This window comes from Budorcas taxicolor, chromosome 12 (assembly GCF_023091745.1).
Source record: "Budorcas taxicolor isolate Tak-1 chromosome 12, Takin1.1, whole genome shotgun sequence".
NCBI lineage: Eukaryota > Metazoa > Chordata > Mammalia > Artiodactyla > Bovidae > Budorcas > Budorcas taxicolor.
The window spans coordinates 32,485,661-32,557,749 of record NC_068921.1 but is presented as its reverse complement, the minus strand read 5'-3'; the positions used below and the strand labels follow the sequence as shown (position 1 = coordinate 32,557,749).

General features: G+C 46.1%; 2 protein-coding genes across 2 annotated transcripts; one reads left to right on the top strand and one right to left on the bottom strand.

Moving 5' to 3' along the window:
- The first annotated feature begins 39,526 nt into the window (after positions 1-39,526).
- Positions 39,527-51,574, top strand: GTF3A (general transcription factor IIIA). Its single transcript, XM_052650099.1, is given in 10 exon segments — positions 39,527-39,689; positions 39,692-39,915; positions 42,180-42,280; positions 44,805-44,901; positions 45,746-45,834; positions 47,073-47,146; positions 47,309-47,389; positions 47,997-48,226; positions 49,112-49,165; positions 49,762-51,574. Coding segments are annotated over 10 exon segments (1,266 nt in total). The 3' UTR covers positions 49,915-51,574.
- Positions 49,329-63,269, bottom strand: MTIF3 (mitochondrial translational initiation factor 3). Its single transcript, XM_052650100.1, is given in 7 exon segments — positions 49,329-50,106; positions 50,108-50,221; positions 51,144-51,301; positions 52,466-52,899; positions 58,282-58,355; positions 60,170-60,336; positions 63,146-63,269. Coding segments are annotated over 4 exon segments (762 nt in total). The 5' UTR covers position 52,899; positions 58,282-58,355; positions 60,170-60,336; positions 63,146-63,269; the 3' UTR covers positions 49,329-50,049.
- Positions 63,270-72,089: the final 8,820 nt, after the last annotated feature.

Here is a 72,089-nt window from a genome sequence, read left to right as displayed (position 1 = left end):
TGGAAGAAATGCCTCTTAGGCCCAACTTATCAGCATGGAAAGGTGTCAGGAGGCAGGTTTCACCCGCGGGAGCAACATTCCTCAGGGGCGCTCCATGTAGCCGTGGGTGGTGGGGCAAGATGCTTGTGAAGGTGAGGCTGAAGGTGGTCATTCCTGACTGTCCAGCCCTGAGATGTCGGCGTGGACCCTCCATTCACTCAACAGATGTAACCAGCACCTGCCGTAGGCCAGGCAACCAGGCAGGGACGCGTTGGGGAGTTGTATACATGTATACACTCCTGTTTTTAACAGATTAATTCTCCCCAGGGATCCATGTAACGGGATGTTATTGTTTTTGTTGTTGTTTAGTCGGTAAGTCGTGGCCAGCTCGTACAAGTGGGTTTCCATTCCCTCCTCCAGGGGATCTTCCGGACCCAGGGACTGAACCCATGTCTCCTGCACGGGCAGGCGGATTCTTGACCGCTGAGCCACCTGGAAAAGCCCACGTAGTGGGGTGCTTTGGGAGAGCGGCAGCACCAAAGAAAGCAAAGGCGGTTCTCAGACATATATTGTCTGAGGTCAGAGGGCCTCGCGGGTTGTGCTCAGAGGGAAAGGCAGCCAGGCTTTTCTGCAAAAAAATCACACCGAGCTCACGTTCATATTAATAAAACAGATGAGTAATTGGAGGCTCCTGAACCGATGCAGCAGGGTTTTTTGGTTGTTTTTTTATTTTCCCCCTTTAAAATTTCCTGCCGACTCTTTGGCAACATTTGTGGAAGTGGTGCTGAGCTGAGTCTTCCAAATGGCAATGACCAGATAGAGAGAACCCAAAGGCAGGCAGCTCAGCCACTCAAGAGATCTTAAGAGAAATGAGTCGGTAGGGATCTTGTGCCTTTGGTCTTGAAACACCAACACTTGTGCAGGGGGAAAACAGGGCAGGGAATGGGTGTGGGCTTTGCAATTAGACAGTTGGGTTTTTTTTTGCTTTATTATAAATAATGCCAAATTATATTTTAAAAGACAACCAAGCATTAGAAATTGGATGGGATATGCAATAACAAACTTTCCCTAGGGTTTTTTCCAAACTTATTTATTTTTAGTTGAAGGAAAATTGCTTCACAGTGTTGTTGTGTTGGCCTCTGCCAACAGCTGGCTTTTAAATCTCTTCTCCTCAACTTCGTCATTGGACACTTGGCATCATCTCCAAGACTCTGTTTTCTCATCTGTAAAATGAGGACAAGAACGTCCCCACCCCGGGGCTGGGTATGAGGATGACTGAGGTGGTGTGCATGGGGCTCCTCCCATTGCTACTCCTTCCCTCCTGCCCTCCCCTCTTCCCTGTGAGACAGATTTAGTATCGCCCCTCCCAAATTTTGAAAAATGAAAATTATGATAACAGAAGTACCAAAAAAAAAATAGATAAGCTCGCCTTGTTTGTTTAGGAAACATCTCGAATTCCTACACCTGGTGCTTTACTCACTAAGCTGTCTTCAGCTCTTTGTGATCTGATGCACTGTAGCCCCCCAGGCTCCTCTGTCCTTGGGATTCTCCAGGTGAAAATACTGAGTGGGTTGCCATTTCCTCCTCCAGGGGAATCTTCCAGACCCAGGGATCGAACCAGGGTCTCCTGTGTTGCAGGCAGTACCAAAAAGATAGATGAGATCTCCTTGATTTTTTAGGAAACATCTTGAATTCCTGCACCGACGACATTCAATTTCACTGTCCATATATCCTGAACAACATTGGTTTAGGACTTCCCGTTCATTCATGCAGTACCTGCCATGGGCTAGGACTGTGCTAGGCAGTAGAGATGCAGAAGTGAATGGCACTGTCCTTAGCCACAGACTAATACCAAAGGTGCAGGTAATTTCAAAGGCACAAAGAACTCGGGGGAAATAGAGCAGAGCCCTGGGCTTTCCTCATGGCTCAGATGGTCAAGAATCCTCCTGCAATGCAGGAGATGAGGCTTCAATCCCTGGGTCGGGAAGACCCCCTGGAAAAGGGAATGGCAACCCACTCCAGTCGTCTTGCCTGGAGACTTCCACGGACAGGGGAGCCTGGTGGGCTACAGTCCAGGGGGTCCCAAAGAGTTGGACATGACTGAGCCACAGTCATGTGGCTCACACACATTGTTAATTTAACCACATCTTTAGAGAAAAGTGCAAGTGTCAGTCGTGTCCAACTCCTTGTGACCTGATGCACTGTAGCCCCCCAGGCTCCTCTGTCCATGGGATTCTCCAGGCAGGAATACTGGAGTGGGTTGCTATTTCCTCTTCCAGGGGATTGACCCAGGGATCAAACCCGGGTCTCCTGCACTGCAGGCAGACTCTTTACCACCTGAGCCACCACTTGTCTCCAAATACAGTCTCCTTCTGAGGTACTAGGGGCCAAGACTTCAATGTGTGAGTCAGGGAGGGACACAATTCACTCCATAACAGTAATCATAAGCTCATCTGGATGCACGCACCACTCTGTGGGGAAGTGGGAGCTAGGGGAGTGCTCTGCGGGGGGCTTCCCAGGCCTGGCCCTCAGCCTGGCCCAGCTGCTCCCCTCTGCTGGACAGTCTGTCCTGGTGGGCCACACTTCAGCTCCAGTTCAAGTCTTGAAGCCTCTCAAGGTGGTCTTTCTGAATCAGCTTTCCTGAAAACCTGTAACATGTGTATCCCAGCTGTAGTCATACCAGCAGCCTCAAAAAAAAAAAAAAAGGATAAAAATGAAGAAAGAAAGAAAGAAGGGGAGAAGGACAAAGGAAAGAGAGATGTGATTGGGTTTCCCTGGTGTGCTACAGCCCAGGATACATCTGCAGAGATGCTGAAATGCGGCAGCCTTTATCAAACCATCCTGAGCAGGAGGGAAGTCGTTTCTTTTCATTTGGGGTTCTCGATGAAACATTCTAGGAGACAGATACAGGAAAAGGGGAACAGAGCAAAGACTACAGCCCTTCGGGTTTGTGAAAGAGACACTTGGGCCCCGGGCCCAGGTGTGGGAGGAGCTGTGGGAAGGCGCACAGGACTTGCCTCCACAGGAGGGACTCGGTGTGAATCCCGGAGAAGGGCCAGGGCCAGAGAAAGACCCCCAGATGCTGGCAGGAGAGGGGGAAAGGAGGAAGAGGGAAGGGAGATGAAATGGGGAGGCAAGGGTGTGGGAGGGGTGAGGGGAGGAGATGGCAGGCAGAGCTGGGAGCAGAGGGAGAAAGTTCAGTTTCTAGCAGATAAAAGCCAAGCTGGATTTTTGGCGTCTTTAGTTCTTCAGGCAACTCTGCCCTCCTTTGCTCCTGGTATCTGAGTTGCACATCTCAGTGCTGGGCTGCGATTGTTATCCAGGTATTTGAGATCTGTTATCTTGTGACGGGAAGGCCTAGACGTGTTTCCTGCTCTCCCCGCCTCCCCAGCTCCTAACAGTACTTGGTCATTCTGTAGGGGTCAGAATCTGTGCCTGGTCCCACATGCCCTGCTTGGTAGGTGGCCCCCTCAAAGGGAAGCACTGAGGCCGCCCTGCTGCTCTGTCTAAACTCCCCTCCAGGGACCCAGTACTGCCATCTGCCTTGCTCGAGTTAAAAAGAGGCTTAAGTAGGCGGGCAAGTTGAGCCTTCACTGAACACCCTAGAATATTCATGAACACAGAGACAGTATCATGACCCCCGTCCACCTACGCCCACCCAGTTTCCTCATGGCCAAGCCTGTTTCATCTTCTCTGACCCTACCCCTCCTCCCAGGTTATTTTGAAGCAAATGCCCAGATAGTTCAAACTCTGTAAACATTTTAATAAAGATTTCTAAGTGAACTCTAAAAACCCCACAATAATATCATACCTAAAAAATGAACAATCATATCCTCAGTATCAAATAACCAGCCAATGTTTGCATATCTCTAATTGCCTAATAATATTTTTTTGCAGTTTGGTTATTTAATTTGGAATCCGTATAAGATATAAGGTCCACATATTGGCATATATGTCTCTTGAGTGTCTTTTAGTCTCTAGGTCCCCCTCCCATTCCCCTAACTGCACCCTACCTTCACCAGAAATGGAGTTGTTTTTCTTTCGAAGTTCCCTGCAGGCTGAATATTGATGATGGGATTCTGTGGGAGTCCTTTACCATGCTTTTCTGCCCCTTGTATTTCCAGTTCTAGAGGCTTGGTTAGGGGGGTGTGTGCAAATGCATTATCCATTAGCAAATGTATCATGTTTGTCTCTCTCTGTATAATGTAACTGACCACTGATGATCATCATCTAGCTTTATTAATTTACTTAGATTAGCAATTAATTATCAATTAAATTAGCAATTAATTTAGTGCCAGGATGGTGATATTCTATCATTCCTTCTTCACTGACTAGCTGGAATGCTGTAAAGTAAAACCTCTGTCATCAATTCTTTGGTTTCTCACAGGTCCAGATCATGTAGGAAAAGAGGGACAAATACTTGGTTGTGTCCCCTGATTCAGCAATTCAAAAGGGAATAAAGATTTTGTTCCTTAATATCATCCAAAGGTAATCAAATGAGTTATTGTTTTGGTGGGCTCTTGTATCAGTGAGAACTCAGGGGCTTAAACATATTTGACCTTTTTCTATCCGCTGCACTTTTCATCCATATAAAAATATGTTTCACTTGTCCTAGCTTTGACCTGAGTAGCCTGCGATAGTTTCCTAGCTTATCTGTAAAGGTTTCCTGGCCCAAATCTGCAAGGGGCCATTTCTCCAAGGATTCCTGATTGTTTTTAGTGGGATATGCAGTGTAGAGATAACAGTCTGAGTGGTAATTACCACCAGGTGGGTCACTCTGTTTGTAGGCCTTTTCCATGGACAGAGCTAGAAAATATGTGTTCTTTAGGAAAGATTAAATAACCATAAAATCCTCTGAAATGGGGATTCAAACCCAAGATTTACAGGAATTTTGCTTTGTCAGTCTTACGTTGTGTCTTCTTTCAATCACAGTGAAAAGTTCTCAAAATACCAGCATAATTTGATTTGTCTTGCGTCACTCCCTGGCTTCCTCAGTGGCTCGGGGGTAAAGAACCCACCTGCCAATGCAGGAGACTTGGGAGACCCTGGTTCGACCCCTGGATTGGGAAGATCCCCTGGAGAAGGGAATGGCAACCCCCTCCAGTATTCTTGCCTGGAGAATTCCATGGGCAGAGGAGCCTGGTGGGCTATAGTCCATGGGGTTGCAAAGAGTCAGACTCGACTGAAGCACGCCTGTTACTACCTAGACACGAGTCTCAGAATGACAGTACCAGTGTTTCAGTCAACAGCATGTTGACTGAAAGCCTCAGGAGGCTTGGCTTCCGGTTCTTTTTGTCCTTTGGGCACATCCCACTGAGGATTTGCAGCCAGCTTACAGTGTAGGAATTGCTGTTTGATTTAATCTTGTTTTGTGAAGTTCCATAAAATAGTTAGTAGCTCCAGATGATCGTACTAAGTGAAGTAAGTCAGATAGGGAATGGCAAATATCATATATCACTTATATGTTGAGTCTAAAAAAAATGATACAAATGAACTTATTTACAAATATTGAAAACAGATTTATGGTTACCAAAGGGGAAAGGTGGTGTGGGGAGATAAATTAGGAGTTTGAGATTAACATATACATACTATATCTAAAATAGATAATCAGCAAGGATCTACTGTATAGCACAGGGAACTCTACTCAATACTCTGTAATAATCTAAACGGGAAAAGAATCTGAAAAAAAATGTATAAATTTAACTGCATTGCTTTGCCATATGCCTAAAACTAACACAATATTGTAGATCAAATATATTCCAATTTAAAATAAAAATTAAATTTAAGAAAAAATTAAAAAATGATCCCTCAAAAACATAAAAAATAAAAACATTTAATAGCTCCAAAGTAAATTCTATAGAATGTAGTGTATGAAAAAAAGTCTACCTTTATCCCTGTGCCCTTCAGCTTATCCTTTTCTTTCTTTTGTTGGTAAACATTTAAAGAATTATGACTTCTTTCTTCCATTTTAAAATTCTTCTGTGTAAAGAAAAAAAATTTTTTTAATTAAAAATGCTTTTGTTTATTTTTATGAGTTGTATTGAGATATTGTTTACAAACCATCAGATTCATCCTTTTAAAAATCAGCATATGTCTTCTTTCCTTAGACAAGTAGCAGCATGTAGTAAACACTTTTTTCTCTGCCTTGCATTTTTACAGTAGCAATATACCCTAAAGATTCTTCCATGGTATGAAGAGATCTTCCTCAATCATTTGCAAAGCTGCATAGCCTAAAAGTTCCACGTTTTATTCAACCAGTCCTCTCCTGGTGGCCAGTTGAGTTCTTTTTGTTACTGCAAGTAGTGCATATATTTTTTTCACATTTTGATGAGTGTACTTTTGGACGATCCCTTTGTAGGTGGGGAATTGCTGGGTGAAAGAGGAAAGGCATAGATAACATTTAGAGACATTGCCCAGGTCCCCTCCCACCATAAATATATGAGAAGCATTGCCTCCCAGCTTAGCTAACATTGTATATTGTTGAAATGCTGCATGTTTGCCAAGCTGCCAGCAGAAACTGTATCTCAGAGTGATTTTACTTTGGGATTCTCTCCATACGAGTGAGGTGGAGGACTTTGTCATGACTGAGCGCCACTTGTAGTTCTTATCTCGTGAACCATGTTTTTTGTGAACCTTGTCTTTGTGAACCATGTAATTTCTCATCCATTTTCCCATAGGTTTTTTGACCTTTAAAACTCCCTGTGATGAGTGCAAAATGTTTTTCCTAATTTGTCTTGTGTCTTTTTACTTTGTAACAGGATTTTATGCCATGTAAAAATTATTTCCCTGTTGTTCTTTTATATAAGCAAATTTATTAACTTCTTCTTACTTCTGATTTTGAAAACATAGTTAGTGAACTTTCCCCCATTTCTGGTTTATGGATTTGAGCTGTCTCCTTTAGCGTGTGAAAGTGGCTCAGTCGTGTCTGACTCTTTGCGATCCTATAGACTATAACCGGCCAGGCTCCTCTGTCCATGGAATATTCCAGTCAAGAATACTGGAGTGGGTTGCTATTCCCTTCTCCAAGGGATCTTCCCCAACCCAGGGATCGAAGCTGGGTCTCCTATGTTGCAGGTGGATTCTTTACTGTCTGAGCTCCCAGGGTCTCTTTGATGGTATACTAAATTCTCACATGCTATTGGATCAACTTCTGGACTTTCTTTTCTGGTCTGTCTGCCTGTCTTTGAGCCAAAATTAAACTTTTAATTATAGGAGCTTTATAATACCCTCTCATGTGTAGTAAGGCTAGCCTTTCTTCTCTTGGTCTTTGCTCTTTTCCAGGGTTTTCCTTGTCCTTGCTTGTGTACAAACCATATTTCTTAAATGTTAAGGAGAATTTATACAATTGTAATACATAGATGTTGCTTAGATCCTTGTTCAAGCAAAGAATTATTTTTTTAAGTTAGTATCAGACCAAGAGAATATCCATTCTATGTATTTGGTGAAATAATAATGAATTACTGTCAATGTGTGTGCGATGGTGGTGGCTGTTGTTTTAGTCACTAAGTCATGTCTGACTCTTTTGTGACCCCGTGGACTGCAGCCTTCCAGGCTCCTCTGTCCATGGGATTCTCCAGGCAGGAATACTAGAGTGGGTTGCCATTTCCTCCTGCAGAAGACCTTCCTGACCCAGAAACCCAACCTGTGTCAGCTGCATTGCCAGGTGAGTCCTTTACCACTGAGCCACCAGGGAATCCTGTGTGTAATGGTGCTAAAGGGTGTTTTTCAGTCCTTATCCCTTAGAGAAATATAGCGCAGCAGTACAGATTAAATCATAATTTATATCCGATTCTAAGTAATCCGGTGGTGGCTGGAGGAGATATAGATGAAACTGACCATAAACTGATAATTATTGAAACTGGGTGGTGGAGACTTGAGGTTCATTTTACTATTCTATTTATTTTTATGTATTTTTGAAATCATAAATAGTTTAAAAAAGGGAAAGGGATTTCGAGTTCTAAAGGTTTTGAAACGTGGAACAATGTGAAACTTTTTAAAAAAGTAAGTTTCAGCAAAGAGTGGGTGCTTTGCATAAGGAAATTTGCAGTCAGAAGCCAGGATGCAGAGGACGGAAGTAGGGAGAAAATGTTTGTGTTGGTTACACGACTGACTCAGCCCAGGGCCAGGTGCGTGAACTAATCCTTTTCTCCATTAAACATTTACCTGTAACTGAACTATATCCTTTTTCTGGGACATAAAGATCCAATATAGATAGGTGTGCCCTGATTTACAGACCAGATGAGTTCCCGAAAAGTTGGTTTTAAATTCTCTATTTTCTAACTGGTTGCCTACCATGTTGCTCAGAGTTTGGGGTCTTTGAAATTCCGAAGTGTTTCAGAAGGACAAATTGAAAAAGATATCATAAATGTCACTTTTATGGAACTCCTTTTATTTATAAGCAATGTATATTTTAGAAATAAAGAAATGCTGTAGAATGCAGACCACAGACCCTCTAAGTTGCCCTTTCCACACTTCAACACTTAAGAGGTGAATTTCGTTCAGAGTTTAAAACTAGCTCTCAATCCTGGAGCTTGACCACCTCTCTTGACTGAGTATCTGAACACTGCTCTCCAGAAGTTATCATGTTTGCAGTCTGTTTTAAAACTTAAGAGATTGTGGAAGAAAAAATACAGATAGAAATGGGTTGTTGATGTGAGGAAGGAGGAAAACAAATATATCCCTTTTATTTATTTAAAATTCAGTACTGGCTACATATATTACCTGTCAAACATTAATAGAAATAACTACTTGGAAAAATAGTCCTGCTCTGACTGAAGGTAAAGATACATACAAATGCCACGACCCACAAATCGAGCTTCAGAGATATTCGTGCACATGGGTCTTTGGACACAAGTATGAATGAATGTGCCAACAAGATTGTGCCCAACAATGAAGCACTGGAAACAACACAGGTGTTTAGAAGCAGTAGATAGTTGAGCGTTGATAGACTAGGTAATTATACAGCCATGAAGAGGAAGTATCCATGGCTACATTCAGTAACATGGATGAATATTACAAAAGAGTGCTATTTAAAGAGTAACAAGAATGCATACACACTGTTTATAAACGGTTGCTAAAGGACGCACACATAAATGTTAAAATAAAGAAAACAATAGGAAGAGTGACAAGTATACATGTGCTAAACTCAACAATCAATTGTTGAATCATCTTAGAAGGTGGGGGCTTCCCTGATGGCTCAAGGGTAAAGAATCCACCTGCCAATGCAGGAGACGCAGGAGATCTGGGTTTGATCCCTGAGTTGGGAAGATCCCCTGGAGGAGGAAATAGCAACCCACTCCAATATTCTTGCCTGGAGAATCCCATGGACAGGGGAGCCTGGTGGACTAGAGTCCATGGAGTCGCAAAGACCCAGACATGACTGAGCACAGCAGCAGTGGAATAGAAGATGGGCTGGGAGTTATCTTGGTGAGAAGGGGAAATGAATGAGAAGAGACACATAAAGATATCTGGGGTTCTGGAAATGTCCTGTTTACCAGCGTGATTGGTAAATGTACAGGTATACAATGTATGATTATTTATTAAACTGGATATTCATGTATATACCTTGCTGGATAGGTTTCATATTTTTCGATTTAAAAGGTTACAATAAAAAGTTAATTAAAGGGCTTTTAAATGTTTATGGGAAACATAATTTCATTCGTATTGTCTATAAAAATCTATATATCACTCTTATAACAGCCATCGTGGGTACAGTTGTAATGTCACTGAATTGCTGGACCATATAACTCATACTTATGTAAAGAATATTGGAGAAACTAGAGATATGTAAGGGAATAAAATATCTAAATATGTCAACAGCAGTGATTTTCGCTGAATTAACAGTGTGCAAATACACATCTGTGAGTCCAGGTTAAATAATGCTTTGTAAAGAGAAAACATAAAACAGAGAAAGCTGTAGCTCACAGCAGAAGATTCAGCTGTTTAAAAAACAGCAAACTCTAAGTATATTGATTTTTTTGTACTTAGAATAACACTCCTGTCTCACACTTGATGTGTGTTTGTAGGGCCCGGAGGAGGAGATAGAGTGGTAAGGGAAGTGATTTTACTATTATTGCAAGTGCAGCCTCTGGAGGCCCTTATGATTTGCCACGTGGGAGGCAGAGTCCTCTTGAAAATCAGATCATCACAGCTGTCAGCCAGTCAGAAACTCAGGTTAGCCTGCCTTTCTAGATTTGGACATTGGTTAATACGTTGTTGTTGTTTAGTCGCTCAGTCGTGTCCAACTCTTTGCGAGCGACCCCATGGACTGCAGCACTCCAGGCTTCCCTGTCCTTCTCTAACTCCCAGAGCCTGCTCAAACTCATGTCCATTGAGTCAGTGATGCCATCCAACCATCTCATCCTCTGTCGCCCCCTTCTCCTCCTGCCCCCAATCCCTCCCAGCATCAGGGTCTTTTCCAGTGAGTCAGCTCATTGTATCAAGTGGCCAAAGTATTGAAGTTTCAGTTTCAGCATCAGTCCTTCCAATGAATATTCAGGGTTGAGTCTCTTTAGAAGTGACTGGTTTGATCTCCTTTCAGTCCAAGGGACTCTCAGGAGTCTCCTCCAGCACCACAGTTTGAAGGCATCCATTCTTTGGTGTTCAACCTTCTTTCTGATTCAACTCTCATATCTGTACATGACTACTGGGAAAACTGTAGCTTTGACTATACGGACCTTTGCCGACAAAGAGATGCCTCTGCTTTTCAATACACTGTCTAGGTTTGTCACAGCTTTTCTTCCAAGGAGCAAGAGTCTTTTAATATCGTACATGCATATCCCCTGCATTAGGGATTATTATAAAAGAACTGTGTACTATTGATACTTCACATGGCACTGAGTTTGAGAAACAAGAGCCAGTTACAGAAATACAATGAACAATTTGACGTGTAACCAGCGGAAGTTACAGAATTACTCTGAGCAAAGAGAAGCAAGGAGGGAGCACCTGATCTTCACTGCACACCTGGGACTGTGCCAGTCTACTTCACAGGTAATCTCAAGCAATCTTACCAGCAGGGCTTCCTGTGAAGCAGGAACCAACCCCCAAGGATGATGGACTGTTCTCCCCTGTTTCACAGACGGGGACCCTGGGATTCAGAGCAATAGACTCACCTGGACAGAGTAAATGGCAGCATCTGGGAAAAGTGTGAATTTCAAGAAAAACTTAAATTGCTGTCATAGACAAGATATTAAGAAAATGCAAGGACTTCCCTGGTGGCCCAGTGGTTAGAAGTCCGCCTTTCAGTGCAGGAGATGCAGGTTCCGTCTCTGGTTGGGGATCTAAGATCCCATGTGGCATTGTACAATCAAGCCCAAGGGTTGCAGCTGCCAAACCTGTGCTCTTGGAAGCCCCAGAGCCACAACTAGAGAGTTTGTGCACCACAATGAAAGATTTCACATGACTCAAGTAAGACCTAGTGCAGCAAACTAAAAAAAAAAAGAAAGAAAGCTCAGATGCTTTCTACAATATACTTACTATATGTGAAGTCTAAGCACTCAGCTTAAATAAATTCAAAATGTGACCCATTGCGAAGTCTTCCTGACTTCAAGATTTATTATATAGCTATACTAATCACGAGAGTGCGGTATTGGTGGAAGGACAGATATGTAGATCAATAGAAATGAAACAGTGAACCCAGAGGTAGACCCACACACAAACAATTAATTTTTGAAAAAGTTGTAAAAGTAATTTAATGGAGGAAGAATAGCCTTTTCAAAACATGGTGCTGGAGCAATTACAAGTGCATAGGCGAAAACCAAAACAAAACAGGGACCTTGACCTGATTCTCACATCTGACACAAAAACAAACTTCAAATGGATAATAGGTACAAATGTAAAACTCTGAAACTTTTAGGAAAAACATGGGAGAGGATCTAGGATAAAGCAAAATTCTTAGGCTTGGCACCACAAGCATGGTCCATAAAAGGACAAATTGATAAATCTGACTTCAAAATTTAAAACTTTTGCTCAGTGACAGACTCCGTAAAGAGGATGAAAAGACAAACTCCAGAGTGGGAGAAAATATTTATAAACCATATAGGCAGCAAAAACCTGCTATCTAGAATATAAAGGACTCCTAAAACTCAACTGTAAAAAAAAAGTCGAGCAATCTCATTAAAATATAGGCAAAAGTCATTTCACTGAAGAAGGTACACAGATGGGAAATAAGCGTACATGAAAATGTGTTTTACATCATTAGCCATTAGGGAAATGTGAGTTAGAACCACAGTGAGATCACACTCTGCACTGACCAGGATGGCAAAAATAAAATGTAAGGCCAGCACCAGGTGCTGGTGAAGTTGCAGAGAAACATAAGAGGGTACCACTCTGGAACCAGCTTGGCAGCTGCCTAAGAAACGAAACGTACATGAAACACACAACCCAACAATTATACTGCTGGACATTTATTCCAGAGCAATAAAGACCTGACATTCACACAAAACCCTATAATCAAATGTTCGTTTGTAACAGTCCCAAATTGCCACAACTTCGATGTCCTTCAGCCAATGAAGAGTGGAACTGATGGGGGCAGGCACACAGCACAACTCGGATGGGCCTCCAGATTCGTCTTCTTGGGTGAATGACTTATCCTGAGGGGAGTCTTACACTTCTTCATTCTTGGTACGTCGATTGTCTTCAATCAAAGGCTGACCTGTGAGGCTTTGGCATTAGACGGTCTCAAGAACAGTTTGAGGAAAATCCCTATTGTTGTCTAAGTGTTTAAGTTAGCCTGCAATCTTCAAAATTAAGGTTTAGAGTAATGAGCAATGTTTACAATTTAGTATTTTCATGTCTTCCTAGTGCAGCAATTCTGAAACTTTTGAATCTCAGGACCTCTTTAAATTCCTGAAAGTTCTTGAGGATCCCAAAGAGCTCTTGTTTATATGGGTTAAATCTACTTCATATATACTATATTTGAAACAAACACCCAGACATTTTAAAAGTTTTATTAATTCACTGAAAAGTAACAGTAAATAAATCCTATGTGTTGACATAGATATTTTACTTAAAATAATTATATTTTCTTATACAACAAAACAGTGAGAAGGGTATCATTGTTTTCCATTTTTGCAGACCTCTTTTATGTCTTGCTTTCTAGTTTGCAGATCCCTTTAACATCTGGGTTCTCATATTTGCTTCAATTTGTTGCAGTGTTTTGGTTGAGGTGAAGCATGTAAGAAAGGCCAGCCTCCCACAGGTATGCAGTTAATACAGAGAGATCTGGGTGACCCCTTGGAAATGTCTTGGGCCCCCCAGAGATCTGTGGGCCACATTCAGTCTGAGATCTGTAAATCCACACTGACTTAGTGGATTTCCTCAGATTTCATTTGTCTTCTTTCTTCAAGGTTGCAGAAGACACAAAAAGCTTGACTTTCTGTTCACGTTTTTGGAGGACTTAGTCCTTTTAGTCAGCTTAGGGAATAGTACTTTCCGGGAGGTGCTGGTGGTAAAGAATCCACCTGCCAATTCAGGAGATGTAAGAGATGTGGGTCTGATCCTTGGGTTGGGAAGATTCCCTGGAGTAGGAAATGGCAACCCCCTCCAGTATTCTTGCCTGGAGAACCCCACAGACAGAGGAGACTGGTGGGCTACAGTCCATGGGGGCGCAAAGAGTTGGACACGACTGAAGCAACTTAGCACACATGCGTGCAAACTGAAAATAGAATGATGAAGAAAAACAGCATCTCCAGAGGCTTTTGATGGAGAGGGATAGGGTCTGTTTTTTTCTTAAAAATCGTACCCTGAAGACAAGGTCTCAGTGAGCCCACAAGGGCCAGTGCTGGGGGGCTGAACAAAGTCCCTGGCCCAGCCCTAATGCCCCGACGCACAGGTGACCCAGCCCTGGGAAAACGGGGCGTTTCCAGCAGCTCTGGAACCACAGTGTCTCTCTTAGCTTTCCTTGTAACAAGATTAGTCTTGCTTTTCCCTCCTCTTTATTCCCCTCTCTTGCGGGCCACCTCTTGGCTTTTGCGGTAATGTGATTAGCTGGCCTGTGGCCCACACTGAGGCCACTGACACAAAGATCTCTGCTTAGTTGAGTGCACCTCTTTCCTAAACAGCATCTCAGTGTTTATAATCACAGGGCCATTGTGAGTGCTGGGATTCCAATAGGACAGGATATTTACGATACCCGCCTACCTCCCCCACCTCCATAAAAGTCCATTCAAGGAGACAGTCGGAAAAGGAACAGAGACAGATGTGGGTCCCCAGATGCTGACGAGCCTCAATTGTTCTGCATATGTAATGACGTTTTACAGCTCTCTGCAGAGGCCTCTTCTGACTTTTAAAAAGGTGCCAAAGTCAAATATAGGTAGTTTTAGTAATCTCCCCGGATGCTCCAGCTGCCTAGAAATCCTCTGTCAGAGGGTGTACAAAAAAGCCTGCCTCCCTTTCCTGTTTCATGGATGCAACATTGATCTTAGTATTTATATTTGACTGTTCATGTACATACAAGAATCCATAGCATCTTATTTGGGCAAGAGTCCTTCATAAACATTCAATGGTTCAATAATTGTTTTAAAGGCAATTTATGTAATTAGAACATAAAGAAAATAAAATGAATGGAGAATGTAGACCCTCCTATGAAATTTTTAACAAATATTTTAATGTTTCTATATTTCTGAATATAGAACTTTAACGTTGAAAAAATTTTTGATGTGGAATTAGCTCATTTGATTTTTATAGCCACATGATTTTGAAGAAACTTTTCTTTTTAAAAATTTTGTATTATTTTCTAATAGATAGCCAATAGAAATGTGCTGTATGGCTCAGGAAACTCGAACAGGGGCTCTGTATCAACCTAGGAGGGGGATGGGGAGGGAGATGGGAGGGAAATTTAAAAGGGAGGGGATATATGTATACCTATGGCTGATTCATGTTGAGGTTTGACGGAAAACAACAAAATTCTGTAAAGCAATTATCCTTTAATAAAAAATTTATTAGTTAAAAAATTTTATTATTTTCTAAAAATTGAAGTATAGTTGGTGTACAATATTATATAGGTTTGAGGTATACAGTATAGTGATTCACAATTTTTATAGGCTATACTCTATTTATAGTTACTATAAAATGTTCCCTATATTCTCTGTGCTGTACCATATATCCTTGTAGCTCATTTTTTTATCTAATAGTCTGTACTTCTTACTCCCCTACCCCTACGTTGCCCCTGAAACTTCTTTTCTTTTAATGCAAATTAATACATTTGATAAGAGGGAATTCTGAAAGAGATGGAAATACCAGACCACCTGACCTGCCTCTTGAGAAACCCATATGCAGGTCAGGAAGCAACAGTTAGAACTGGTCATGGAACAACAGACTGGTTCCAAATAGGAAAAGGAGTACGTCAAGGCTGTATATTGTCACCCTGCTTATTTAACTTATATGCAGAGCATATCATGAGAAACGCTGGGCTGGAAGAAGCACAAGCTGGAATCAAGATTGCCAGGAGAAATATCAATAACCTCAGATATGCAGATTACACCACCCTTATGGCAGAAAGTGAAGAGGAACTAAAGACCCTCTTGATGAAAGTGAAAGAGGAGAGTGACAAAGTTGGCTTAAAGCTCAACATTCAGAAAACGAAGATCATGGCATCTGGTCCCATCACTTCATGGCAAATAGATGGCGAAACAGTGGAAACAGTGTCAGACTTTGTTTTTTTGGGCTCCAAAATCACTGCAGATGGTGATTGCAGCCATGAAATTAAAAGACACTTACTCTTTGGAAGGAAAGCTATGACCAACTTAGATAGCACATTCAAAAGCAGAGACATTACTTTGCCGACTAAGGTCTGTCTAGTTAAGGCTATGGTTTTTCCTGTGGTCATGTATGGATGTGAGAGTTGGACTGTGAAGAAGGCTGAGCACCGAAGAATTGATGCTTTTGAACTGTGGTGTTGGAGAAGACTCTTGAGAGTCCCTTGGACTGCAAGGAGATCCAACCAGTCCATTCTGAAGGAGATCAGCCCTGGGATTTCTTCGGAAGGAATGATGCTAAAGCTGAAACTCCAGTACTTTGGCCACCTCATGCAAAGAGTTGACTCACTGGAAAAGACTCTGATGCTGGGAGAGATTGGGGGCAGGAGGAGAAGGGGACGACCGAGGATGAGATGGCTGAATGGCATCACCGACTCAATGGATGTGAGTCTGAGTGAACTCTGGGAGTTGGTGATGGACAGGGAGGTCTGGTGTGCTGCGATTCATGGGGTCACAAAGAGTCGGACACGACTGAGCAACTGAACTGAGCTGAACTGATGGATAAGATTTGTTCTGGTCATTTGGGTAGTTTCGGTTGAGCTGAACAGGAAAATATCCAGGATTGGAGAATTCTATCTGCGGTGCTGATCAGCTTCTTCTATATTTATTTTAAAATGTCTATTTACTTATTCATTTGGCTGCACCAGGGCTTAGCTGTGGCATGTGGGATCTTTAGTTGAGGCATATGGGATCTAGTTCCCTGACCGGGGATTGAACCCAGAACCCCTGTATTGGGAGCCCAGAGTCTTAGCCACCGGACCGCCAGGAAAGTCCCTGATCAGCTTCTTGCTGTGCTCCTCTCACCTTAAAAATCCTCTGCTAAGAGCTGAACTCACTTGGTTTGATCCCTGTGCACAGGGGCGCCACTGTTTGCTTCCGCTATGATTTCAGAGGACACGCAGGAGGATACTGAGTGCCTCACGGAACTGTTCCCACTGTCATTTTTCTTCCAAAACCCGGAGCAGAGAAATGAATCCCCAACTGATTTAAAAAATGGCAAAAGACAGCAGAGTCCGTGAAGAGATGCTTCCAAACCCAGACATTATTCCTCTAGGAATGGGCATGCTAGGCCCAGTTCAAGTATCTTCTCATCTGTGAAGTCCTTGGCACCCTCCATCTGAAAATGCTTTCAGTCCTCATCTCAGTTAGGCGTGTCCAATGGCCTGCTGGTAGACGTTTAACAACTAGCTCTTTGTGGAGAAGATGAACCCTGGTTTGTAGTGCTTGCGATGCTTGTGATGTAAACAGTCCTGCCCTGGCTGACTTTAGTTCCACCAAGATGTCACTGGGCTTCCCTGGTGGCTCAATGGTAAAGAATCTGCCTGCAATGCAAGAGCCCTTGGTTCAATCCTTGGGTCAAGAAGATCTCCTGGAGGAGAAAATGGCAACTCACTCCAGTATTCTTGCCTGAAGAATTCCATGGACAGAGGAGTCTGGCAGGCAGCAGTCCATGGGGTCAAAGAGTTGACACAAATGAAGCAACTTAGCAGACATACACACACACACACACACACACACACATTCTTTTTAAGGGGCTTTCCAGGTGGCACTAGTGGTAAAGAAACTGCCTGCCAATGCAGGAGACGTAAGAGATGGGATTTCGATCTCTGGGTTGGGAAGATCTCTTGGAGAAAGGCATGGCAACCCACTCCACTATTCTTGCCTAGAGAACCCGATGGACAGAGAAGCCTGGCGGACTGCGGTCCATGGGGTCACAAAGAGTCAGACGTGACTGAGTGACTGAAACTCTCACTGTCATTCTTCTCCATATTCTTTCCCATTGTGGCATATCACAGGCTATTGAATACAGTCCCCTGTGCTATACAGTAGGACCTTGCTGTTTATCTCTTCTCTAATATTCAAGCTTCCCTTGTGGCTCAGCTGGTAGAGAATCCTCCTGCAATGCTGGAGACCTGGGTTAGACCCCTCGGTTGGGAAGATCCCCTGGAGAAGGGAAAGGCTACCCACTCCAGTATTCTGACCCGAAGAGGGGTCTCAAAGAGTCGGACACAACTAAGCGACTTTCACTTCACATATAATATTCAACAGTTTGCGTCTGCTAATCCCAAACTGCCATGTGGTGCAGCCAAAAAAAAAGGGAAAAAAATCCAACAAAATACAAGCACAAAATATGACATATGCTGATATATGTGGAGAGAGTGAGAGCCCTGATTACATCTAACATGTAAACACACTGATATGAAGTATTATTTTTCTTTGAACCTTAGACCCGTGATCTTGTGGCTGATACAGACCTACAGGTATTTTACCATGCTGACACAAATATGTAAAGCACTTATTGTCATCATAAGCATCAAACATGTTTATTTGTTAAATGTTCATTAAATGTCCATTTAGGTTGTGTTAGTCCCTGTAGTCAGAGTGATTCTTTATCTTTGAAAATGGTGACCAGAAGCTGCAATCCTATTTAACCAAACCTATTACTAATACCTAGGAAATGCTCTCAATTCCTGGTCCGATAGGCGATGTCTCATCTAACATCTCCCAAATTTCTGGATTGGGCAAAAGTTACAGAAATTTCCAGTTTCTATTACAGTTTTTTTCCTATGTTTTTATTAATTTAGACTGTCATTTCCATAATACATACATTTATTCTCAGAAGTGAAATATAATCTGACCAAAATATAGATGGAAACATTTTAATAAGAATTTCATTCCAACTGCTTTAGTGAAAGTGAAAGTGAAGTCGCTCAGTCGTGTCCGACTCTTTGCAACCTGTGGACTGTAGCCCACCAAGCTCCTCCGTCCATGGGATTCTCCAGGCAAGAATACTGGAGTGGGTAACTGCTTTAGCCATTCGTCTATAATTATTTGGGGCATATATCAGAGGATTATTTTCTACTTTAGGTTAAGTATTACTCAGTCAACAATCTCTTGTGAGTGAATAACATCCTAGGATTCATGGCTGGTCCCCACAAAGTGCTGCTAATAGATTGATTCGCTCAGTTCCTCATTCTTGGGAGGAAGTCCAGCTTCACCCCTCTTCCTCCTCATCCACCAGCCTCAGAAGGGAACTTGGGCTTCTGGTATTTACAGATAAATATACAGACTGTGGTCCAACACCGGACACCTGCATAAGCTCATAAAAGCGTCCACGGTTCAAACAACCAGTTTTACATTCTTGGCCAATTGTGGAAACCCCACCCTGACTGGGCTGAGGCAGCAGCAATTCCAGCTAAGGCACGCACACACTCAGCTTGTCTCTCTGGACTGACCACCTCTCCAGGAACCAGATGGAAGCCATTGCTATGTTAGGATACCCATCACACGGACGAGCAGGTGGGGGACCCAGAGGGAGGAGACCCCAGAGGGGTGATTTGGGAGCCCCTAGGAGATGAGGACAACCTTCAAAACCAGGCTGTCAGTCCGTCGCTCCCCACACCCTGAGATTCCCCACGTGAGATGAGTTGACAGCTGGATTTACCAGAAGAAAGGGGACATTTAAACCCTATCAATTATGCCCAACAAGAAACGCCCCCTCTTCCAAAAACTAAAATGCCTTTGTCCTCAAAAGACCTTTTCATGAAGGCAGTTATGTCAATATGCCGTCTGGGCACAAAGAAAAGGGTCCATTTGAATGCACGTAAATGCTGTCAGCATTCAGGTTGTTCAGGCTGTGGGTGAGTTGTGTTTCAGCCAGTGCTACCTGCACCCTTACCTCTCCAGTTCCTCCTGGAAACCAGATTGCTGCATCTCAAGGCTGCATTTTCCCCTGCCTATGAGACGGAAAGCTCTGAGGCTCCCTACTATTTTCAGGCTTCTTAGGTCAAGACTCCAATGAGTCTGCTCTTTGCATCAGGTGGCCAAGGTATTGGAGCTTCAGCTTCAGCGTCAGCTCTTCTAATGAATATTCAGGGTTGATTTCCTTTAGGATTGGCTGGTTTGATCTTGCTGTCCAAGGGACTCTAAAGAGTCTTCTTCAGCACCACGGTTTGAAAGCATCACTTCTTCAGCAGTCAGCCTTATTTCTGGTCCAACTCTCACATCCGTACATGACTACTAGAAAGACCATAGTTTTTACTAGCTGGACCTTTGTCAGCAAAGTTATGGCCTCCAAATTAACGATTTGCTTATTGATTTTTAAAAACATTTTCTTCCAAGAAGAGCAGAGGTGAGGGTTCTTCTGAGAAGAGAATAGTTTCAAAGTCTATGGTACTTCCTTCCTGGAACACCACGTGGTGGAAACAGAGGCCAGGGGCAAGTCTGGAAGAATCTGGATGGATGGGATAGGGGTGGGCAGGAAGATGTCAGGCCCTCCTCTGCAGGATCCTGGCTCAATCCAACAAGAAAGCGGAAGAGGGAGATGGAGAAAATATTTCTGTCTGCTTATATTTTCACATGGATGGGCCCTTTTTGAAAAAAAAATGTTAAGACCTCATGAAGAATTAGATATGGGCTTCCCTGTGGCTCAGTGGTAAAGAATCTGGCTAACTCTGCAGGAGACATGGGTTCAACCCCTGACCTGGGAAGATCTCACATGCCTCAGAGCAACTAAGCCCGAGCACCACAACTATTGAGCCCATGCTCCAGAGTCTGGGAGCCGCAACGACGGAGCCCAAGGGCCACAGCTGCTGAAGCCTGAGCACTCTAGAGCCCGTGCTCTGCAACAGGAGGGGCCCCCACAAGGAGAAGCCCTCACCCCGCAGCTAGAGAGATGTCTGTGCAGCAACAGAGACCCAGCGCAGCCAAAAAGGTGATTGAATGTTGGTTTTTAAAAAAAGAATGAGCTATTATAAAATATAAAACTTAAAAACATAAACTCCACACTTGACCAATAAAAGGGCCAGTGCGATTATACAGGGCGAAAAACGACATGTTTAGTCCTCTGATGAAACACTGCAAGAGGTATGAATCATCCCCACATATCCTTGGATGTGTCCTTTGATATTGGAATCGGAGTTTTATGATCTGCCTGTAATTAAAGTTCTGGGTTAAGTTTTTAAGGGAGAGAAAATTAAACACTTTAAAAGCCAACACCTTGTTTCTCAAGACGTAACCCGGGGCAGGTTTTTATGGTCGCGCTAGGGTTTTAGTCACTGGCTGGCACTCGCATCCTCGTTTTCACGTTGCTGCTAGCATTTCCTCTTTATGGCAGGGCCTGTGCTTCCCGCAGGGGCTGCAAGTGCAGACCTGCCCGTTCAGCCTGTGTAGGCAGGCTCTGTGGCCACAGCTCGTCGGTCCTGGTCGTGGGGTGAGCACTGGACCTGGGACAGTGACGAGGGGTGAGGGCTAATACTAAAGAGAGTGGGCCAGGCCTAGAGGCGGCCAAACTGTAAGCTGAGAGAAGTCAGAACGGGACACAGTCACCGTGTCTGAAAGAATAAAGAGCCTCTCTGAAATCACAGGTACCTTCATTGCCGCAGACACAAAGGTGTGCCAGGCCAGCTGGTATAGGCGCCTGAGAACCTCCCAGTACCTTCCAAGTCAGTTATTAAACACAGCCATTCTTTTCTAAAAATATTTACTTATTAGGCTGTCTTGGGTCTTAGTTGTGGCATGTGGGTTCTTTTCATTGCAACGTGCAGAACTTTTTGCTGTGCAGGCTCTCTAAGTTGCAGTGTGCGGGCTTAGTTGCTCTGCAGCATGTGGGATCCTAGTTCCCAGATCAGGGATTGACCTCATGTCCCCTGCATTGCAAGGCAGAGTTTTAACTGCTGGGCCACCAGGGACGTCCCCTGAACAATAAATTGTGTGACAAAAGAAGGTGGTATATTCAAAGTTGATCACTCACTACTTGTCTTTTACTGCATTTTACTATTTGTCTCTGTTCTTAAGGTCATTGGATTATTGTGGAAACCCTATAAGATTGCGTTACTGGGCATCTCTTATCAACACCACGTTCAGTGATGTTACCTCAGTTGGTGGAAACCAGTCTTGGTGAGAGTGCGTGCACCATAGAAACTGGCAAAGCGCTTGATACATTGTTAAATCACTCAGGACTTGATTACGCATCAGGGCTTGATTTATTGTTTTGCTGATTGTCTAGACTTCAGATAGTGACGGAGGAAATGTTAATACTGCAGATTAAACTGAGAAAGTATATTATGTGTATAACTATTAAATTGTGAGTATGTGAAAAATTCAAAATGTATCCTTCCAGTATATGAAAATATTATCTGAGGTGGTAAAGAATACACTCACATCACTGATAAATAACTGAAGTTTTGATATAGTTTTTGCTGCTTTACTTTTACACTTAAGCAAAAATAGCAACTAACAGTTATGTTGGAACTGCGTTTGTTCATTGGTGGCACCTCTAGGTTGGCTGTGGACTCAAGTGTGCAACAAAAATTAACTGACAGCATTCTGTGAGACTCAACTAGATGAATGGAATTTACAGTCAATAGTATTACATATTTTTTGGGGGGAAGGAATAGTTAGGGACTTTGGGAGGGTCCTGCTCACACTGCTATATTTAAAATGGATAACCAACAAAGACCTATTGTATAGCACATGGAACTCTGCTCAATGATATGTGCCAGGCTGGATGGGAGCAGGGTTTCGGGGAGAATGGATACATATATATGTATGTCTGAGTCCATTTGCTGTTCACCTGGAACTCCCACAACCTTGTTAATCGGCTATATCCCCTGACAGTGAGGGACAGGGAGGCCTGGAGTGCTGCAGTCCCTGGGGTCTCAGAGTCTGACATGACTTAGTGATTGAACAACAACACCCCAATACAAAATAAAAAGCTTAAAGTTTTAAAAAATTACATACTTTTTAAAAAATTTGTAAATTGTATCACATATCTATGCATCTATTATATACACACCTATAATGTATAATAAACCTATATATTATTATACAATGTATAATAATTATGCAATAATAATGGATAATAAACCTATATATTAAGTACATTATACACACACATACACACACACACACACACACACACACACATTTTTACCCCTGAGAACTGGTCGCTTAATACCTATTGCCTATGACTGTACACACCGGTGCAATGTAATGCCAGACTTGCAGAACTCAGACCACAGGCCGACGTGACAAGCTGAAACCCTTCTGGTTTACCTCCCTCCATCCGTTTCCATATGACACAGAGAAAGAGCCCCTCAGATACATTCAGCAGAATTATGCTCACTTTTAACTTTGCAGTAGGCGTGTGGGTGGTGGTTTGCTTTGGAGCGATGCTGTGTTTAAACTAGAAGAGTTTAAACAGATGCTAACATACCCCTACACACTGCAGAGCTAACCAGACAACTCGCCCCAATCTAAGTGGGTGGTACCAAAGCTAACCCCACTGCTGCTGCTGCTAAGTCGCTTCAGTCGTATCCGACTCTGTGCAACCCCATAGACGGCAGCCCACCAGGCTCCCCCATCCCTGGGATTCTCCAGGCAAGAACACTGGAGTGGGTTGCCATTTCCTTCTCCAATGCATGAAAGTGAAAAATGAAAGTGAAGTCGTTAACCCCACAGTAGGTTATAATTTAAAAGCCAGAAAAGCGGCAATCGTGACACATGACCAGCTCAAGACAGACAGGTGACAGTTTTCCTCCCCCCGAACTGAAGGAATCCCAGCTATGCTGCAGGGACCTGGAGCCAAGCCTCATGATAGCTGGATCTCTGGGTGGGGGTGGCTGCGAGGGGCACTGGGTGTATCCAGTCTTGCGCTAAGTTTAGTTTGTGAATAATACACTAACTCCTAATGGCTCACTGTTAGGTCACAAATAATTAAGGCGTGAGTCATCTGTAAAGCTGAAAGTGTCTGGAATGGCCTGTCATTCATAATGCAAGAGGAGGGAAATTTGCCTCCTTTCCCAGGTGGACTGCGGTCACAGAGGCCCCTGCCTCACAGGTCCTGGGACTCTGTGGACCCTGACTGTCTCACACGTAAATGCTCTGTCCCCCAGGTCAGACTCAGATGTGGAGTCCTTATTTCATTAAGGTCTGGTGGTGGCTCCTGAACAGTCAGGGTGGCATCTTCGTGGAAGATCAAATGCTTCCGGTCTTCACAGCATCTCGGGGTCCAAGTCAATCACAGCACATCTCAGGCAGCATCTGGCTGCCCTGCCCCAGGTGGAAGGCCTTCTCTGATCACCCATCACTGCAAAGGTCCAGCTCCACCCCAGGTGCGGGGACACTTGGGCAGACAGGACTCTATCCTCCCAATGAGGGCTAAGTGAAGTAAAAGTTGCTCAGTCGTGTCTGACTCTTTGCTACCCCAAGGACTATACAATCAGTGGAATTCTCCAGGCCAGAATACTGGGGTAGGTAGCCATGCCCTTCTCCAGGGGATCTTCCCAATCCAGGGATCAAACCCAGGTCTCCCACATTGCAGGTGGAGTCTTTACCAGCTGAGCCACCAGGGAAGCCCAAACAAGGGCTAAGCGGCCAGTTATCTCTGCTAGGGAAATCCTGTGTCTGCTTCGTGGGTGCTTTAGAGGGCTTATCTTTCTGTTTGTTTGTTTCTCCTGATCGAAACCTCTTTGGCCCATGGACAAACCAGCACCAGAACTGACCCAGCAGCCTCAACTGAGAGTTGACTTGGGGGTTTAAAGGTTACAATTTTTGAGAAAGGCAGTCAAACATTAATGATGGGTAAAGTTCTTTCCCTCTTGCCCCATGAGCTGACTGGGTGATCCTGTTTGTTCTACAACGTGGACAGTATTTGCTGAGGGTAATTGAAATCCGCCGCACAAACAACCTCCCTCACCTCCTGCCGCCTCTGGGCTGCCGTGTCAGGTGAGCACCGCCAGGCGTTATCAGGCAGCCGGAAACAGCCTGGTCCTGTCCCCGACCTGCTCTTCATCAGCACCCAAACTGGACAGATGCTGCATGTTCTGTGAGACCCGCTGGACCAGAGACTGGAGTGTCTCAGATGCCAGGAGCCTCATGGGCTTCTAGAGCTTAGTGCTGTTGTTGTTCAGTGGCCAAGTCTTGCCCCACTCTTCATGATCCCGTAGACTGCAGCACTCCAGCCTTCCCTGTCCTTCACTATCTCCCACAGTTTGCTCAAACTCATGTCCATTGTGTTGGTGATGCCATCCAACCATCTCATCCTCTGTCATCTCCTTCTCCTCCTGCTCTCAGTCTTTCCCAGCATCAGAGTCTTGTCCAGTGAGTCAGTTCTTCACAACAGGTGGCCAAAATATTGGAGCTTCAGCATCAGTCCTTCCAATGAATATACAGGGTTGATTTGATTTGACTGGTTTGATCTCCTTGCTGTCCAAGGGACTGTCAGGAGTCTTCTCCAGGACCACAGCCTAGAGTTTATACCTCACTTGCAAACATGCATCCCGTGGTGCCCAAGAAATTAGGGCACTTTCATCAGCAGAGACACAGTTTATTCCTGTCTCCAGCCCCCAGGCTCCTGGGTGACCCTGGGCCATGCTCCAAATTTGACATCTACAGTGTGATGGCATTTCTTTGTTCATGGACATGTTTCCATGCTTGGAGCAGTGCCTGACACATAGTATCTGTTAAACCCAAAATTGAATCCTACCTCTTTCTCCAAACAGTCCATTCTGAAGGAGATCAACCCTGGGATTTCTTCGCAGGGAATGATGCTGAAGCTGAAACTCCAGTACTTTGGACACCTCATGCGAAGAGTTGACTCATTGGAAAAGACTCTGATGCTGGGAGGGATTGGGGGCAGTAGGAGAAAGGGACGACCGAGGATGAGATGGCTGGATGGCATCACGGACTCGACGGACATGAGTCTGAGTGAACTCCGGGAGATGGTGATGAACAGGGAGGCCTGGCGTGCTGCGATTCATGGGGTCGCAAAGAGTCAGACACGACTGAGTGACTGAACTGAACTGAACTGAAACTCTTCCTTGGGGCTTCACTGGTGGCTCAAACGGGAAAGAATCTGCCTTCTAATGAGGGAGACCAGGTTCGATCCCTGAGTTGGAAAGATCCCCTGGAGGAGGGCATGGCAACCCACTCCAGTATCCTTGTCTGGAGAATCTCGTGGACAGAGAAGCTTAGCGGGCTTCAGTCTATGGGGTTGCAAGGCATCAGACACGACTGAGCAACTGACACTTTTCACCTCTTCCTCACTGGCTGCCCATTGCCTTCATGCCACTTCCCATCGCTCCTGGGGGGACGTGGCTATTACCTGGCCCATGAGAAACAGTGAGACGACTGAACCGGCCAGCAGAGCTGGAAGCTGACCCCTGTGGGCCTCGGCAGGCAGTCAGTGGGCTCAGAGACCCTCGTGAGCCCAGGGCTGAGGCCCAGCAGGTGCCTCTTCTTCTTCCAGGCAAAGATCAAGCTGGCCCACATGGGAGTGCATCTGTTGGAGAAGGAAGCACAGTCCAGCCTGCCCTGTGGACACCAGGAAAACAGCTTGTTGTAAAAATCAAACTGAATTCTCAGCTGCCTTCAAGAGTGTGGCCAAAGCCATCCATGGCAGACCATCCCCTGATCTGAGCTGATGTCCCTTGGTGCCTGGGAACATCTACCCCATCCCAGGCTCTCACAGTCCCAAGGCCTGTGGTCCTGAGGCGTGGCTTTCCTAACACAGCCCAGAAAGCCTCCTGTGGGAGAAGGAGCCACATCCGTGAAGACGTCTGAAGGAACTGTATCTCTAGGCAGTGAGAGAAACCTGCATCAGCCATCACATTCTTAGAAACGTCTCTTGTGATGAGTATTCAGCAGGGAGCTTAGGCTCACTTACCTGAGGCTGAAGCTTGCATGCAGGAAAGCACACAGCATCGCCAGTCACAGCTGATACACGCCAGCAAAGCTGTGTACAAAAGCCCCGCACATGCAGGTCACATGGGGGCTTGGGGGAGCAGACAGCCTGAGCCCAGGTGGCAGCCACACTCTGAAAGTCGCCCCCAGTGCCCCGGGGGTTCTCTCTGCAGGCCTGGAGAAGGTGGTACACTCGTGTTTACACAGATAAAAGTTGGCCATGAGATGGTCGATGCTCCCAGGAGCCACAGCATGAGTCCTTGGCGCCTACAGATGGCCATTCTCCATCTCACATCATCTCCGGTGAATCGGACACAGTGTGACTGCACGGCTTTGACAGCCTTGGAGAGCAATCCAGTGTGTTACTATTTTTCACCATGGTGCTGGCGCTCAGTCGCTAAGTCATGTCCGACTCTTTCTGACCCCATGGACTGCAACCCGCCAGGCTCCTCTGTCCATGGGATTTTCCAGGCAAAAACACTAAGGTGGGTTGCCATTTCCTTCTCCAGGGGATCTTCCCTACCCAGGGATTGAATCCATGTCTCCTGGGTCTCCTGCATTGGCAGGAGGGTTCTTCGCCACTGAGCCACCTGGCAAGCCCATTTTTCACGACAGAAAAATCCAAACCATATAGTTGGGGCAAATAACAAATTTTGGGGAATGACTCCTTATTATCCGATGTGGTTATTTACTTTGATCCACTCACAAACTGATGAGTGGATCAAAAACTGAATTTTGATTTGATTATGTGCCTATAAAGGTAACCCAGGACCCAGACTGAGTAACTGTCCGTCAAAATCTCTTCTGACAACAGCAAGCATTATAACATGCCAATAACATTTTTATCAGGTAGTTAAGTTAATTACCTGTGGTAAACGTGTTAGTGAGACAAGTGCAGTTTGTTGTCAACATTTGCTGACCACTTTAAAACACTGCCCGGCCGTGTGGGAGGAATCAAGGGTACAAGAGTTTGCAGATGCGTTGACACCTGCTGGTGAAGTATAAAATCTGATGCAAACATTAGGCTGAAACCTGTGTGTTGTTTTTCCACCACAAGATGGCTCTGTATGGTTTCTTCTCAGAAGAAATATGGGCTTGTGTGGCAAATCTGTGTTTGTGAAGCAGTAGCAAGCCCTGGGCAATGGTATTGTCCAAATTGGACGGTCAGTTTTTAAAGGAATCTTCGTCCTATTCTCCGTAGTGGCTGGACCAATTTACATCCCCATCAACAGTGTACGAGAGTTCCCCTTTCTCCACATCCTTGCCAACATTTGTTGTTTGTAGACTTTTTGGTGATGGCCACTCTAAATGGTGATAGCTCATCGTGGTTTTAATTTGCATTTCTCTAATAATTAGTGATCCAACAATTCCACTCCTGGGTATATACCCAGAAAAACCCAAAAACCCTATTTTGAAAAGATACATGCACCCCAGTGTTGCTAGCAGCCTTATTTACAACAGCCAGAATGTGGAAGCAACCAAGTATCCATTGACTGGTGAATGGATAAAGAAGACGTAGTATATACAAGTGAAGTGAAATCGCTCAGTCGTGTCCGACTCTTTGCGACCCCGTGGACTGTAGCCCACCAGGCTCCTCCGTCCATGGGATTCTCCAGGCAAGAGTACTGGAGTAGGTTGCCATTTCCTTCAAACAATGCATTATTGCTGTTTAGTCACTGAGTCCTGACGACCCCGTGAACTGCAGCACACCAGACTCCCTGTCCTTCACTGTCTCCCAGAGTCTGCTCATACTCACATCCATTGAGTAAGTGTTGCCATCTAACCATCTCATCCTCTGTTGCCTCCTTCTCCTCCTGCCTTCAGTCTTTCCCAGCATCTTTCCCAATGCATTACTGCTCTGCCACAAAAAAAGAATGAAATACTCCCATTTGCAGCAACGTGGATGGACCTAGAGGATATTATGCTTAGTGAAATTAGAGAAAGACAAATACTGTATGATATCACTTGTATGTGGAATCTAAAAAATAAGCAAGCTAGTGAATATGAAAAAAAGGAAACAGACTCACAGATAAAGAAAAGCTGGTGGTTACCAGTAGGGAGAGGGAGGTAGGGGTAGGTGATTAAGCTACTATGTATAAAATAAACTTTAGGGATACATATTGTACAGCACAAGGAATATAGCTAGGATTTTATAATAACTGTAAATGGAGTATAATCTTTAAAAATTGTCAATCACTGAAACTTGTGTTATGTTGTAAATCAACTATAGCTCAATAATAAAGAAAGAAACAAACTCAAGCAAATGTTTCATAAGAGTGTTAAGGGCAAAAGCCAGAGCATAGGATACAATGAAAGACAGATAAAAATTGATAATTAAAAACCATATATGTTTAAAAAAATCCAACAGCAACTTAAAAAATTTAAACATGATGGCAGAAAATGTAAAAACATAAAAATAATATATAATGTTTTATTTATTTTTAAAACTCCTGGTATTAGATATTTTTTCTTCATACTCAATGTGGATAGTTCTAACAGCCTACAGAATCAGTTGCTATCTTCCTCTCTTTAAAAAAAAACACTTTTGGCTGCACAGGGTCTTGATTGCTGCAGCAGGCTTTCTCTAGTTGTAGAGAGTGGGGGCTACTCTCTAGTTGTGGTGTGTGGGTTTCTCATTGAAGTGACTTCTCTTTTGCAAAGCACGGGCTCTAGGGCGCCTGGGCTCAGTAGTTGTGGCACACAGGGTTAGTCACTCCGTGGCATGCGGGATCTTCCAGAGCCAGGAATCAAACTTGTGTCCCCTACATTGACAGGCAGGTGCTTAACCACTGGGAAATCCAGTATACAATATTTTAAAAACTCAGTAGAAAGCTTTGAAGATAAAGCTGGGCCAATCTTCCAGGAAATAGATCAACAAGAAAAATAACGAATAGGTGAAAACATTAGAGGATTAGGAGCATCACTGAAGAAGTAAGCCAAGGAACCCTCCAAAGATGCCGGACATGGCTTTCCAGGCTTTGAGAGCCCACTCTGTGCTTGCCCCAGTGGTGAAAACAGGCTCTGTGCATGCTTGTGAAATGTCAGAACACCGCGAGACGGAGAGGATCCTCAGAGTTTCCAGTTTCCTAGCAGGTCCTGGAGCAGCCAGTCCAGGTGAGGAGAGGTCAGATATGCTCCAGCAGGAATTTCTCCAAGAAGGTAAAGCTCATAGAACACCTGATGTGCTGGAGCATACTGAGGGAACACAACTGGCAGGAGATAGGTTGAATTAGAGATAAGTACAAAAAGCACAAAAGACCAGGTGAAAACAGCAACAAAACCCAGACAGTTTTTAAACTTGGTAAATTTAAAAGTTTTGCAGGAAGGAAAGAGACGTCACAGTTTACTGCCTGGATCAGCTGTGGCTAGCACTGATATAATCGTATTAGTAAATACACTGAAGGTGGTCTAACGAAAGCTGTGTCATAATCCCAGCCGTCTATGTGGTGACTAAGAGCACAGACCCTAAGGCCAGCCCACCCAGGCTCAAACCTGCACCAGGTCATAATAATCCGATTATGAGCTGTGTTGGTGGGCCGGCCCATCACTCTGACTCAATGTCCTTATCCGTAAATTGAAGATCATAACCAAACCTATTTCATAGGGCTTGGGGGAAGAGTGAATGAATCAATACATAGGAAAGGCTTGGAACAATGCCTAACCTGTGGCAAATTCTATACAAGAGTAAACCTAGGATTTCCCTGGTGCTCCAGTGGTTAAGAATCCACCTGCCAATGCAGGGGACACGGGTTCCACCCCTGCCCAGGAAGATCCCATGTGCTGCGGGGAAACCAAGCCTGCAAGCCACAACTACTGTGCCCACTGCGCCGAAATCACTGGAGCCCACACACCCTGGGGTCTTCATTGCTGGACCAGGTGGCTCAGGGTGAAGAACCTGCCTGCCAATGCAGGAGACGCAGGGTTGATCCCTGGGTCAGGAAGATCCGCTGGAGGAGGAAATGGCACCCCACTCCAGTATTTCTTGCCTGGAAAATTCCATGGACAGAGGATCCTGGCAGGCTACAGTCCACGGGGTTGGGAAAGAGTTGTATATGACTAAGCAACTGAGCACACACTTTGACATGCTCTAGAGCCTGTGCTCCACAACAAGAGAAGCCACTGCAAAGAGAAGCCCGCACCGCAACTAAAAAAACCCCATGCAGAGCAATGAAGACCCACAGCAGCCGAAGAGAAATAAATAAAACACTGTTATGTAACACATTCAGGTTTTGGTTTCTTTTTTAAGATGAACTTGAGATACAGAAATATAATTTAAATATATATATATATATATATATATATATAGCATAGTTAGTACTGTTACTTTATAACGGTTTAGGAGAATGGAGAAAGTGTGTGTGTGTGTGTTAGTCTTCATATTCCGTAAGAGAAAATCAATAGAAAATGCCTAAAACTTAAAAATCAAGAAGTAGCACTATGAAAATGTTATTAGAAATATAAATATAAAGAAACATAATGTACCCCCCTCAAAAAAAAAATAAGAAAAAGGCTGAGATGAGGGTAAAATTGTTGCTTCTGGAGAACAAGAGGTTGGAGAGAGTCTGGGTGAAGGTGGCAGAGGCCTGTTGCTTTTTGGAATAAATCTTATAAAATGATTTGAATCTTGGTTTGCCGGAGCAGACCCTGGGACAGGATTTGTGGGCATGAAGGAAGTACTGGAGGGGAACTAGTGGGACAGGGGACATGGGGGAGGGAAGCAAGGCCCAGCCTCCTGCCCCCGCAGGCAGAGTTGCCGGCTGCCTCTCCCATCCCCCTGGCTAAGGTCATCACCCAACGGCCCACAGGTGGGGGCCCCTGCAGCCCTGGGGAGGGCCCTCGGGAAAGTGCTGGATGCTGGCGCCCAGAAGGCTGGTGATAGGACTCAGAAATGTAAAATTATCTGGGAGGCGGCCTTTAAATCGCTACAGGTCCTAAAAATCTAGTTCAAAACTCCTCAATTTGCATCTCAGAGCCAGACGCTCCCAGACGTGTACAGCAATAAACCCAACTCAGCCCATTCCCCCGGAGGGCTCCTGGAGGCTTCACAGCCACCTTCCCGGGAAGATTTGCCAGTTTCTTTTCAAGTACCCAAATAGCTCAGTGTGTAGTTTAAAGCAGGAAGCAAAGGACCATTTCAGGGCCAAGTTCTTCCTGAACCCCTGAAATTACGGGGGCGCAGACAGCCCCTCCTTCCACAGGGGGCTTGAAGCTGGGTGACTGCCACTCAGGAAATGCATGCTCATTACTTATTGTCCCCCTCCCCCATGCAATGAAATAAATTGTATAAATTGTATAAATATACAAATTTTAATCCAATTGTAATATTCAAACAGCACTCTTACAAATACAACCAGCAACAAATGATTCATTATTGAAGTAATTTTGCAAGACAAACCAGTTCTTTCAGTTTTCTCCCAGATTCACATACTTTCCTATATTGCTCAGTAGCTTTACAGACCTTGTATGTGATGCCGTGAATAACATACAGTCTTTGTTCATAAACACATAGTCTTTCTTCACCAGCCCTGCTGTCAATAAGCGGGCAATTTCACTCTGTTTCTAACAGTTTGAACCACTAGCGCAGCACTGGTCCAGGTGTCCGTGAGGTGTCACCTCGGAGACTCTGGGGTGCACCCCTGAACACCAGGCGGGTCTGGCCCAGCATCTCATATACAGATCCCCAATAAATACCTGCAAGTCCCAACCTTGGCCCATTCTGTACAGATCCTCCTCCCTTTGTCGTTCATCACACAGAGCATCATAAATGTCACGTCTCTGTGGGAGGCGAGGACGTCAGTTACTTGTTTGTGGCTGAGATCCGCTGTCACACACCCTCCCACGGAGAACACACTTCCTTCTAGAGGACAGTACTGCCCCTCTGCAGCCCCCTGCCCTGTGGGATTCTGGAGGAGCCCCCTGAGCTGGAGACAAGCCCCACTGAGAAGAGCCACGAGCCTCAAGACTTAAAATCACACCACAAAAAGCAACCTAAGATCTAGAATTCCAACCAGGGTGCTGGCTCCATCAGTCTCAGCTGCCCCAAGTGTTACTTTTGAAAAAGCATTTTCTCCTCACTGTCTGGAGCAGGAATTCTTTTTTCTTTAAAAAATTTTTTTTAATTTTTTAAAACACCAAAACATTGTGTATTGGGGTATAGCCTACTAACTGGTGGCTCAGACGGTAAAGAAACCACCTGTAATATGGGAGACCTGGGTTCGATCCCTGGGTTGGGAAGATCCCCTGGAGGAGGAAATGGGAAACCACTCCAGTATTCTTGCCTGGAGAACCCCCATGGACAGAGAAGCCTGGTGGGCTACAGTCCATGGAGTTACAAAGAGTTGGACATGACTGAGTGACTAAGCGCGCACACACACACACACACACACACACACACACACACACAGAGCCGATTAACGATGTTGTGGTAGTTTCAGGTAAACAGCAAAGGGACTCAGCCATACATATACATGTATCCATTCTCCCCCAAGCCACCCTCCCATCCAGGCTGGCATGTAACATTGAGCAGAGTTCCATGTGCTATAGATCTTTGTTGGTTATCCATTTTAAATATAGCAGTGTGTACATGACCTTCCCAGAGTCCCTAACTATCCCTTCTCCCTGGCAACCATAAGTTCATTTTCTAAGCCTGTGAGTCTCTTTCTGTTTGGTAAAGAAGTGCATTTGTATCAGTTCTTTTTAGATTCCACACATAAAGGATGTCATATGATCTTTCTCCTCTGTCTGACTTACTTCACCCACTGTGACACTCTCTGCTGCTGCTGCTGCTGCTAAGTCGCTTCAGTCGTGTCCGACTCTGTGCAACCCCATAGATGACAGCCCACCAGGCTCCCCTGTCCCTAGGATTCTCCAGGCAAGAACACTGGAGTGGGTTGCCATTTTCTTCTCCAATGCAGGAAAGTGAAAAGTGAAAGTGAAGTCGCTCAGTCGTGTCCAACTCTTAGCGACCCCATGGACTGCAGCCTACCAGGCTCCTCCACCCATGGGATTTTCCAGGCAAGAGTACTGGAGTGGGGTGCCACTGCCTTCTCCGTGACACTCTCTGGGTCCATCTATGTTGCCACAAATGGTATTATTTCATTCTTCTTTATGGCTGAGTAATATTCCATTGTCTATATGTACCATTTTCTTTATCCATTCCTTTGTCAATGGGCATTTAGATTTGAAGCAGGAATTCTTAACCTGAGTCCACATTCCATGAAACTGTATGCAGTCCTTGTTTGTGGAGATGCATGTGGGTTTTTTATGAGGGAAGGACCCTGGGGATGACCTCCCCACAACACCAGTTGTAATGATGGGCTCTAAGGCTGACAGAGAGTTTGTGGTGTGCAGAGGAGTATAAATTTTTGCTACATTTGGTAGAAGAAATACTCACATAAACCAGTTTCTTTGACCCTATTTCCACCGGCTAAAGGAATGAGAAAAGGCCTGGAAAAGAGAAAACCAGAACAGAACCATTTCAATGCTCTCCAGTTGCAAATAGATGATGGCATTTCCTCTTTTTATAAAGGGGCAGCAACCTACCCAGGAGAGGCAGCAGCTGTTTCAACATGTGCTCACATTCCTATTTCTAGAAGATTAATACTTGAGATCAGCTATTTTCTCTTCTCCACAGGTAAGTGACTATTAATAGAGGTCCTTTTAAGATTCTTGGGCAAGTTTGTGTTGATATTATCCTAGACATTAGAGCAGTGGTTCTCCAGGATACATTCTGCAAGTTCTGAACATGGCCCCAGATGTCCCAGGGCTTCCCAGGTGGCTTAGATGGTAAAGAGTCTGTCTGCAGTGCAGGAGACCTGGGTTCGATCCCTGGCTTGGGAAGATCCCCTGGAGAAAGGAATGGCTACCACTCCTGTATTTTTGCCTGGAGAATCCCATGGATTCTCCACATGGTGCCTGGCAGGTCCATGTGGTCGCAAAGAGTTGGATATGACTGAGTGACTAATACTTCCACTTTCCAGATGTTCCCAAAGATCCAGGAGACCCCTGCCCTTCCCGTCTCTTCCCTCTGTCTGGAGAGAGATGGTTCCTATTTCTTCGTGGCAGTGTTGGGAAAAATCTGGACTCAGTCAAGAAGAAAGAGTGATACAACTGAGAAAAGAGCATGTCGGGAGAGTGGATGACTGCTGGATGTGAGTAAGGAAGGAAGCCCAGTAGACTTGGACCAGAGTGGAGGGATGCACATTTGAGGCTGAGTGTAGGGGTACAGCAAGGAGTCGGGTCTTTATCCTAAAAGCTCTGGGATGCCACTGAAATCCCTGGCACTGGGGAAGGATCCCTTAGCAGTGGTGTGGAGAAAGGGCTACAGAGCAGGTGCTGGCTGCAGGATGCATGTGGAGATCAGGTGAGACGATAGCGGAAGGAGATGCAGACAGTGGGGGTGAAGAAAGATGGATGGCTTCCACCCCAAAGGAAAACCAAGGAGCCATCCAAAAATGGGGCGAATGCTTCCGCTCACCTCTGCCAGGAGGCGGGGTGGCACCTCTGTGGCTCGGTGAGAAAAGCTGATGGAGGAAATTATTGAACACGAACATCTTGCATGGGCTGCAGATAGAAACTGAGCACTCAAGCACCTGACCCTGTGAGTAATCAGAGAACAATCAGGCCCTGCTCACTAGATGGAATCTGGCTGCTTCCGGCTTAGATGGATCTGAAGCGGGTGAGGGGTGACTAAGCGCTGGCCCTACCCCAGCCTGGCAATTACAGCCGCAGGAGAACACTGCAATCAGGCTAAAGCAAGAGGAGGGCTAATTGGAGCAGCCAGGCTGGAACTGCGTAGTGAGCAGGCAACCAAGTGGGGTGATCTTGGATCTCCTGCTGGTCACTGATGGGGAAGTCGTGGGGGGATGGGACGGTCAAAGAACAGATGCTTCCAGAGGGCGAGGACTCTGCTGACAGAGGACAGCTGGGAGCAAGGACAAAAGAGCAGATGACGCCTGGGGACCTCTCTTGACTGCTTAGATGATCAGTGACCCCGGAGGCTCCCTGACAGACGAGGGAGATGGCAGTATCGGGGAATGTGGCCGATGGGCAGAATCTCTCTTGCTCAATCCTACCTTGGTCGTCCTTGGGCTGACCTTGGTTCAACCTTTCACTCATTTTTTGTTTGAGCCAGTGTGTGGGAACCTATGTCATAACAGTTTACATAAAAAGCAGAGACATTACTTTGCCAACAAAGGTTCATATTGTCAAAGCTATGGCTTTCCCAGTAGTCAGGTACGGATATGAGAGTTGGATCATAAAGAAGGCTGAGCGCTGAAGAATTGATGCTTTTGAACTGTGGTGTTGGGGAAGACTCTTTAGAGTCCCTTGGATTGCAAGGAGATCAAACCAGTCAATCCTAAAGGAAATCAATCTAATATTCCTTGGAAGGACTAATGCTGACGCTCCGATACTTTGGCCACCTGATGCAAAGAGCCAACTCATTGGAAAAGGCCCTGATGCTGGGAAAGACTGAAGACAGGAGGAGAAGGGGACGACAGAGGATGAGATGGTTGGATGGCATCACTGACTTGATGGACATGAGGTTTTGAGCAAGCTCCAGGAGTTGGAGATGGACAGGGCAGCCTGGCGTGCTGCAGTCCACGGGGTTGCAAAGAGTCGGACACGACTGAGTGACTGATCAACAACAGCGCTTCATGGTTGGCAAACGTGCTTTACATGTATTTTCTTGTTAATCTTCACTATCTCCAATGTAGGTATTACTATCCTCAATGGGCTGATGAAGAAACCAAGGTTCAGAGAGGTCAGTCAATTGACCAAGTTCCCAGGTGATCCCCAGAACAACTGTGTGAGAAGAGAAGGAAGAGCAAGTTGGGAAGAGTTGCCCAAAGTCATACGCAAGTAGTTAGTTGCAACTGGGGTTGAATCCAAAGGTCTTTCTTCCCCATGCCTATAAAAGAGGGAGCAGAGAATTCCCTGGTGATCCAGTGGTTAGGACTCTTCGCTCTCACTGCCAAGGGCCCAGGTCCAATCTTTGGTCAAGGAACTAAGATCCTGCAAGCCACAAGGCATAGTCAAAAAAATCAATCAATAAGAAAAGGTTCAGAGCTTTAAGTTAAACATGGGCTTCAGGGATGATGCCCTGGTGCCTTGCTTGATCTGCGAGGACAGTGGCCCTGGCTGACTGTCTTGGCTGTGCTGGACGGACAAGGGAGAAGTAACCATTAGAAGAAAAGAATACAGTTGGGATTAAGGGACTGTATACTGCAGGGAAGTCCATATTTGAGCTGTTTTGTCCAGTTATCACCATAACTACATGCATTCTTTCATGCTGTGTATCTGACTTTTGGATAGGAAGACGGTTGTGTGGTGGTTGGATGCTGGGTCAGAGTCCCCCTCTTGTCAGAATCCTCTTTGTTCAGCTGCTGTCTCCTTAGGGTGAATTCAGGACTACTGGAGTAATTTCGTGTGATGAAAGACTGACTGTGTGTTAGTCAATGCTGGGTAACAAACCACCCCAAAATTCAGTGGCATAAACCAACACACACCTATTATCTTACCATTTCTGCAGGTCAGGAGTCTGGCTGTGGCTTACCCTGGTTCTCTGCTTCATGGTCTCTTCCAGGCTGCAAAGAAGGAGGCAGCCAGGTTAGGGTCGCATCCCAGGGTCTGGCTGGGGCAGAATCTGCTTCTAAGCCTGCACGGTTGTCAACAGGATTCAGCTCCTCCACGGCTGCTGGAGCAACAGCCTCCGTTCCCTATTGGCTGGAAGGCCAGCTTCGGTTCCTTGCCTTGTGGGTGTCTTCAGCATGGTAGCTGTTTTGTCAGAGTGCACAAGCCCAAAAGGGAATGAAGGTCTGTGAGGAAGATGAAATCCCAATATTTTGCAAACCTAACCACATCCCATTACATTTGCCTTATTCTATTAGTTGGAAACAATTCACAAACAGCCCCATGGAGGGGCTGATTACACAAGGATGGGATACCAGGAAGCAGTGATCACGGGGGGCCATCACAGAAGCCTGTCAACCACAGGGCATGTGTAAGGATAGAAGGCATAAGCCAGCACAAGGTGGGGGAAAACATTTTTGAATTTTTTTTCTATAAAGATTTATTTATTTATTTGGCTGTGGTGGGTCTTCATTGCTGGATGTGGGCTTTGTCTAGTTGAGGCAAGCGGGGGCTACTCTTTGTTGTGATGCACGGGCTTCTCACTGGTGGCTTCTCCTGCTGCAGAGCACACAGGCTCTAGGCTTGCGGGCTTCAGTAGCTGCAGCGTATGGACTCAGCAGTTGTGGTGCCTGGGCGTAGCTACTCCATGACATGTGGGCTCTTCCCAGACCAGGGATCAAACAAGTGCCCCTTGCATGGCAAGACAGATTCTTAACCACTGGACCAGGGAAGCTTGATTTTTTAAATTACTTTTTCAGTTGAGCTCTGAGCCAACTTCACATGAACTGACTGTCTCATATAAACCTCACAACAATGCTCTGGCATAGATATCGCTATCCTCATTGCACAGATAACGCAAAGTTCACAGGAATTAAATAACTATCGTGAGGTCAAATAGTAAATGCTAGAGCCAGCAAGCAGAGTTAGGTCTGCCAAACTACCGAGCCCATTCTTTTAACCACCACCTTCACTGAGTTGCCTTTTTACCTGTGCACTTGAACGTCTCCCACCTGCCTCCTTCTTGCTGGTCCTGTGGTCATCCCCTAGAGGCTGGACCTCCTATTCTGCTGACAACAGTAACCTCTCAGTGTTCCCGATTCCAGGACTTTCTCTTCTAATCCTACTATAGACACTCTTTTCCTTCAGTTCCAGTGTTAGAAGGTATAAGGCTTGCTGGATAATGGGGAGAACTGAGGTCTAGAGAAGTCTAGGGAGGATTGATCCCTGGACACCTCTTTTCTAGTGGGATCACAGCCAACTGGGAAAAGCCAGTGCTCTCTCACTATAATACCTCCCATCAGGGGACTGAGCATGAGAACTTGGGTATGGAGAAGCACGTGCGAAGAGCAGATGGTTACAGGGATGGGAGGCATCAGGAAGGCAGAAGCAGAGCGTGGGACTTGGCATGGGTCAGAACGAGAGGAGGGAGGATGTGGAAGAGGTTTACCATACACCTCACCACTTCCAGGGTGCAGTGGAACATGAGACAGCCAGAACCACCACTGGGGGATACCATGTACGATGTTCACAGTCGTAGGAAGGATGTGTGTGGACTTGTCCCTGGAGAGGGGCTGGGTCAGCAAAGGAGAAAAGCAGCAGTGTGAACGCATGTCCCAGACACCCTCTCCCAGTCCTCCAGACACCTGACAGGACAGGCTATTATCCTCATGGAAGCCCTGGCTCGCTTTCAAAACTGCACTTCTTTGCAGAGTTCATCACCTTCAGACAGGGCTTGCTGAATGATTCAGAGTGATGAAGTTTGTGAAAAAATACACACCTGGCATAACATCACACCATCCTGTCATTGTTATTCTCCTCCACGGATGTTCTTTAAATATGTGGTCCCCCAGGAACCAAGATACCCATACCATTCAAGCCTCTGAACAGAGCTGCTCAAATTCCAATTTGTATCAAATCACCTATAGATCTCTCGGAGAAGGTCCGAGGTTCCGATTTCTAATGATGCTACGACTCCAAAGACCACACTCTTGTGCGACCAAGCCATAGAGCAGTGGTCCCAAATTTGTCTGCACGTTGGAATCACGTGGGGAATTTCCAGACTGTGGATTCCCGTTTTCCACCGCCAAAAACTGTGATTTAATTGGTCCGGGATATGTTCTGGGCTAGGAAGTTTTAAAATATCTCCACGTGATTTTAACCAAGTTTAGGAAGGAGACACTACCCCGGAGATTGCGGAGAAAAGTTGTAAGAGCTTGCAGGAAATTAATCCATAAAGAAGGCAAACCCAAAATTTAATAGTAAGAACTGGATAGTTTGGATCATGCAAGGTTAGTACTCTGCAAAGGGTGGTGGCAGATGGAAAATACATATAAACAGTGCTTAGAGGTCCATGGAGGACCCAGGACTCGCGGGCGCCTTTTGCTGGGGTAGGACGAAGCCCTGTGCCCTTCATTCCTCCCCTCCGCTCTTCCCCCGGACGGGTAGGGGCGCGGGCAGCCGATAGGGCTCCCCGGAGCATGCGCAAACGAGGGCAAGCGCGGGGTTTCTCGGAGCATGCGCCAGCGCCGCGCCGGCGCTCCAACCCCGCCCCTCCGGGGTCACGCTCCCGGAAGTGCCCTGGGCCCACGTGTCGGGTCCGGGGGAGCGGTAGGTGGTCAGCGGTTCCGCGGCACGTGGGTCAGCCGTGCCCGAGCGCTTGGCCCAGGGCAACCTGGAGCCGCCGGCCTCGGTGGCTGAGGCGGTGTCGTCCCTGACTATCGCCGATGCATTCGTTGCAGCAGGCGAGGGCGCCGCCCCGCCGCCCCAGGCGCTCCCTCGGAGGTTCATCTGCTCCTTCCCCAGCTGCAGCGCCGCTTACAACAAGGCCTGGAAGCTGGACGCGCACCTGTGCCGGCACACGGGGGAGGTAACCGGGCCGCGGCCGCCAGGGGCGTGGCGTGAGGGCCTCTGACCTGGGGCCGCCGAGGCCGCCGCCCACTCCTTAGGTCAGGGGAGGACCGAGGACGCAGACAGGTCATTCTAGGACCGAGAGATACCCTTGTCGTGGGTCCAGGGCTCACTAAGCAACGCTTTAATGTTTGATCTTGAGTGATTGCCAGCCACCGCTCCCCAGAACTTGAAAATACTTGCAAGGTTGGAATACCCTCTCCCACCCTCACCCCTCTGGTGGCTCAGACGATCAAGAATTCGCCTACAATGCAGGAGACCCGGGTTCAATCCCTAGATCGGGAAGATGCCCTGGAGGAGGGCATGGCAACCCACTCCAGTATTCTTGCCTGGAGTGTCCCTTTGACAGAGGAGCCTTGGTGGGCTATAGCCCATGGGGTCGCAAAGAGTCGGACACGACTGAGTCGACTGACACTTATTTTTCACTTTTTACCTCCCCACCCCCACCCCAACTGGCCTTCAAAGGCCCCGCCTCCTGGCACTGGAATGGGGGGAGAACTGAGTCCTAAAGGTCTGCAAGCAGCCTTGTGTTCATTCATTCGTGGTTCTGCACCATTCTAGCCCGGAGAGCTGCAGACCCGATAGGCCTGGCTTCCGGTGTCACGGACCTTGGGTTTAATCCGGACAGAACGGGGAATAAGTAGGAATGCACCACAGTGAAGAGAGGGCTGCTGGAGGGCGGTGGGAAAAGCTCTCTCTCTTGACCTGAGTGAGAAGGAAAGGTTTCCGCCCTACAGACATTTGAGGGAAAAACAGGGCAGGCAGAACTGCCAAAGGAGCATGTGGTCCTGGGGGCAGACTCCGGGCAGTGTGGTTGGGTGGGGACACCATCCTAAAGGAGCCTGAGGGGCAGGCCAGGAGGGTCGTTTGCAGACCAGGGAACAGATGGCTTTAGAGCCTGGGTTTTGTTTTGAGGGCTGTAGGAAGCCTTTGGGAGGTCACAGAGGAGGAAAGGACATCTCATGGAGGCCTAGGAATCAGTCCGGTTTCCTGGGTTTTTGGCAGAGTCCGGCTTCTCACAGCCTCAGCTGAAGGCCCTTAACCAGGGCCCAGCCACTCCTGCCTCTGCTCCTAGCACCTCCCTAACTTACATGCCACTCCTCCGTGTGTCCTCACACTCAGATCCTCTTACCCCTTGCAGCATTTGAAGGCTGACCATCCCTCCCTGGGACCTTCTCCAGCTCACTAACCCTGGCCCCTGGCCCCTCTCCCACCCACCTCTCTCCTGACTTCTTACCCTGTGACTGGCTTCACTTATGACATCCTTTATGCTCTGCCTCCCTGTCCTTCTGGTCAGTTCTGCCGTCCCCGCCCCAATTCTAGGCTCTGTTACCAGGAGGCCAGATTAGCACTTACCTTTCCTTTTAGACTCCTGGACTGTGTTTAGGATATTGGCACTCCCAGCTTCCTTCACGCCGGCTGGAAGACTCGGAGCCACAGCATCCCACATCCCACATGTCAGTTTGACAAGCGGTTTTCGAGCCTTCTCCATGCCAGGCTGTGCAGAGTCCTGTGTATCTGCCTGGCAGCGCAGTTCTTGTCCTCCTGTCCATCTGCTTTGCTACCAGTACTGTCATCTGAGGCCTCGGTGCCTCCTTCCTGCATGGTCGTGGGGCACATTTTCTATAGTTCAGTACACAAAACTGGTTATGTGGGGGACACGTTTTTGCTTTTCCTGTGGGGGCCCTTCCTCCCAGCTCGTGGGTCCCGAGTGGTGGTTACACGCTGGGCCGTGAGCTTTTCTGGGTGTGACACAGTCCTCCGTAGCTGTGCCAGGCATGCCCCTAGCAGATGATGGGCTTGTCCAGGATGATACAGAGCCTGCCCTGGACTCTGACCAGATGAGAGGATGCTGGGGAGAGGAGGCAGGACCAGTAGACATGGATTGTGCTGATAGCAGCCAGGAAGCCTTTGAGGGGGCCACTGCTGAAGCCCAGTGTAGGTCAGGAGCAGCTTCACGATGCTGCTGTGTTACTGTGGAGGCTGCCCGCCTTTCTCATACGTTGCTATTCCTAGGTCAGAATCTGCTGTAGCAACCTTGTGAGCAGCCGCAGCAGTTTGGTCATGTAACCCCAGGCGGCAGGTGCTCAGCACTTACTGGGTGGAAACCACCTCTGCAGACAGAGTCCACGGCTTTGCCCATCACACAGATTAAGGCTTTAAGTAACACCAGAGTTACTGACTGGGACAGGACTGACATGCTTTTTCTTTCCTTCCTGCTAGAGACCATTTGTTTGTGACCATGAAGGGTGTGGCAAGGCCTTTGTCAGGGACTACCATCTCAGCCGCCACGCGGTGATTCACACCGGAGAAAAGCCCTTTGTGTAAGTGGGGAACTGTCTTTGGGCCTTTGAAGTGGGTTGTGTTTGGCACAGGAAATTGATCGATGACTCATGAGATCAAGAACATGGGGCTTCTGCATGTCCTCAGAGGAGACTCGGTTTGGAATATGTGGAGGAGAGTCGGGGTTTTGTGTGTCATCGTGTGTGACAACTTCAGGGGTGGGTTCATCCGAAGGTCTCTTGAGTTTGACCCTCTCAGATGCTTCCCTGGCAGATTGAGGGCTCTGCATCCTCAGGGCCTTTACGAACCAATCAGCTGAGTAGAACTGTAACAGTTTATCTTCTGTTTCTTTCAAAGAAGCCCCTGCTCCTTGCCATGCCAATATTAATTTCATTCTACTCAGAGTTACTCCTTATCTCTGAAAGGGTGGATATACTGTTTTTCTTTTAAATCGGCTACTTTAAAGCAGTGGATCTAAAATTTGGGGTGCCTCAGAATCACCTGGAAGGCTTGTTGAAAAGATAGAAGAAGCCTGCCTGCTCATCAGGAAGGACCAGTTAAAGTATGCTGCTGCTGCTGCTGCTAAGTCGCTTCAGTCATGTCCGACTCTGTGCTACCCCAGAGACGGCAGCCCATCAGGCTCCCCCATCCCTGGGATTCTCCAGGCAAGAACACTGGAGTGGGTTGCCATTTCCTTCTCCAATGCATGAAAGTGAAAAGTGAAAGTGAAGTCGCTCAGTCGTGTCCGACTCAGCGACCCCATGGACTGCAGCCTACCAGGCTCCTCCATCCATGGGATTTTCCAGGCAAGACTACTGAAGTGGGGTGCCATTGCCTTCTCCAGTTAAAGTATATGTATATCTATATGGTGGAATACTCAGTCAGTTCAGTCAGTTCAGTTGCTCAGTTGTGTCCGACTCTTTGCAACCCCATGAATTGCAGCACGCCAGGCCTCCCTGTCCATCACCAACTCCCAGAGTTCACTCAGACTCACATCCATCGAGTCAGTGATGCCATCCAGCCATCTCATCCTCTGTCGTCCCCTTCTCCTCCTGCCCCCAATCCCTCCCAGCATCAGAGTCTTTTCCAATGAGTCAACTCTTCGCATGAGGTGGCCAGAGTATTGGAGCTTCAGCTTTAGCATCATTCCTTCCAAAGAAATCCCAGGGCTGATTTCCTTCAGAATGGACTGTTTGGATCTCCTTGCAGTCCAAGGGACCCTCAAGAGTCTTCTCCAACACCACACTTCAAAAGCATCAATTCTTCAGTGCTCAGCTTTCTTCACAGTCCAACTCTCACCTCCATACATGACCACTGGAAAAACCATAGCCTTGACTAGACGGACCTTTGTTGGCAAAGTAATGTCTCTGCTTTTGAATATGCTATCTAGGTTGGTCATAGCTTTCCTTCCAAGGAATAAGCGTCTTTTAATTTCATGGCTGCAGTCACCATCTGCAGTGATTTTGGAGCCCCCAAAAAAGTCTGACACTGTTTCCACTGCTTCCCCATCTATTTGCCATGAAGTGATGGGACCAGATGCCATGATCTTAGTTTTCTGAATGTTGAGCTTTAACCCAACTTTTTCACTCTTCTCTTTCACTTTCATCAAGAGGCTCTTTAGTTCCTCTTCACCCTGTGAAACTTGTAAGAAAATCTCCAGGGCTTATTAATTGAAAAACCAAGGTTCAGAAGAGGGTGTTTATCAGGCTACCTTTTAGTGTGTAAGAACCCGGAGGGTAAACAGGAAGAACTCTATTTGTATTTACTTCTGTTTATATAAAGAAATCCTAAAAGTTATAGAACAAAACTTGAAATATTCTTGCCTGTTTTGGGAGCAGTGGGAGGCCTGGGTGGGTAGGAGGCAGGGGTGAAAGAATTCATGCATTTGTGTCCCTTTTCATGCTTTTTGGTTCTTACTTATTAGTGAAATGATGGCTAAGATTAGGGCTTGTAAAGGAAGCCGTGCTTCATCCATCAGATTTATGAAAAGTCATCACAATAAGAGCACATATTTTTTAAAAAGTTCACAGAGAATTTAGATAATTCAGGGTCAAGATATAGAAACACTTGTTAAGGGGACCTGTCCCAGCTTGGTGAGATGCTAGAGGGCAGAATAGTTATGGTTCCGCTCCACGTGTCTGGTTTTTGCCTCTAACGATAAGCTGGAACCAGTTGTTTTTGAGGTCTTTTTGGAAGTGCGGTTTGTAGAAACATTTCAAGCAAAATTAAAGTGATCAGATTCTAAATTGAGAACAGTTTCAATGTGATTTAAGTGTAAGAAGATTGTGGGCTTTCAGAACTAGTGTTCCCACCTCTCCTCGGCCCACTGCGCAACGTCTGCTGCATTGTGCTTAATTTCAGAAGCCTTCCGTGAAGATGCACTTCATTACATGAAGTCAAACTGAGATGCCTGCATGGTATGGCTTAACGCTTCAGAATTTGTTAAAGAATATTTTATAGTATATTTCAGAGTAGATAGCTTTTATAAGGTGGGAGGAGGTAAACATCTTAAAATTTCTCTTCCCTTGGTTTGTTAATATTTTGGTTTACACAATTTCCTAACAGTTGTACAGCTAGTGGCTGTGAACAGAAATTCAACACAAAATCAAACTTGAAGAAACATTTTGAACGCAAACATGAAAACCAGCAGAAACGATATGCAGTAAGTATGAATGATTTATATGCTCAAAGTCCCCAAATTTTATGTCTACTGCCTGTGTATCTGAAATGTTCATCAGCTAAATTTTGTCAAATATCTGAATTTAGTTTGACACTAGCTATAATAATAATAATAATATAATATTGGTATTAGTATCGTTTTGAAAGCAGACATTTTTTGCTAATTGTATTATTGGTTCAGTTCAGTTCAGTTCAGTCGCTCAGTCGTGTCCGACTCTTTGCGACCCCATGAATTGCAGCACGCCAGGCCTCCCTGTCCATCACCAACTCCCGGAGTTCACTCAAACTCATGTCCATTGAGTCGGCTGGTGATGCCATCCAGCCATCTCATCCTCTGTCATCCCCTTCTCCTCCTGCCCCCAATCCCTCCCAGCATCAGAGTCTTTTCCAATGAGCCAACTCTTCGCATGAGGTGGCCCAAGTATTGGAGTTTCAGCTTCAGCATCAGTCCTTCCAATGATTACCCAGGACTGAGCTCCTTTAGGATGGACTGGTTGGATCTCCTCGCAATCCAAGGGACTCTCAAGAGTCTTCTCCAACACTACAGTTCAAAAGCATCAATTCTTCGGTGCTCAGCTTTCTTCACAGTCCAACTCTCACATCCATACATGACCACAGGAAAAACCATAGCCTTGACTAGATGGACCTTTACCAAATGAAACATTTTTTGCTGTTTCAAATGTGCTACTTTTTGAAGCTTCTTAAATTTTATAGTAAATGGGTGAAAGAAGCAAGAATATAATTTCTGCAGTATTTTTATCTTGAAAGGATTGTGTTATGAACTGTTCTTTGATTTTTTCCAAGACTAACAAACCTTTACTAAACAGTGCAGTTTCGAAGGTTGTAAGAAGACCTTTAAGAAACATCAGCAGCTGAAAACCCACCAGTGCCAGCACACCAACGAGCCACTGTTCAAGTAGGTACTTCACATGGGTGAAAACCTCTTCAAGCTCAGGCAGAGACAAGATTAAAATGCACAGGTGGCATGCACATGCTCAGAAGCAGTTTCTTAATCAACGTTTCCTGTTGAGTTATATGGTCTATGCCCACGTATATACTGGGGCATCTCAGAATATGCTTTTGTTTCTTCAAAAGAGAGAGTAATGTGTTTCAGAATCATTTGTGAGATTAGTACAGTTGTGGTTAAGCTTAACTATCTATATAGAGCCTGTTGAATAATACGAAATGTCCTTGTGGGAACACTGAGTATTCCTTTCCTGTAAAACAAAGGTAACTGAGCTTAGCCTGCATCAGAAGGGACTTTAGGAAGAAGAGGGGACTGGGCACGTTGGCAGAGACTTGCAGAGGGCGCCTGCTGACGGCCGCCCTGCAGAGCCCAGGCTGATGGCCGTGTGCGAGCTGAGCTGAGCTGCCTGCACCTGTGTCTCAGCTCACAGGCCCTGGGCCTGGGACTTGTTGCAGCGGCAGTGCCGGTCCCCACTGGGAGCCCTGCTGCCTCTTCTCGTGCCGCTGGTAGCCGGATTGCAGAAGTGGCGTGCTTGTTACGGCTCCCCAGAGCCAGTGCTTCTACAGCCCTGTTTTCACACCATCCTGTGGCAGCAGCATTAAGGAAACCAGACACAAGGATTCAGGATGGCTTGGGTATTTACCCCAGCCATCTGTCTGTGGCCATGGAAACGAGGTGTATTGTCTAAAGTACAAAGATGGAAACAGTGTTTAATTTGATCACATAAGCATTAAAAAAAAAACCAGAAACTTTTTTTTCTCAGTTGACTCTGCCCAAGGCTGATCAAGTAACTTGCATCTCACCTGCAACTAGGTCTGAATTTGAAGTCCCAATTTTATGACCGCTTTGGTTGTAGGAGAGGGGCTTCCCTGACTGGGGTTCAGACGGTAAAGAATCTGCCTGCAATGCAGGAGACCTGGGTTCCACCCCTGGGTCGGAAATATCTACCTGGAGAAAGCAATGGTGACCCACTCCAGTATTCTTGCCTGGAGAATCCCATGGACAAAGGAGCCTGGTGGGCTATAGTCCATGGGGTCACAAAGAGTCAGACACAACTGAGTGACTAACGCTTTTACTTTAGTTGTGGGAAGAGGGGACTGGCAGGGTGGGACAGCATGCTGTTTATTTTAGTACAGTTAGTTCTGCCAGTGGGTCGATCGGCTGACACTCGTGTGTTGTTAACCCAGGTGTGCCCACGAGGGATGTGGAAAACACTTTGCCTCCCCCAGCAGTCTGAAGCGGCATGGGAAGGTCCATGAGGGTAGGTCCCGGTGCCCACCCTGACAGGCACAGCAGCCGTAGAGTGTGTAATACTCTGATCTAGCTTGTTTTTGATAATAATCATTTTCCTATCAGTCTAATTTGATTGTTGTTTATACTGAATATTCACAAAAGACAACATGCCAATCTGTTTTTTTAATAGGCTATATATGTCAAAAAGAATGTTCTTTTGTGGCAAAAACATGGACAGAGCTTCTAAAACACATGAGAGAAACCCATAAAGGTAAGGCCAGCATGGGGGACGTGATAGAAATGTAATATCTGCTCCTGTAGAACTGATTGAGTGCTTTTAGAGGGTGAACTTTTACACATGCTCGGGAAAGTAATAGATTATTATCTATTACCCTCTGTAGTATGTCTTGTTAAGCGCTGGGTCCCTCTCATGATCAGAGAGACCCGTAGCCCCAGGTTCAGGAGGAGGTGGGCCGGGTCTCCAGTCCTGTGCTTACCTGGCATCTTAAAGGCTCCAGCAGGGGCAGCACGTGGGGAGGCCCTGGCTGGAGTCTGTGGGGGCAGCTGGGGAAGCGTGCCCTCTGTGCCCAAGGACAAGGGAGCAGACGGGTCTAACTTGCTCCGCTGCCCGCAGCCCCATGCAGAGAAGCCCTGTGCTTAACAGAGGGCTGGGGACCGTGTATTACATAGGCATTTAGGAGAGCTAAGGCAGACCTTCAAGAAGCAAGCACTGGAGTTTGCTTCCTCCACCCGAATTCTGATTGGCTTGTTGTCATCAGGTTTCTGGCGTCGAACCCATTACTTGATATATTCAGTGTTAGCTTTTTCTCTATGGTTAACGCCGGGGACGCGGGCTCCCCTTGCTTGTGCTCCCCCAGAGGACGTAAGGTGTGGCGTGTGCCAGAAAACGTTTAAGCGCAAGGACTTCCTGCGGCAGCACATGAGGATGCACGCCCCCGAGCGGGACGTGTGCCGGTGTCCACGGGCAGGCTGCGGCCGCACCTACACCACCGCCTTCAACCTCCAGAGCCACATCCTCTCCTTCCACGAGCAGCAGCGCCCCTTCGTGTGCGAGCATGCTGGCTGCGGCAAGACCTTTGCCATGAAGGTGAGCCCTGCCACCTTGGGGTCTGCATCTTTTCTGCCAGGCTCCCGGGAGATGGGGTGGGGCGGGGCTGGAGGGCGGGGGTCTGGCGCATCACTCTGGCTCCAGCGGGAGTGGTTCTCCACCAAGCTGGGCAAACACCAGACAGGCCCCTGCCCCCTGAAGTCCAGCCCTTAGCGTGGCTGGAACCTGCCGGAAACGCACGTCCAGGCCCCGCTCCAGACCCACTGACTCAGAAGTCTGGGGGATGGGTCCACTCATTTGTTTTTTAACCAGCTTCCCGGGTGATTCTTAGGTGACTAAATTTGAGACCCAGTGGCCAGTGGCACCATATGCGTACTGTTCATTGAGAGCCTCCTGATGTCCTGGGTGTCCTTTTGAACTGCAGTGGTCTGGGGATTGGGAACTGGGTGGGGTCTGAGAGCTTCGGGATATTAGTCCAGATTTTGAGAGTAGGACCCTGACCCTGTGGACCCGTGCCCAGTTGGTGCTGTCACAGGCAGTGGCTGAACTACAGCAGACAGTGGGGGGTGAGGGTTGTGGTCAGCGACAGGGCGGAGACCAGACCTGGGCCAAATTTTCCAGGGGTGTTGGGGGTGCTATAGACACCGGGGCAATTAGAAGAGTCTCCCTCCTTCAGCTCAGAAGAGTCCATTCTGACCTGGCCCCCTCCCACCCCTTCCCACTCTACAGGCAGGGAGCATACGCACTCCTAACCTGGGTCCTCCGAGAAGGCAGGGATTTCAGTGGGGGAGGGAGCAGTGTGCTCCAGCGCTAGAGGTCGGATCCCTCCACAGAACAGAACAGAAAGAAGGATGTTGGTTTATCTGAGTAACTCAAGGGACTTTACTCACTGTAAATATACTCACTGTCTCTCCTTCATTGCAGCAGAGCCTCAGCAGGCATGCCATTGTGCATGACCCCAACATGAAGAAAATCAAAGTAAGTTGAGACTTAGCATGCTGTTAATTTTAAAACATTAATTGCTTAAACCAGATGCTAAATATGCTATTTGGCGTATTTTCAACTACTTATTGGTGTGTGTCTGTATGACTATTGAAGGCAGTTATGTGGAGTTCATGTCTTTATTTACGACAGTTTTATTGTATGCTGCAGTAGTGGCATACCTGACAGGCATACGATTCTGATAGTTTTGATTTTGAATTAAAGTTAGTCATCCCTTGGTATCCATGGGGAGTCCGCAGGTGCTTGAGTATACGTAGATTTTCGACTGTGCTCGTGTCCATGTGCCTAACCCCCTGCCCTCCTACCCCTGAGTGCCAGGGTCATCTGTATTTGCATGTAACCTCTGCACATCCTCCTGTGTACCATGAATTATCTCTACGTTACTTATGATACCTAATACAATGGAAATGCTGTGTAAATTGTTGTCAGCACACAGCAAATTCAAACTTTGCCTTTGGGAACTTTCTGAATTTTTCCTTTTTTAAAAACACTGTGGATGGGCTATTGGTTGACCCAGCTGCAGAACCTGCAGACATGAGGCCTGACTGGCTGTGTCTTCCTTATTCCCTAAGGTAAGGCCGTCTCGTGGGAAGCGGAGCCTGGCCTCCCGGCTCAGTGGGTACCTCCCTCCTAAGAGGACACAGGGCCAGGCTGTGCCTTTGCCCAGGAATGGGGAGCCGCTGAGCTGCATGGAAGGCCACGCGCTCTCCACGTCGCCATGCTGACTGCAGCTGCACATCCGCCTGCGCTGTATGGAGGACCACAGACCAGCCAATGCAGTTTCTCTCCCCTGGAAGCATGGGTTTATTAAAGTCACTGGGGCAGGACACCAGATGCTCCGTCCTTCCCGTCTCCCCTGTTCAGAGCGTCTCCTCTTGGGGTGCCCGGAGCTGCTCTCCATGCAGCCTCCTCCTTTTTGCTCAAGGGACGAAGAACAAACATCACAGCCTTGCCTCCTCTGATGGGCTGCGGCCGGGATGAGAAGGTTGCAATTCCAGACACGGCCTGGACTATTCGATTACACATCTCCTCCTAGAACAGGAAACAAAAGGCTAGTATAAAACCAGCACCTCTGATTGTTTCCAGTGTTCGTGCTTATCTGATACCCATAAAAGCCTACATTCTTGAATTGCTATATAAGGGATTTGCTAAGTCAAATTGTATAGACCTGGTTAAGCTGATCGAAAACTGTACAATAACCAGGTGGTTATACAAACTCCATGGAACTAGTCCAACACGCTAAAGGCTTGCTAGTTTTGAATCCCCCGTCATGACACTGAGAGGCTGTTTGGCCCAAACCACCCACACACAAAAAGTGCCAAGTGGTGGGTTTGGGCACTGGCAGGGCCCCCTTATCCCCCTAGGTTGTCAGCTCGGTGCTGTTCCCAACCGTCCTTCACAGTCACTGAGGTGGTTAGAAAAAGACACATGGTTCTAGAGATTCTGGGTGGGCTGGACTGGGCCCAGGGCCTGGGTCATTCTAGTCTGGAGCTAGGGCTGAAAACCACTGGAGTAAATGCTGCCTTTATCTACTGCTGTGTAACTCCAAAAGCGAAATCCACAGATCCTCCACAGACTTATCCTGGGACTGTAAACTAACACTTCCTAGAAGAGTTTGACTTGACTGCTTCTCAGAGGCATTTATAAAGAGGAATCGGACTTAAAAAGATGAACCCATACAGTCTCTAGTTTTCCTATTTAAATGTTAGACCCTCTACAGTCTCAAGTAGAATAGTATATAGCCCTTAAATGAGGAAGTAGTGTTCTCACATGGCGAAGTACTTAACGCTACGGTGGAAAGAGTGTGTACATTTTGCATTTTGAAAACCCAATTAGCTGCCACTAAGACTGGGCAGAATTATTACTTTTCTCTGCCTTTACATTTTCCAGGTTTTCCACAGCTGTATTTATAAGTTCAGAAAACAAGCAGTCGCTCAGGCCTGTTTTCACTTACCATTTTGTCCTCGGGCTCATCTGCATTCTTCCCTTTCTTTACTGTAATCTGGACTTTGTACTTTTTTTCGATCCACTGCTGAATCTGTTTACTCTTTGTGTTCAGATCATGTTGTCCAATATTTGAAGAAAAAGTCAGTTCCTTGGTCAGGGTGGGTCCTAGGTTGAAAGAGTGACATCTGGGGCTAGTCTGTGAGGCCTGGGTTTTATCACACACGCGTCCTAAGGTCTACGCTGCTATAGGCCCTCCTGTCTGCCTGGTATTAATGGTTTCACCCTCCAGTTAAATAAAGGAGACAGACACAAGGTGAAATACCACTTTTGTAGTTGCCAAGTAAGAGTACCTGAACAGGGAATGCTTCCGTTTATCATTACCATTGTTTGATGAAAGAACAAAGGAATGGTCCTTTAAAGAGAACCTTTGGGTGGTGGATAACAGGTGTTCACTGTACTTTTTCTTTATCCTTTTTTAATTTAAATAAAAATAATTTTTCTTAAAGAAACACCTCCTTGCTTCTCAGAGCTCCTACCAGCTGGTTAGAGTCCTCTGTCAGCCCTTCCGCCACCTCTGAACAAAGCTTCTCAGGCTGTCCACCTTTTTTCAAATGTGACGCGTTTTGATGCCCCTGGCACTGCAGCGGGCCTCTTCTGGATATTTTTGGTTTTCTAGTCAATATCCCTGTTGCTAAATGTGGTGTGTAGAGAATCGACACAATCTGACCTCCAGTGATCAGCAGTTACTAGCCATCATGAGAAGCAAACCTCACTTAATTCAGTTCACGGCTTCTGTAAGGTTTAAGTGACAAGTTGGTAAAACACGTTGAGTGTTCCTACCGTGACTCTCACAGTGGGCATGGGGGATGCTCTGGGGGTGACTTCAGAGTTAGGAAGCACTTCTCTGTAATGAACTGCCTGCCTCCCTTCAGAGATGGGGGGAGAGGAGGAGGGCACCCAGGCCAGGCGAGAGGCCAGGACAGGACCAGGAACTCATCCCCACCTCTCCCACACCTCACCCCATGCGGCGCTCTGCGGTCCCGGCCCTGGGAGGCCCCACCACGGTCAGAGGGGAAAAGAGCGCCCGTTGTTTTGGTGGTGGTCGCCTTGTCTGTCTCTCATTTTGCACAGGGGTAAAGGAAGACATGATGAGTAGCAAGGAGGAAAGGAACACAACAAGTAAGTGGATGAAAAACACACACTGGACACAGTAGTAAAACAGGATTCCAGTTACTCACCGCCTGTTCTTACAGGCGCTTGGCAGATGCCCGATTTAAACTGCAGATCTTCCAGCCCAAGGGACATGGGAACAGAGAGCAGGGTACCTACCCAGCTTGGGCGTGGCCCTCTCTGCCTCTCGAAGCTGCAGCCGCTCCTGGTGGATCTGTGCACCCGTCAGGAGCTGGTACTGCGGGGGCTCTGCGCTGGCATCCCTCTTCACTAGCCGCAGGTCCCGCTCAGTCATGAGCCTGATCACGTTTGCCCGGTGCATGTGGCCCAGGTTGTTGCCCTGTTCGTCCAGCACGTGAATGATGCGCTCGTTGATTTTTCTCCCAACGCTACTGAAAGCTGTCTCGTTCTTTTTTTTCTTTGTGCTCTCATCCTGGGTGTCTTCAGTGCTGAAGGCTTTCGCGTGAATGAGGCGGGGCGGTCTTGGGGAGGCCGGCCCCTGTAAGATGTATTTGCTCAAACATCTTCTAATGCAGCAATTCTCAGTCTTTATGGTTTGTAATGTTAACTTCTTGAGGAAAAGAGCAGCCATCCTATAAAGCAGGGAGAAAAGATCATTCAAACCCAGCCGTTCATTCCCGTGGGCTGGTGCTGTAGTACACGGAGGCGGCTGGTCAGAGGTGAGCGAGAGGACGCGGTGCCTCCGACAGCGCTTCTTGGGGACACTGCCAGGGTGTGTAAGGCTGGGACTCCCTCTGGTCCAACTCTGATCCTCCTGGGCTGTGTACCCCAGCTCTCTTGCCTGTCACCACCGCACACACCCACTGTTGACCAGTACATAGCACAGGAAGTGATGGAAGGTGCGCACTCTCACTGCCTGCCCCGCAGGTACCCAGGTGGATCCCTGCAGCCCCATCCCTGCAGAGTAACTGCCCACCCAAGCCCTCCACCCAGGCAGCACCCTCGGGTCAGCATGTGCAGGACTGAGTTCCACCTGGCCCCGCCCCTAGCTCAGGCCTCCTGTCTCTGTATCACATACGCACTTCACATGTGATATAGAGCTAAGTGATCCCCAAACAGCTAAGTGATCCTTGGCCCTTCTTTTCCTCAGCCGTTCATCAGCAGATCTCGTTGTTCCACCTCTAAAGGCCGCCAGGACCCAACCACTCCCCATCCCCTCCCTTGCCATCACCCTCCCCCGAGTGCCGTGATCACCTCTCACCTGGGTCAGGTCTCAGCCTCCTGACCGCCTCCCACAGCTGCCCTGCCCCTGATGACCCATCACCCATGCTTAAAGCACAGACATCAGACCATGGCCCCACTGTGCTCACAGCCCTCTGGGACCCCTGCCTCACTCCAGAGCCCTCCCCCACCCCACCCCACCCCATTCCGCCCACAGCACCCAGCCCACCTCCACTCACTCTTCCAAGCTTGTGGGCTCCTTGCTGTTCTTTTAAACACTATACACACCCCCACCCCTATGTGATCCCTTCCCTCAGACAATGCAGCTTTGTTCAGTTCTCAGCAACGCCCATCCTGTGCTATGTCCACTCTGTAAATGACACACCCCATTCTTGCAAACCCATCACTTTGCCCTTTAAAAGCATTCACTGCTGACATTTATCTGCACACAACATTCGTAATCTTCCCTCAGTAGAATGTAAGCTTCATGAGAAAACATGTCTGTCCTCTGGGTTAGGAGTGTGGCAAGGAACCCATTGGGTTCTAACCCAGCACCTAGAGTCTGTTCCAGTACATGCAGCATCCTCAGTATCCTCTTGGGGCCGATTCCAGGGCCCCCGGAGACATCCAAATCCATGGACACTCGAGTCCTGCATGTCAAACGCTGTGTGTTTGCATGTAACCTGTGTACATCCTCCCACATGCCACGTCGTCTCTAGGTTACTTACAAAACCTAACAGTGGAAATGATATGTCAACAGCTGCCTGGCATAGCAAATCAGTCTTGCTTTTGGGAACTTTCTGGAGGTTTTTTTCCCTGAGTATTTTCAGTCATGGTTGGCTGCATCCGTGGATGCGGAACTGGTGGAGAACTGGCCATATGTGCTGAATGACTGTGTGCGTCAAAGGAGACGGTCGCGGGGGAGGCAGTGTCCGCGGGCATTTTTCCCGGGCCTTCAGGTGCATCATCCCACCCGCCACACAGAAGGCTGCTAAGTGCGGTACCTGTCTATTCTAGAAACCCAACTTTCCTCCCTATATCTTCTTTTCAAAACCTAGGGTCTTTTTTCCCAGGAGTATTCGATCATATCACTGCGTCAGCTTCTTCTGACGATCTTCTATAGTACCATGAGAAAATATTGTCAGATTTATGAATAAACCTTGAATAAAACGACCCATGCTTTACCAAAGAAGAAAACAGTTCCTAGCTGCCATTTCAAATGTCCACCACCCTCCATGAGACCTGTGATGTTTCATCCCCGGTGAATGAGGCGCCTGGAGTCATGCAGAAGGACCCCACCTGCAGACGCTGCAGAGGCCCCAGGACTGGACTGAAACTGGGTTAAATAGCTGAGCCACATCAAAAAGTCTACAAACAATAAATGCTGGAGAGGGAGTAGAGAGAAGGGAACCCTCTTACACTGTTGGTGGGAATGCAAATGGATACGGCCACTATGGAGAACAGTGTGGAGATTCCTTAACTGGAAATAGAACTGCCTTATGACCCAGTAATCCTACCACTGGGCATACACACCAAGGAAACCACAAATGAAAGAGACACGTGTACCCCAATGTTCATGTTTACATGAACAACCTAGGACATGGAAGCAACCTAGATGTCCATCATCAGACGAATGGATAAGAAAGCTGTGGTACATATACACAATGGAGTACTACTCAGCCATTAAAAAGAATGCATTTGAATCAGTTCTAATGAGGTGGATGAAACTGGAGCCTATTATACAGAGTGAAGTAAGTCAGAAAAACACCAATAGTGTGTATTAACGCATATATATGGAATTTAGAAAGATGGTAACGACAACCCTATATGCGAGACAGCAAAAGAGACACAGATATAAAGAACAGACTTTTGGACTCTGTGGGAGAAGGCAAGGGTGAGATGAGTTGAAACAATAGCATTGAAACGTATATTACCATATGTGAAACAGATCACCAGTCCAAGTTCGATGCATGAAGCAGCCACTCAAAGCCGGTGCACTGGGACAACCCTGAGAGATGGGATGGGGAGTGAGGTGGGGGTGGGGGTGTTCAGGATGGGGGACACATGTACATCTGTGGCTGATTCGTGTTGATGTATGGCAAAAACCACTACAATACTGTAAAGTAATTAGCCTCCAATTAAATCAATTTTTTAAAATTATAATAACTAATCATAAAACACCATTAAATATATACCACTATGAAAAATTAAATAAATAAATAGCTGAGCTACTTACTGCTCAACAGCAAACAATCAGACACTTACTCATGGAGGAAGCCGCCAAAGCAAAAAAAGCAGAAAAGTCTGAAGACGCTGGAGAAAACTTCTATTTATCATGAAAGAGCACACGTGCACTGTGTGATGAATCAGCAATCCATTACGCAGAACAAGGGAGCAAATCAACTAGGCAGAGGAAGAAATGGATTTCAGAAGAACCCTGAAGTTTTCCTAAGACTGAAGACATGATTTTCTTTCCCCTGTTCTAATTATCATTCTCTAATTTTTATAAGGAAGAAGTATTTCTTATACTAATAAATTCTATGTGTTTACAAAATAAAAACTGTTTCTGAAAGATAATGTAGTTTTTTTTAAAAGCTTTAAAAACACTTTCCAAAAAGAGGAAAAGGTAAATAGTAGATTTGCCTTTATTTTTTTTTAAAGAGTCTTTACTGTTATTCAAATTTTAAAAGGATTTAAACCTTCTTGACTTACACAGCAGTTATGCTTCAATACTAGCTGAATTTTGACTTTAGATCAGCAAAATTGAAGATACACATATTTCTTCAAAATAAATTTTACATAGATAAATATATACAGAGTTCCATTCAGTTCAGTCGCTCAGTCGTGTCTGACTATTTGTGATCCCATGAATCGCAGCATGCCCGGTTTCCCTGTCCATCACCAGCTCCTGGAGTTCACCCAGACTCACGTCCATTGAGTCGGTGACGCCATCCAGCCATCTCATCCTCTGTCGTTCCCTTCTCCTCCTGCCCCCAATCCCTCCCAGCATCAGAGTCTTTTCCAATGAGTCAACTCTTCGCACGAGGTGGCCAAAGTACTGGAGTTTCAGCTTTAGCATTAGTCCTTCCAAAGAACACCCAAGACTGATCTTTAGAATGGACCGGTTGGATCTCCTTGCAGTCCAAGGGACTCTCAAGAGTCTTCTCCAACACCACAGTTCAAAAGCATCAATTCTTCGGTGCTCAGCTTTCTTCATAGTCCAACTCTCACCTCCATACATGACCACTGGAAAAACCATAGCCTTGACTAGACGGACCTTTGTTGGCAAAGTAATGTCTCTGCTTTTGAATATGCTATCTAGGTTGGTCATAACTTTCCTTCCAAGGAGTAAGCGTCTTTTAATTTCATGGCTGCAATCACCTTCTGCAGTGATTTTGGAGCCCCAGAAAATAAAGTCTGACACTGTTTCCACTATTTCCCCATCTATTTGCCATGAAGTGATGGGACCAGATGCCATGATCTTAGTTTTCTGAATGTTGAGCTTTAAGCCAACTCTTTCATGCTCCTCTTTTACTTTCATCAAGAGGCTTTTTAGTTCCTCTTCACTTTCTGCCATAAGGGTGGTGTTATCTGCATATCTGAGGTTATTGATATTTCTCCCGGCAATCTTGATTCCAGCTTGTGCTTCTTTCAGCCCAGCGTTTCTCATGATGTACTCTGCATATAAGTTAAATAAGCAGGGTGACAATATACAGGCTTGACGTACTCCTTTTCCTATTTGGAACCAGTCTGTTGTTCCATGTCCAGTTCTAACTGTTGCTTCCTGACCTGCATATAGGCCGCAGGAGCGGCCGAGAGGAGCTACCCCACGTCTGAGGTCAGGGGTGGCAGCCGGGAGGAGCTACCCAACGCCTGAGGTCAGGGGCAGCGACCGAGAAGAGCAACCCCACGTCCAAGGAGCGGTGGCTGCACAGGCACAGGAGGCTACTCCACGTTCAAGGTCAGGAGGGGCAGCTGTTAGGAGATACCCCTCATCCAAGGTAAGGAGCAGTGGCTGGGCTTTGCTGGAGCAGCCATGAAGAGATAACCCATGTCCAAGGTAAGAGAAACCCAAGTAAGACGGTAGGTGTTGTGAGAGGCATCAGAGGGCAGACACACAAACCATAATCACAGAAAACTAGTCAATCTAATCACACGGACCACAGCCTTGTCTAACTCAATGAAATATAGAGTTAGGTGGAAAAAACCCTGTGATATTAAATTTGAGAGACAAATAACAAATTCAAGTCATTGAGAAACTTTTTATCAGGAAAATTCTCAAACACGTACAGAAGAAAGAGCAAAAGGAAGCCCGAAGCATCCATCGCTCAGCTCCAACTCTCAGCACGTCAGCCAACGTGCTTCCTCTCCACCAACAACTGCTCACCGGGCCCCAACATCCAGGAGCGACGTCACAGTAAATCCCGTCTCATCAATAGACAATTGAGTACATCACCTCTAAGAGCTGAGGACTTGCTTATCCTCTGAATAACAACAGTAACACATCCCAACTAATAATCATTCCTCTACATCATCAAATATCCAGGCTTCAGATGTCCCTGGTAGTTACCATTCTGTTTATGTTTCATTTACAACTTGATTGCACGAAGAGACTCTCACTGGCCAAATGTGTGATCATTTACACATCAGTGACTGAAATGAATTTCAACACACAAACCATGCAAAAATCCATGAAAAAGAAAGACAGTTTGCCACAACTCTATGTGACTAATACCCGACTCCTTACTTTGGAAATTGGTCATTAAAGAAAAAGAACTAAGTATTTATCCTACCTTTTTAGGAAGAACTATAATCATCCCCAGTCGATGAAGAAAAGTGTTCTTTAGAGGAGAATGCCAGCTAATATCTGGGGAAGAAAAGTAAAAGTTAACTGAAAAGCACCATTTTCCCAGCTCCAATCAGACCACTGAATCAGGCTTCTTGTTCAGTCTCTAAGTCGTGTCTGACTCTTTGTTCAGGCCTAGATGGATGCAAACATCATTAGGTAAAAGGCTGATGAGGAAACAAGGAGTTCATGGGGTGCCAAAGGGTGACCCAAGGAAGACTTCCAAACAGAAGCAGGAAACACATGCTCCAGCTGTCACCCCATAACGGGCCAGACTCAGCACTCTGACACCCTAACACTTGTCTTTTCGTGGGACGGGTAATCCTTCTGTGAAACAGGCCTGCCAAAAGAGGCTGAACCGGAACAGCATCAAGCCTCTAGACTGACCTCCTGGTTTTCAAGGATACAAGGGCCAGACTCTGCGAGGAACAAGTCAGATGACACAAAAAGGAAACCACTGACAAAATCCAGACTATGGGATAAGACTGCTGGCTTCAAGCCTTACAAAAAAATCAGTGTCACTGGGGACTTGAATTAAAAGACTAAGGAGACATAATCATAAAATTCAATGTTTGAAAGAGAAGCAATTAAAAAGACACGTGGGGATAAGGGAGGAAGAACTGCACATGGCCTAGATTCATGATGGATGCGACTCTATCAGAAAAGTACTATTTTCTCAGCCATGAAAATGGCATTCTTAGGAAATCTTAGGGAGTTAGTCATGACATCTGCTTACTTACTCTGAAATGGTTCAGCAGCAAATAAATGTGATTATGGCAACATCTGCAGAAGCTCGATTATGCTTGTATGAGTGCTTAGTTGTTAGTCTTTCAATTTTTCTATGTTCAAAATTTTTTTTTTCATAATTAAAAAGTTCATTTTAGAAAGAATCAACAACATACAGGGAGGAAAAAATTCACTAGTCATGCCAATATGACTATTCCAGTCTGTGTAATTGTATGTTTACTGTAATTTAATAAACTGGCACTCTGACTTTATGTATCCTTAACAAATATTTCTTTCATTAGCTGTAAGTCTATGTTTAAGCAGAGCCTATGTCTAAGGAACTTTACAAACTGAATGGTCTTTTTTTTTTTAATGCAAATTGCCTTTCTTTCTCCATCTGGTTTTCATCAGATCAAGTCCAAAAGTGCCTTACCTGGTAAATGGTGATGATTTCAGTTTAAGGTAGAATGTGTACAATTTTCTGCTAACCAAAGTAGCTAAAAGCTAATGTGTATTTTAGAGAAGGGCTCTCAGAAGCTGGAGGCCCACCAGCATCATCTGGGGATGCTTTTTCAAAACACACGATGTGTCCTCACCCCTCTCCTAGTTAACAGCTCCTGGGTTAGGACCCTCAGAAAAAGATGGCGTAAGAAAGTGAGTAATAAAGCATTACAGTGTAAGTGGATTCAAGTAACTTACGCTGAGATGTCTTGGGCTCCCCTTAACCTTTCAAGACTGATGCAAAATAGGAGGCCCATTTCTCTGATGAGATGTCTTTGTCAAACATATAATAGCCTGAATGAATCAGATCTATCAAAATGAAAATGCTTATGTTCTTATGACAATACTGGTACACTTGGTCACTCCCACAACTATCATTTCTGAGACATCCAAAAATATTTTAAGAACCAGTTACCTTAAAGCCAGTTACTTAAAATGCACAATTTGACAGTATGAGATATCCATTTCTGATTTTGTATTTATTCAGACCTTACTGAAATCATGCTGTGCCATATCAGCTGCATCTACTGGTAGTTTTAATTGAGTAGCTAACTCCACATTCTAGAGAGAAACAGAAGGCTTCTTTTTTGCTGTTGTTCTTTACTTACTTGAAACGGGATCACTGAAAAACTCCACATCCTCTGAGCACTGGAGGACAGACTGACAGGCGTCCCCAGAGCCCGTCTGCTCTGGTCGTGGCTCCTCTTCTGCAGCTCCTGCTACTTTCTGTCCTCACTCCACTTCCCGGGGCTCTTCTGCATCATCCCTGACTGTCCTAGATGATATAAGAAAAAAATGTCAAGTTACATTATTCCAGATGTACACAACAGGGGAGTTCTGGTGTTTGATCCACATATTCCGTAAGAACTGGAATGTAAACATTAAGCCATAAAGCAGGCAGTCCTGAAATGTGTGGCACTTCCTTGTGCTGCGTGTAGGGCTGCGTCCTTCACACTGTCACATCAGTCTTCAGTTGTCTCAAAGGAATCACATTCTTTGAGGACTGTTACCAAGTTCAAGCCTGTACTGCTCACCACACGGCAGACCAACAAATTGACAGACGAGCTGTTGTTTGGAAAGCCAGCAGACTGAGAAGATGATGGACTCCTGTCCCAAAGAACCAACTTCCCTGAGTCAGAATTCTGACTTCTTTTATATGAAAAGGGAAAGGGGTAAAGTCCAGGTTCCAGCCAGACTCCAGAGGGGATATGTTAATTTCTTCCTCCTTGCAGCCATTCAGAGGTGGGACTGGACAAGGTGTTTTCTGCGACCTGAACAAAGGTATTTGAGCTTCACCTGGGAGGCAGGGTTTCTAAAGATGGACCACTGTGTAATTTAAGCTTGCAGGCAACATCTCTTTAATGATTAACTGGAATATAGAGGCACTTCCCTATTATAAGACAACTTTCCCCAACTTTCATTAAGAAAATGCTTAAATATTCAGAAAAGTTAAAATATACAGTCAACACCCCAATATTCATTCCTAGATTCCACTGTTGCTCTCCTTGGTGTATGCATATTTATTTCTCTTTCCATCCATTTTATTATGTTTTGATACATTTCAAAGTAAGCTGCAGACACTGCTACATTTCACCCTTAAATACTTCAGCATGCATATCATTACCTAGAGTTCAGTATTCGTTTACAACTCTTTTCATTTTGAGACAAAATTTACAAACAATGACATGTACAAGTCTTAAGCTTATAATTTGACAACACCTCTGTAACCAAACTCCTATCAACTGACAAGATGAAGATAACCTCTATTTACTTGTTCACTCACTGTTTTTCTTTCCTACATAGCTGATATTGTATATTGATATCTATTATTTCCTGGGAGATTGGAACAAAAGTTACATGGATTCTAGTGGACTAAAATATTTATGAAATTAATTTTTCCAATTCTGATGACTTTTAAGAAGCCTCTGTCATGCCTTCCAAAGGAGTTTCACTAAGTCCTTCTGCCTGCAGGCCTGACCCCTGTCCCATGTGCCCGCTCTGGTAGGGGCTGAGCACTGCAGACCCCAGGCCTGCAGGTTGCTGTCTGCTGGCTCTGGTTTTGCACAAAGTATTCTCCATACCAAGATGGGCTGTTTAAGAGCTAGAATAGTAACTAAAAACACTGGAAAAAGCCAACATAATATCTTGGCTAATTATTTAACCACATTTCTTTAGGCATAAAATTTTAAATTTATTTTTTAATTATTTTATTGAAATAAGCATCCGGAAAACATGAAAAGCTTTTAAATCCTGAGCTCAAGACTCAATCCTAAAATATGTACTTAATCCTGTATACTATTCCTCTAATCTGTCATCTCACCTTCCAGAACCCGCATCTCAGAGACCAGCATCTTTTCCAGGTCTGCTCTCCCGCACTCCCACATCTAATCCAACACCAAGGCTTCACAATGTTACTTCCAAACACCAATCAAATCCACCTACTTCTCTCCATGTCCATCGCCACCACCCTCCTGGGGACACCTCCCACCATCAGTCTCCTAACTAGGCTCTTGCACCTTGAATTCCTCCCCTCTGCACTGCAGGTGCTGGCTCCCCACGCAGTGCCCGCCCACCTTAAAACTGCCTGCAGACTAAAGACCCATAGCTTTCAGGAAGCCAAAAGGCCCTTCCCGCCTCATTCCACACCAAACTTCCTTTATGCCTAAACCACACTGGCCTTGCTGATCATGAATGCTCTTCCCCCTTGGTTTAGGGAACTCCTTTCCTGCCGAGCGCTGCCTTTCTCAGGGCATTCCTCTGATCACGTCCAAGACTAAGCCAGATCTCCCCTGAAAGCGCCCCCACCCCCCCGCATTTGTTTATCGAGGTCAACGGTCAAGTATTTCCACAGTATAACCTCTCTTTCCACGATTATAATTTTGTGATTATTACTGATTCTCTGCTTCACTAGACGGTGAGTTCTGTGAAGCAAGGAACACACGTGGCATACCCTTCCCGGAACCGCGCCTGGCACAGTAAAACCTCACAGCTTGCCCTCGGAACTGCGGCTATTCAGTAAGAAAATGTTTTTACTTCTTTCAAGGAGCCTTATGCTGGGGAGCCCAGTAAATGATGAACGGGGGTAAAAAAAGAAAAAGGAATCCCAGATGGCTCGGCGACTTTCCTCCAGCACCCCTCCCTGGGCGGCCGCAGACACCAAGGTGTCCGCGCTGTCTCACCTGCCAGGCGCTGAGCCAGGGGTCGAGGGGCGGGGCTACGCGCGCCGAACGGACCAATCAGGTGCGCTTGCGATGGCCGCGCCCACCCGCGCGCCGCGGCGCGCCCGGGCCGGAGCCGAGCGTAACGACGTCCGGCCTGCGTGTGTCCCGGTACATGCGCCATGATGGCAGGACGGAAGACGTAGGGGCCGGAAGGACGGACGCCCGGCCTAGCCCGGGCTCTAAGACAACTTTACACCCCGGCTGTGCTCCGGACGCGCGGCAGCGTCTGCCAGCAGGTGGGCGGCATTGGCCTTCCAAGGACAACGACACGGCCGAGCGCTAGGCCGCAGGCCTGCCCCTACGACCCCGTCTTCCCGCCGCAGGTCCCCTCACTCGCGCAGCGCCCCTGGCCTTTGGCTTTACCTGTACCGAGCCGCCGATTGATGAGGTTTGGCGGCAGCAGCCCGCAAACGGGCTCCCGAATGAGACCCTCTTCGCCCTCCGTAGTGGGCGGGGCGTCGACTCCCGGCTTTAAAGGGAAGGCTACGTTAGGAGGAGAGAGTTTCCGGCTGGCGACTTCAAGTCCTCCGACAGAAAAGGGTGCATACTTGCCGCTCCTCCGGCTCCAGCCGCCGTAGGTGGTGCGGCGATCGGAGGCTCGCTACCCTTCGATCCCTTACGTTTTCGCCGACCTCAGTGTAGTTGCGTGCCCAGTGGGCTTACAGCTTGCATACGTCTTTCTTATTTAATAAAATATTACTTTGATAGGATGGTTAATCAGTTCAGTCCAGTTGTTCAGTCGTGTCCTACTCTGCGACTCCATGGACTGCAACACACCAGGCCTCACTGTCCATCACCAACTCCCAGAGTTTACTCAAACTCATGTCCATCCACTCGGTGATACCATCCAACCATCTCATCCTCTGTCATCCACTTCTGCCTTCTATCTTTCCCAGCATCAGGGTCTTTTCCAGTGAGTCAGTTCTCATCAGGTGGCCAAAGTATTGGAGTTTCAGCTTCAAAATCAGTCCTTCCAATGAACATTCAGGACTGCTTTCCTTTAGGATGGACTGGTTGGATCTCCTTGCTGTCCAAGGGACCCTCAAGAGTCTTCTCCAACACCACAGTTCAAAAGTATCAGCGCTCAGCTTTCTTTAGAGACCAGCTCTCACATCCGTACATGACTACTAGAAAAACCATAGCTTTGACTAGACAGACCTTTGTTGGCAAAATAATGTCTCTGCTTTTTAATATGCTGTCTAGGTTGTCACTGCTTATTTAAGTTATATGCAGAATACATCATGAGAAACGCTGGGCTGGAGGAAGCACAAGCTGGAATCAATATTGCTGGGAGAAATATCAATAACCTTAGATATGCAGATGACACCACCCTTATGGCAGAAAGTGAAGAAGAACTAAAGAGCCTCTTGATGAAAGTGAAAGAGGAGAGTAAAAAAGTTGGCTTAAAGCTCAACATTAAGAAAACTAAGATCATGGCCTCTGGTCCCATCACTTCATGGCAAATAGATGAGGAAACAGTAGCTGACTTTATTTTTCTGGACTCCAAAATCACTGCAGATGGTGATTGCAGCCAATGAAATTAAAAGATGCTTACTCCTTGGAAGAAAAGTTATGAACAACCTAGACAACATATTAAAAAGCAGAGACATTACTTTGTCAACAAAGGTCCATCTAGTCAAGGCTATCGTTTTTCCAGTGGTCATGTATGGATGTGAGAGCTGGACTATAAAGAAAGCTGAGCGCCGAAGAATTGATGCTTTTGAACTATGGTGTTGGAGAAGACTCTTGAGAGTTCCTTGTACTGCAAGGAGATCCAACCAGTCCATCCTAAAGGAGATCAGTCCTGGGTGTTCATTGATAGGACTGATTTTGAAGCTGAAACTCCAATACTTTGGCCACCTGATGCAAAGAGCTGACTCATTTGAAAAGATCCTGAAGCTGGGAAAAATTGAGGGTGGGAAGAGAAGGGGACAACAGAGGATGAGATGGTTGGATGGCATCACCAACTCAATGTATATGGGTTTGGGTGGACTCTGGGAGTTGGTAATGGAGAGGGAGGCCTGGCGTGCTGCGGTTCATGGGGTCTCAAAGAGTTGGACATGACTGAGCGACTGAGCTGAACTAAACTTAGGTTGGTAATAGCTTTTCTTCCAAGGAGCAAGCGTCTTTAAATTTCATAGCTGCAGTCAGTGACAGTGACAGGATGGTAACAAGCTATTTTGTAAATATCTTTATACTTACTGTACATTTGGGAGCCCTGCCTCAAAGTTCAGGTGGACAAGAGGAGTTAGGAAGTAGAGGCTCCCCTTGGTTCCCAGGTTAGGGGTGCTAGCCGCCTGCAAGAGCACCAGGCCAGGTGGGGAAGGCCCACATGGCCCACCACCCAGGAGAGCTCAGAGTGGTCAGCGTGCAACCAAGGGGACACGCGCATGGCAGGTGCACGGCATGTGCTGGCTCCAGGAACAGCTCTAGCCTGGAGGGGTCATGCACCTGGTCTCTTCCCTCGCTGGCTTTGGGGGTCTGCAAATCTGTAGCCCGCTTGGCCCGGCCTGCCCCGCTGGCCTCTTCTCCATAGGAAAGTCCTCAGTGGCAGTGGGAATCTCCGGCTGGGGCTCTCTGAGCCCACCTAGGTAGAGAATCCTCTGGTTTATTTCAGAGCCTGTGACTTCTGTAGGGTACTTGCAATCCAGCAGGATGCATCCCTTTATTCTCATTAAATAGCTCCTCAGGCATTACCTCTTTGATCACAGATGAGGAAACTAGATCAGTCTTAAATAGCTCCTTGAGAGCAATGAGCCAATTTTTTGTTTATTCATCAAATCCACGGGGTCCGGCCCAGAAGCTGAATATGAACAATGAAGTGGTAAACCCAGGAAAAACTGCCTCAAAGGCTGATGGTTAGTATTTGCGTGTTGACCTTTTTGAAGTTACATAAGAAGAGTTAAAGTTTCAGTTTCATTTTGCCAGGAATATTCTTTAATAACAACGTGGTTACTTAGTGTAAGTCTGGGAATAGAGTGACCAGCACAAAACTTGGGAAATAGTGGGTGCTGACCACTGTGCTCCGTGCTTTCCTTCTATCAAGTCATCTAATCTTCAGGAAAAGCTGATTACCTCATTTCACAGATGGTGGAACGAAGCCTGAAGAAGGTAAGTATTAATGGTTTGCCCAAAGTCTGGCAGCAAGTAGACTCAATTAAAAAAAAAAAATTCCACCCAGGCAGCCCAGTGTGAGAGTTGGTTTTCTCAATGCTGAATGTCTCTTATGAAAAGAGTGAAGCAGTAGGGTTCAAGTCTGTGAAGATACTAAGTGAAATGTGTGGAACTGAATGAAGAGTTTAATACCCAGACTCAGGACTTCACAGTTTGGTGACATAATGACCAAGCTGTCATCAGTAACTGGAGCTTCCTGTCAGCGCCCCTTTCGCAGCCCCTCTGAAGTACGCATAGCAGAGTGGATGCTTTGAGGAGTTTCCTAGACTGCTGGCGTCAGGTGTCTCAACTTCAAGAGACAGACGTTAGTGCTCCTGGAAGGAGATGAGCAGAAAGGGTGGGTGTCACAGACATACACTCAGAGAGAAGCAGGCTCTTGTTATCTCTTCTGAACTCTGCTTTGACCTCAGCTGAAATGGGACCAGACAGCTTTCAAAGAACCATTGAGAGTTTTGGGCTCAGCCCCATTGGGGGCTGACTTTAAAGACCCTTGACTAACGAAAGTAGAGCGGGCAGCTGGCTTTTTCAGGACCCCTCCCCTCTCCCTGTATTTATGGCCTCTGCCTGCTAAGGCTCCCTCCTTGGTTTGGGCATGTTATGTGACTACGCCACAAAGCCCTTGGAAGCTGTCTGATTTGATATGTGCATGGAAGAGGAGTCTCAGTATAGAGAGCTTTCCCAATTGTTATTGTCTCTCCCTATAATTCACTAAAAAAAACCCTGCAAAGCCCAGAATGTAAAATTGAAACTCCATAATATGACTCACATCCTGGTGACTAAAATTCCTACATTTTCCACCACAGCGTAATTTCCAGGTTATTTCCTGGTTAGTCCCTGAATGGCACATTTCCTCACACAGTGCAGATATTGGTGTTTTTGCCCTGAGGAAGGGTTAAAGGAAACAATTCTGTCCCTCTCCTTGCCTGTTAGCTTTCAGAGTCCCCTCTCTTCCCCCGTGGTGCAGAGGGAGGCATGGGAGACAGTTGCTTAGCCCCGGTCTTTGAGGTTCAGGAGTCTACTCTGTGATTTCCTCAAAAGTTGTTAACTCTAGGCTGTATCTTCGTGATGCCCCAGTGACTGCAACAAATTAAGAAGCTAATCTGATAATAGTCCTGTGTTTAGTTTGAAGTTATGTGGATGTGGCAAAGCCTGTCTGAGGTCAAATACTCAGCCTATTCTTCAACAAGTAGCTATTCATGGATTGTAGGTAGTTTATATACCCTCTTCCCACCGTCCATTAGATTGTAAACTCCCATCAGGACTGTTTTGCTAAAGCAAAAGGACGGGAGTCTATTACGTGCAAGAGCCTGTGTCGTGCAGACTGAGTCCAGGGAGAGTGTTGGCTTGAATGTCAGCCGCTTTCTCATCTCGGAGCCATTTAGTAATGGAGAAGAGCCATGCTCTGCTCTTCTGAGCATGTGTTTACAAACTTGTGGAAAGGGGCAGAGAAAGCACAGCATGCTCGGGACTTTGACTGACGGAGGGTGACTTCAAAACCTCAGCCCTTAACACCAGAAAGCTGGAAGACTTCTTACGGCATCTCTACCATTATCCCCAGGCAGGACTGCGATGAATCCATTCTGAACATGTAATCAGCTAGACACTTAAAACAAAGCACCAAAACCCAGGCAAGGAGACCCAGCTCTCCATCAGGAGCTCATCTCAGTGGTTTAAGGGGCTGAGGGACTCCTCCTTTACGAACCTAAATCCATCCGGCAGCTACTTCTGCTGGTTCCTCAGAAGAGCTGCACCATCTGGTGACCACGTCTGTGTCAAAACCCTTCACATACTCTCACACTATTATTAGATTCAGAATAAATTTCTTTACCATGTGAAAAGTTTCCCATAACATTAGATTCCAGATTAATCGTTTCTCTTACCAAAGGTGATGGCACCAGACTTCCCTGGTGATCCAGTGACTAAGACTCTGCACTTTCACTGCAGAGGGCACTGGTTCAATCCCTGGTCCAGGAACTAAGATTCCACAAGCTGTGTGATGTGGCCAAGGAAAAAAAGTGATAACACCAATAATTAAAACATGACCGTGGTTGGGAATGACCAAAACAATTTTGTCAAATGAATGAAATTGTGATGAATTTTTTTAAAAAAATGTTGTCATGTCTGCCAAGACACGGACGAGACGGTTGGATGGCATTACGGACTCAATGGACATGAGTTTGAGCAAGCTCCGGAAGATGGTGAAGGGCAGGGAAGCCTGGCGTGCTGTAGTCCATGGGGTCGCGGAGTCGGACAAGGCTGAATAGGTCTGCTGAACAACAGAGTCAGACTGAACAAGAGGTCTGCTAAGTACAAACATGTTTATATATGAAAGGGCCTTTTATTGTCTGTGAGAAAGGCTATTATGCAACCAAATAAAGCAGAGAATCGGTTCAAAATTCTGCTTTGGAGAAACGACAGGGCCATATGCTTCCATTTCAAAGATGTTCCATTCAGGAGCGAGTTAGTTAACTTTGGTCATTTTGAAACACTTGATAAAAATAATTTCTGTTACCATAATGAGACGTCATGTAGAAACACGAAGAGCTGGTGCAGGAAACCTTAGGAAACGTGAGTTGTCTTGTACTGTGAAGTCAGCCTAAAGCAGGACCAAGTCATGAGTATTCTCTGTAATAAAACCCACTAATGTGTTTAAACACCCACATGAGATCTTCTAGTTACAAGGCTGCTTAAGGAAGTCAGGGCTAACAGCAAATATAATGTTAGTGGTGAAACAAACTTGTGCTCCCGCCACTTCCCATCTTTGAGGGACACGGAATTAAAAATGGATCATTCCATCTTGGAGAGTCCTCGGCTGTGGAGTTTGATCTGTTCACTGTGTGGGGAGGAGCACGCACAGTCCCACTGTACGTTTCTGTCATCGGCTGCTTTCTCCCCTGCAAGTCGTTCAGTTGCCAAGATTTTAAAGGGTGATTTGCTGGCAGCCTGGGATGTATCCATGACCTTAGCAAAGTGGAAATGAAAGCTCTCCATTTTTCTTCTTTTCTTTCTTTTTTTTGCAACAGTAAAACTACCAATTTTACAGTCAGTTGAACAGCAATAGATGAATTTGTTTAAAGTCTGTGTTCACAAAGAAAACCTGAACTTCAGTGGCTTGAATGCCTGAAGCTGCAGCGCGATCTTTGAAGGGCAGACACTCTTACAGCTTGCTCTAGGCCACTGTCACCTGCTTCTCCGCACAGGTGTTGACCCCTCGGTTGATCCGGGGCCTCCTGGCGGGGGAACAGGAAAGCTGGGCCTTTGTGTGCTGCAGAGAACGCTTTTCCAAGGCCTGGGCCAGTTTTCTGCAGCGACCACAGGAAGCAGAAGAAAGAAAAGGGTAAGGGCCACCACGAAGGTCAGAGGGGGTTTAAATTTAGTTAACGTTGGAGGTTATAGCTTTTAACAACAGCTTTAAGAAAACTGATTCGAAGATGCAATTTGTTTCTTCTTTGTCAACCGTTAATTTTTTTTTATCCTATTGATAGTGACAGCTTAACAAAGTTTTTATAGGCTAGAGGTTTTCATCCTTTTAGAGGATAAAGGCCTGTTCCTAAAAAGAGATGCAGGTGGAGAACTTTATAAAGCTTCCATGACTTTCAAATTGGGAGCTTTAAAATAGACTCCCTGCTTGGCTGAGTCAAAAATAATCTGCGAGGGATGTTTAAAAAAAAAATCTCTATTGGAAATGGGGGACTACTTCGGCAGTCAGATACAGAGGCTCAGATTTCTAGAAGCTTCTTTGTATTTTGCTTTCAGCCATTCTAGGATAGTTTTCTCAGTTTTTATTCAAAATTACCAAAGATGCCTCCCCTTATCTTTTCATATGTGTATTTCTTTAGAGCATGGTGTTGTTCATTGTATCTCTGTGTGAGCAAAAGAGATGGCCACAGATTTCTGTACTTGCGCTCTATGTTCCCATCATTCTGTTAGTCCAAGTTTTCTATTCAAGGATGGAAATGTGGAAATTAGTCTTTCAAAGGAGAGTCATGTAAACTCTAGCTTCTCAATGGGAAACCCACACTGTTCAATAGGTATGATTACCCAGGGCTGATGTTGAATGTCCTGTATCACACAAAGGCCTTGTGTATTATTTAGCTGCATTTCTACCATATGTAAGAGGCTTGACTCCTTTGGAATGGGTTTCATACATTTATTTAGCTGGAGTTTTAAAATGCTTAGCGTGGGTCTACAGAGCTGTGGTTTCTATTGTATGTTGAGCAGGGTAAATGTAACCTGTACATCCAACTGCTGTCCTATAAATGCAGCCATGAAATTAAAAGACACTTGCTCCTTGGAAGAAAAGCTATGACCAAACTAGACAGCATATTAAAAAGCAGAGACATCATTTTGCCAACAAAGGTCCATATTGTCAAAGCTATGGTTTTTCCAGTAGTTGTATACTTAAGTGAGAGTTGGACCAGAAAGAAGGCAGAGCACTGAAGAATCAATGCTTTCAAACCGTGGTGCTGGAGAAGACTCATGAGAGTCCCTTGGACTGCAAGGAGACCAAACCAGTTAGTTCTAAAGGAAATCAACCCTGGAATATGCATTGGAAGGACTGATTCTGAAGCTGAAGCTCCAATACTTTGGCCACTTGATGCAAAAAGCTGACTCATTGGAAAAGACCCTGATGCTGGGAAAGATAGAAGGCAGGAAGAGAAGGGATGAGAAGATGAGATGGTTGGATGGCATCACTGACTCAATGAACATGAGTCTGAGCAAGCTCCAGGAGATGGTGAAGGACAGGGAAGGCAGGCATGCTGCAGTCCATGAGGCTGCAAAGAGTCAGACACGACTAAGCAACTGAACAACAACAACAAATGCATATATTTGACAGCATAACGATTCCAGGTTTGGTGAGGACTCATTTAATTATTATTTGGAAAATGAAATTCTTTGTATAAGAGATGCTTATCTTCCAGATACCTAAGCGTACCTCTCAAGTGAACACAAAACTTCTTAACACTTTGACTGAAAGTGTTTTATAGACTCTATTACAGACTTTACTGCTTTCTGACACATGGTATAATGAATATTGTTTTCAAGAATGGGAGTATCCTCAGCCATTAAAAAAGGATGAAATCATGCCATTTGCAGCAACATGGTTGGACCTAGAGACGGTCATACAGAGTGAAGTCAGAGAAGGAGAAATATCATATGACATCTCTTATATGTGGAATCTAAAAAGAACTGATACAAATGAATGTACAAAATAGAAAGAGACTTGAAGACTTAGGGAATGAACTTATGGCTGCCGGGGGAAGGGATAGTTAAGGAGTTTGGGATGGACATGTACACAGTGCTGTATTTGAAATGGATGACCAACAGGGACCTTCTGTATAGCACAGAGAACTCTGCTTAATGTTGTGTGGCAGCCTGGATGGGAAGGGAGTTTGTAGGAGAACGGATACATGTCTGTGTGTGGTTGAGTCCCTTCACTGTCTACCTGAAACTGTCACAACGTTGTTAATCAGCTATACCCTCATACAAAACAAAAAGGTTAAAATAATAATGAAAAAGAATGGCAGTCTTGCTATGACTACACATCTCCATATGGTGGTATATATGACACTCCCATCATAATCAATGCCACTGCATGCCCAAACTGGCATGATTTTGAATTTGAGATTCTTCTTTTTATAGATTTTCTTACTCCTCTCTTGCCATTATATTGCCAGCTACTCGCTGTTGCTCTACGTGCCTTTGCATCTTTAATAGTTCCTAAAGTTCTGCTCCTCCTCCTGCCCCCAATCCCTCCCAGCATCAGAGTCTTTTCCAATGAGTCAACTCTACGCATGAGGTGGCCAAAGTACTGGAGCATCAGCTTTAGCATCATTCCTTCCAAAGAAATCCCAGGAGGAGAAGGGGATGACCGAGGATGAGATGGCTGGATGGCATCATGGACTCGATGGACGTGAGTCTGAGTGAACTCTGGGAGATGGTGATGGACAGGGAGGCCTGGCATGCTGAGATTCATGGGGTCGCAAAGAGTTGGACACGACTGAGCGACTGAACTGAACTGAACTGAAAGTTCTGCTCAAGGTCAAGTTCAATCTCGTCTGGCCTTATGCAGGGGCTGCTCCATCCCACCTTATTCCAAGTCAGCCCACACACTGCTGCCAGGGTAATCTTG